Consider the following 72,089-nt stretch of genomic DNA (forward strand, 5'->3'; position numbering starts at 1 on the left):
TGAAATGGGTATTTGATGATGTTACTCATTAGACTTGACGATGGTATAAGTATGTTCATGTATGTTTGCATTCATTCATATTCATTGATGATGATGTATCCATGATGATGTGATGGATCAGTGAAGGGCATGATTCCCATTGTGTGGAATTTGTGCTGGCAGGGCCGTATCTTGATGATGTTGGATCGGTCATGGGTTATTCCCATTTGATGAGGTTGGTACCACATGCATATTGTCAGTTAATTCATATGCATACTTTTATAACATGATTGGAATTATTCCAGTGTTATAAATATTGATGATGTGTTGGTTGCGTGTTTTGTTGAATTAATGTTAAGTATGATTGTCTGTTTGAAAGATGTGTTATGTTGACGTTTGTGTAAATGATGGATGTTCCTGATAATCTGAATATGATGAAATTGGGTGAATAATATAACTATGATGTGTTGTTATTTAAGATGCAATAACATTTGTTAACTGTGATGAGACTCACCCTTACTGTTGATATTTTTATATTGAGGAAGCTGCTTTCGACTTGGTGAGGATTAGCTCATAAGTCAGTATATTAGTGTAGCGTCGGGTGTCATGCTCGGATATTGTAACACTGGGGGGACGCTAGCTTAGAGTTTATGAGGATACTCTATCGTGTTGTCATTGTATTAATTATGTGGGATATTGCATAGATGATGTTATTCTTATCCGTATGAAGAATTTTTCGTTGTGTTAACATGAGATGTTTATGTATTATGATGAATTGTCCCTTAGTGAAAGCATGACAATGAATTTATGATAAATTTGTTTTAATTGGAATTGTGGCACCCTTGTTTTCATGTTTTACTCTGAATTATTTTATTAATTTCCGCGGGGTTTAGAATGGTGTTACAACACATGCCTGCGATACACCCTCAATCTCAACCACAAGATCAAAAGCAAGTCAGATCTAATGCACCAGGATTGAAGGAGCACCATGGACGATCATAAATCAACCATACCAGATCCAGAGCTAAGTTTTTTTATTATTTTTATTTTATTTTGTGTTGATTTTTTACATATTTTCTTTAGTTCTTTTTTTGTTTTGTTTTAAAATTCAAACCTTTTTTTAATTCTTTTCTTTTCAACTTAACCCTTTTTTATATATATAAATAAATTTAGATTAATGTTTTTTTAATTAATTAATTTTAATATTTGATTTTAGTAAATACTTAATTTAGTTTTAATTAATTTAAAATTAGTTTAATTAATTAGGATTAATTAATTTAAAATCAATTTATGGTTCACAAAAATATTTTAATCAGGATTAGCCAATTTTAAAATTTATAAGGTTGAAAACCAATAATTAATTTTTAGGTTTGTTAACCTCGATTCATTTATGAGCCTTGAAATCCTCAGATAGGTGTTATCCATTAACGCATTTTTAAGCCTTATAAACCTTTTGGGTCACAATGAGTCTTCTTAAATTCAGGGTTAGGGTTTGTAAACTTTGTAGGGTTCCTAATCAATTAGGGTTTAGATCAGTTAATGCACTAGCATTTTTCTTCTTAATGCCTAACTTTCAGGGTTGATCAAAATCCTTCGACTACGCGCCATGCCAATCAAAAAGCTAAGTTCTAACCCTTTTCTTATTTAAATGTTATTTTATCTTTTAATTTTTGCCTTATAAGTTAGATTAGGGTTTATTTTCAATGCCAAGGAATTCCCCCTACACTCACCCTTATTTATCTTCCTTTTAATATTCAGAGTGAAAATCGAGGGTTCGAGGAAGATCAAGGCGTTCAAAGATGTTTAAAACTAATTATTGGTCCCTCTTATTTTTCCACCTTTTAATTTCCGCATTCCCCTACAGGTTTTATTGTAATTCCCCTTCCCCGCAGGTGTTTATTGTAATAGCGTAGGAATTTATTTTCTGCCTTTAATTTCCGTAATATTAATTGCTATGGTTAGTAATCTTAGGGAGTGCAAGCCTTGAATTAACATAGCTCACTAATTACAAGATAAATAATTGAACTGAACTCACGTGATTGTTGCACCCACACACCTTTAGGGTAATCCCTTGTTGCCTTATTGTCGTTGCCTTGTTGCCTTATTATTTATGCCTTAAAATAGTCAAGTCCCTCGATTCCGAGGATACCAAAAGCAAAGGTCGCCTTAATCATTGAAATCATCAATTTTGTCCCTCGAAGTTGCCTCGGTAAAACATGATGATTGTCCCAATTGCTAAGGTATCCTCGCATGATGCCCAAAAATATTAATGACTATTATCCAATTGAAAGACTTCCTGCCCTCTCCTGGTATGGATAGATCCTTTCACCCTGAAAAGCTAAAAGAACAAATTTCAAAACATAGGGTAGGTAACTTTTAATTTCTTGCTCAATTCAAATTCAAAACTCTTTCCACTTTTCTTCAAAATCAAATTCAAAAAGACTACATTTATTTACAAGCTAAATTTCTTCTTCAAAGGTTTTTTTATTCATACCCTACTTTTCAAACAATTCAAACATTTTGAAAACAAAGTGGGCTAAGCAATTAAGAGCCCATGGAAAACCATGGATGCAAAGGGTGCCTTACACCTTCCCTTTGTATAACCTATCCCGCGAACTCTAAATCTTTCAAAGGTCTTTCCTGTTCTTTTAGCCTTTCCAATTGGATAAAATAAAAGTCGGTGGCAACTCTTGCTTACCGCGATATTTCTTTAAAGTCAGTTCACTATATTACAATTAGTATGGGATGTAATAAATGAAATTGTTTTAAGAAGAGATATTTCATTGCGACATGCATATTTGAGAAAACATGAAGTTTAATGTGTTATAAATATGACCAAGTGTATGTTTATGTATGTATGTTTAATGTGTTATAAACATGAAGTTTTATTGGTTCTTATTATTATGGAAACGACATGTGGCACCCTTTTTTGTATGCATGCTATTTTACTCTATTATTATATTGAATTTATTTGGGATTAGAAAAGGGGTGTTACAATAGGCGCCATGGCCCAGAGTTGTTCACCAGACAATTTCCCCAAATGACTCTTCACTGCTTTCACAGTCGAATAACATTTGGAAATATTTTTCCGACCCCTAGACTAATCGCTACCAGGATAGGGCCCAAAGAAGGAATGAAGATTCTTTGCTACCAACCTAACTTGGCGGCAAGACAGTTTGGTTTGTGTCAACCATTACCTCATAGCTTCTACAAACCTAAAGATACCATGATCTTGTGGTTTTCAAATCTTAGTGAGGAAGAATGCGTCGAACACTTGGCGTATTTTGCTGTTGACGTGCCTATCATGAATCTCTTGGGTTTTGACCCTTGTTCTACACTACCAAGAAGTTCTATGACTGGTGGACCATTCTCTTCCCCAAGAAGTATGGCACCATCAAAGTGTTTAAAGCTCGACTAAAAGATGCCTTTGCTGCCATGCGCTAGTAATTCAAGCAAGGTACAACTTTAACCATGTGTACAAAAAACACTCTCTCCTATACTCTTTCCTTTTGCTACTTGTCACCTAATTTTGCGGTTCCTGTCATTTTCATTTCAGCAGTAGAGCATAGGAAGCGCTCTAGGGAGGCTCTTAGTGGTGCCATCACTTCCACTCTAACTCTTGAGGTCATTGTCATAACTCTTTACTATCTTTGTTCAACGCCGGACCTTTCCTTCTCCGGCTGTTTTAAATAAGACAAAGAAGGCCAAATCGACTGCTAAGGATGCTTTTTTGACTCTTTCCTCCAAGCATGTTGCACCATAACCAATGGCTAAAAGGAGTCTCTTGAGTCTTAAACTCAAGCCACTTCTGCACCTGTTGCCTCTTATGGGCCAGAGAGTACCAGTTCCAGTCCTGAGGGAGGTCAACATGTATTTTTCTTCCCATAACCTCTTTTTCCTAAGTTATTTGTCTTATACTTACTGCTCTTCCAAATGTCAGGTCCCACCTCTTTCTTTTTAAGCTCCCCAACCACCTCCTGCCAAGGCATCTGTCATTATCATCTCAGAGATCTAGTCTTCTAAACATTCCACTTATACCATAAGTGACTGTAAGTCTCCAACTAGTGGCCCTTCTACTATAAGTTCAGGCTTTACCAAGGAAGAGCCTAACTATATTCCTTCCAATTTCAAGACAAACGAATTTTTGGAAGAAGGTGTCACGCTAGACAATGAGGTCGACTCTCAAGTTCATCAAAACCCAACTTCTGCTGATGGACTTGGTGCTGATGGATCTGATGGCCCTGAGCATGTCAACTCAAGAAATAAAATTCCTGGTGAACAACCAACTACCTTTTAGCTTGTAAATAATATTTTGATAGGCTCTGTTAATGTTGTTGTGTTGACACCCCCTCAAGAAGATGCTATCAGCATCCGTGTTGCCAATGTCGCCATTCCAACACCAACCATTGTTCCTCCGCCACACCAAACTGCATTTGGAATCATCATAACTCCCTCTACTACTGCCCCACTTGTTGGTACCATGTCCCCTCAGAAACTCACGAACTAAAGAAAAATAAGCCTCTTAAGTATCTAAGGATGATTATGAGTTCTAGGAGTCATTCGAATAGAGGAGGCTCTAGCTCTTCTACTACATCTGAGAGTGTTTCCAGTCTTGAAACTAAAGAGGAAATCCTCCGTCGACTCAAAACTGTGCTCTTTGGTGCTAACATTTGGAAATCTATCCTGAAGAGGGTTCCAACATTAGGAGTTTGCTGAAAAGGGTTGATGTTCGATTCGCTTCTCCTTTTGTGGTTTCCTTTGTGGTGAAGGCTTCTACCTTCTTGGAGTAGCTCTTGGAAATTCTTAAGCTAACGAAAGATCTTCATACCCAACTTGCTCCTAAGGAGAAGTCTCAAACGGAGGAGTTGGTCCTGTTGAATGCTTCTTTGGCCAATGTAGAACAGCTGCAGAAATCTCTTGATGAGAAGAAGTCAGAGTTTCGTACAATGGTTACCAACATCATCCAATGGAAGCAACATGTCGAATTGTTGAAGATGCAGATTGAGAACCTAGAGACTAGGATTGATGAGGTTGAAGCTCTGCATGCTATTGGGTTTGGTGATACTGAGGAAGTATTCAATGTTAAGGCCTTGGTTGGGTTGTCCACTTTGATCGTGTTAGTGCTATGGACACTGAGTGTGCTGAACTTGATTCTTCCATATCATTGGATGATGCACCTTTGAAAGCTGTCGTGGACAAATATGCTCGCCTCAAGAATTCAGTACCCTTTTAGTGCTTAGGTTTTTACTTCTTTTAATTTTTTGTAATACGTTTGAAATTTCCTTTGTAACTGTTGACAATCAGGCCTTTGATGGCCTTTTCTTTATGCACTTTGTCCTTCATTTTCTATCGATTACTATCTCTTGCAACATAGGCTTATTCTTTCTTTAAATACTTGTTATTTATTGGCAACGTAGACTCAGGTGTGAGCTCTTTAATGTCATAGGCATTATTTGAAAATGCCTGAATCACTCAAAATGGTCCTTCCTAGTTTGGAGACCATTTCCCAAGGACCCTATCTTCTCTATCCATTGGGAGAATCACCTTCCACACCAAATCACCAATAACAAACGCCTTCATATTTTCTTTTTATTATAAGCTTTTGCCACTTGCTCTTTTTGCCTAAGTATTGCATCTAGAGCTGCCAGCTTTTTTTCCGACATCTATTAGCGCGTCATGCATCATACCCCAGTAATACTCAATAGGAATTTTTTCTTGCCTTTGAATCCTTAAAAACTCTAATTGCACCTCCAAAGGCAACACTACATCATGTCCATGGACTAATTTAAAGGGTGTTTTGTTTGTTGATTCTTTTGGCAAATTTCTACATGCCCACAACGCTTGGCCTAAAGACATATGCCAAGTCCTGGGCTTTTAGCTCATATTTCTTTTCACTAAACTTATAATAACCTTGTTCGCTGCTTCAACTTACCCATTTTCCTGAGTGTAATATGGCGTCGACGTTGCCTATTTGAACCCTATTTTTGCCGCAAACTCAGTGACCTTTTGTCCTGTAAATACAGTCCCTTGATTAATTGTAATGTTCTCAGGTGTTCCAAACCTATGTATAGTTTGATTTTGGATAAAGATTATCACTTCCTCTTGATCATCCTTGGTTAATGCGACTACCTCCACCCATTTTGTAAAAGAATTTATGCCCACTAATATATTCACATGTCTCTTCGACGATGTAGGCTTAATTTCTCCTTTGATGTTCAAAGCCCATCCTCTTAAAGGCTATGGTTTAAGTATATAATGTAATTCACTAGCTGGTACATGTTGGATCCCAGAATGCTTTTGGCACTCCTGACAACTCTTGGCGAACTCAATAAATTTTTTTAACATTGTTGACCAATATACTCATATTCAACACAACAACCATTTCATCTTCTGTCCCACTTGATGGGCTCCACAAGATCTAGTGTGGAATTCAGATGTTGCCACATATGCTTCATTTTCACATAGGCATTTTAGCAACACCCCATTAGGTGTTTTCTTAAATTATTCGCTTCCCATTATTTTGTAACTTAAAGCCCTATATTTGACTTTACGTTCGGTAGCCCCAACTGGATTCCTTAGGTAGTCGACTATGGATTTTCTCCAATCATTATTCGTAAAAGTGTCAATGGAAAAAATTGATAACACTTCAAAATTTCCTAAGTATTTGTAATTTAACAAATCAAGGGTTTCTATTGGGTCTGCCCCCCCCCCCTAAGTTTTTGTTGTGACACTTCTTCAGATATCATCTTTACTTTGACATCTAAGAATTCCTCCAACTGATCTTTTGATATCTTACATCCTGATGCCAATTAAGCTAAGTTATTAGCCTCTTAGTTGTCAACTCGTTTGATGTAACACCCCTTTTCTAACCCCAAATATATAAATATATATATCATCTTACAGGGTAATCATGCATAAGTAAAAGGGCGTCACATGTTATTTTCAACACAATGAAAACCTAAAACAAACATTCATACAACTTCCTTAATATGCAAAGATCATATTGTAACACAAATGTAAATCTCATGCTTTCATACATTATGCATAAACGGTTGCGGAAAACAATTGAATTTCTATTAAAAGTTTCAATGAATATATCCTATACTATAGTCATCTTCCAAATTCAAATTAACATTTAAATCCACATACTAATTTGAAATCCACAATCTTGGCTACATAGTCTTAAACAACATATCCAAGATCTCAAACAAATATATTCGAATATCTAACAAAACATAGGAAATAGAAATATCCAAACATAAGCATAAATCTTAAGAAAATCCCCCCAAGTATTACATGATCAGAGCATATGACTCGCTACCTCATCCAATAACAAACTCAGGAGCTCATCGGCTAATTTCTCGGACAAGCTACTACTCGTCGGAGCCTGCACGTTATCAATGAAGGATAACATTCAAACAAAAGGGTGAGAATTCAACTTCTTATAGAAAACATAATAATGGGAAATGTAACACAAACAAGCTTACATTTCATAATTCATCACTCTTCATAAAAACATGCTTTTATAGCCAGACATCAAAGTTAACATGTTTCATCATTAAATCACCAAGTTCCATCATTAAAGTAATTATATCTAATTACTAATTCAACAATTATATTCCACTAAGGAAATGCCATCAAGTATACAACTATCACATAACATCCACATTATGCATCACTCATCACAGAATCAATCTAAGTCAATCATATTGCAAAATCACACAAAACATAATTCACACCGACACGGGCGACTCAAGTGTGACTTTATGCAATATGCATGTGGATCCCTCCGTTATCATTTCTGGTCATGTCGATTGTCATTCTCTCTAGACTAGATAACCCCCTCAAAGCCCCATACTCGTTAAGCTTTCAAACCCCATACTCATTAGGTTTAGGACAAGTAAATAACCTTCGCGAGATTACCCAAAATTTCCACTTTCAAAGACTCGTGCTTGTGTGCATGTGCAACAAAACAAGACTCATGCATTTTAGACGATCTCTCTATCTCTTAAACTACACAATCACATCTTTACAACTTTGAACAACATTACACAACATGACATTCAATCCAATCTTAAACATCAATTAGCATTTAGCAATCAATCACACAATTCATGACATTAACATCTCATAAGGCATCCATGAACATTGTTCATACAAGTTTCATCCATAAAATACACACATAAATACATGTTATTCTCAATTAACATCATAATTGCATTTAAAAAAATCCAATCAACCCTACTTTATCATATAGAAAATCTCATTAGCTTCTCAGTGCTTCGAACGGCGCATAAAACGGAGTTACGGATCAAAAGTTATGGTCTTTACAAAATCTGCTCAAAATTGAACCCCTAGGTCGACGCAAACATCTCTCAGGTCGACGGAAACTTCTATTAGGGTTCATACATTTTCATGGGATTTCAAAGATTGAAGAGAATCACACAACCACATACATTACCTAATCATATAAACTATAAGAACTAGGATTCAAACCCTTACCTCTAACTCTTAATCCACCCTATTCAAGAATCTACAAATCCCTTCTCCTTCTCTTCTATGTTCCTCTTCTCTTCTTTCTATCTTTTTCCTCTTTTCTTTCTAATTTGGTTATGACACAAAAATCTCTCCTAATTCTCATTATTTCATTGGGATTAACCCACCCAATAATCTTTCTCACTCAACTAAGCCCAATAGCTAATTCAAATATAATTCAACCATTTATTATTTAGCTAAATAACATATTACCACACAATCAAATAATTATCTCTCAAACAATAATTAAATAAACACACAAACAATACCCATTATCAAATAATCATAATTAATTAAATATAATAAAAATAGGGTGTTACATTTGACATGGTTAATTGACACATTATCAAACTTTTTGACTAAAGATAATGTGATGGTGACATTGCTTACTATGTTTTCTTTCACACATTTGTATTCTTTTGTCAATTGTTTTACCACTAACTCTGAATCTCCTTTAATTGACACATCCCTGGTTCCTACATCTAACATAATTTGAAGTCCAGAGATCAAGGCTTTATATTCAGCCTCATTATTGGAGCATTCACCCTTAATTTTTTTAATCTAAACCTAGTTAGGGTTCCATCTGGTGACACAATAAAGATACCTACACTAGTTCCTGGTTTATGTTTAGATCTGTTAAAGAACAATTACCAGAATTTAGTGTCTACGTAGGCCTCAGTAATGTTAGCCACTAAATCAGCAACGATTTTCCCTTTGACTGCTTTTAAAGGGACATTAGTGAGTGAATATTCAGTTAATGCTAAAGCCCATTTACCAATTCTATTATGTAAGATAGGCTTAGACAACATATTTTTAATAACATCAAAGTGAGAATAAACAGAAACTTCAATTGGTTTTATATACTACTTGAGTTTATTACAAGAAAAGTACAAACATAATCATAACTTCTCTATAGCATTATACCTAGTTTCAGTATCATTTAATACTCGACTAAGATAGTAAACGGCTCTTTAGACGCCATTCTCATCATTCTAAGCTAACATACTACCTAGTGTTGACTTTGATGCTGAAATATACAATTTCATGCCTTTATTTCTTCTAGGTGGCGCTAATATTGGAGGCTTTACGAAGTAATCCTTTAGAAAGTCAAATGCCTCCTGATGTATCTTTCTCCAACCTAAATTTTGTTTCCATTCCCAATCGCAGCAAAGGAGAAAACACAAAAGTATTTCCGCTCATGTTCGACACAAATCATCTTAGGAAATTTATTTTCCCCAGCAAAGACTGAAGCTCTATCTTTGGTTGGTGCTTTGGTATTCAATATCTCCTTGGTCTTGTCCTAGTTTATTTCAATTCCTTTTTGTGCATTATGAAACCTAGGAAGTCGCCTGCACGAACACAAAAAGCACATTCTGAGGATGGTCTAAATGACCAAATTCTTAGGATGACCAAATTCTGAGGAAGTCGCCTGCCTTTTTCAATCCATATTTCCTTATTCTAACCAAAGACTATGAAGGTGGTCTAAATGGCCAAATTCTGAGGATGATTTAATTACAACGTCATCAATGTACACATGCATTAATGTGTCTATGAAATCATGGAACATTGAATTCATTACTCTTTAATACGTCGCTCTAGCATTCTTCAACCCAAAAGGCATTACGACCCATTTATAAGTTCCTAATGCCCAAGGACATATGAATGCCTATTTAGGAGTATCTTCTTTAGCAATAAAAATTTGATTGTAACTAGAATATCCATCTAAAATACTTAAATACTCATGACCTACGGCTCGATCGTCCAATATTTCTGCCACAGGAATTGGGTATTCTTCCTTTGGAGTCGCTTTGTTTAGATCCCTAAAGTCTATACAAACACAAAGTGCTCCATTCTTTTTAATCACATGGAATATATTAGCTAATCATTTGACATACCTGGCCATTCTGATGAATTTTCTCCTCATAAAGCGTTTAATTTCAGTCTTTATTTTTTATAGAACCCCTGGGGAGAACCTCCTTGGCATCTGCTTGACTGGTCATGTGCCCACATTGATAGGTAGTCTCATCTCAACCATGTCATAAATAACCCTGATATTTCATTGTAGTCCCATGCAAGATAATCATTGAACTCCTTCAACAAGTGGATAATTTTCCTTTTCATCCCACAGTTGACTTTGGTGCTAATGTATGTAATTCGCTTAGTCACTATATCACCTAAGTCGACTTCCTACAAAGGATCTTGCCCTTGCATATTTTGCATACCATCTTTTGGGTCTTTTTCAAACCCCAAAGGCTCATCATCATAAATGCAGTCGAGTCTTCGGCTTTCGGAAGCTGTTGGTTGGCTTGGTTGGCCTAATTCTTACACCATTATGGCTCCGAGTGCCATGTTCTTCATGTCATTGACCTCTAAGGCCATATTTAATCTATTTTTGACTAGATAAGCCAAAATCCTTGCCAAAGCGTCTGACTTAGGCATCATTATCAATGTTTTCATCGCCCTACCCAGTGGGTTCAACCTCGCTTTTAGTAGCAGGACAAGTATCCAACTTTTCCTGGTCCCAAATAAAACCATGTGTGGGGGGTGTAAGGTTAAAGTGTGGTGAAATCAGGATGTGGTTGAAATTTAGCATCCTCTAGGTAACATGGAGGCATTGTAGCCAGTTCTTTGTCGAAATTCCTCCTATTGACCACATTCACGTCAACAGTAAAATAGCCATGGTCAATTTCTACGTTCTCTACAATTCCATCATCACCAATTAAATTAAGTTTTTATAAAAACATTTTTCAAAAATACACAGCAGAACCTGGTTCGTCCCTACGTGGGAACCGGTTTCTGGCTGCTTCCCAAAACTTGCTTCTGATTTTTACTATGGGGAGCCGGGTTGTCCCTATCTGGGAACCGGTTCCCAGCAACCCAGAATTCTCACGCCTCTGTTTTTATAAGGGGAAACCGGTTCGTCCCACATGGGAACCGGTTCCTACGTACCTGCATAGCCAATTTCACCATTTTGGCAGCAAAATACTCTGTCCCATTTCCCCAATTCATGTACATACGAACATAACACACAAACATCATCGATTTACACACCATAACACATTTCAAACAAGTTTTGAACATATATTAATAGCATATATCATGGGTATTATCAAAATCATGCTAAATTACACGGGTTCATCAAAACCTAACAAAAGTTCCCAAACCCGACACGTACGATTGAACTAAACGAAAAATCCTAATAAATCCTACTACCTACAATCACATAAGGTTTACTAACCCGAAGAATCCCCCCTTACCTCAGAGTCGAATCTTCGAAGGTCTTCTTCTCCTTTGGCTCTTCTCTCTTTCACGTACTCTTCAGTTCTCAGACTTCTATCCCTTTTGCCTCTAACCTTCTCTTTTCCCAATTTCCTTTATTTTCATCATTTCACTATTTTATAAAAATAGCATAATTAGTTAGTAAGGCCTCTCCATTGGCACCTCCCTTTTTACTAACAACGTCATGGACCAATAACAATAAATCCCGTAATTCTTCCAAAAATCCAATTTTAATTACTGAATAATTAAATAATTTCCGAATAATTAGTTTAACTTGATTAAATTAATTCATGAAATTACGGGGTGTTACAACTCTCCCCCACTAAAAGAGTTTTCGTCCTCGAAAACATACTCTAAGTGAAAAGTTCCGGATAAGAGTCCTTCATCTGACTCTCCCGTTCCCCGTTAACACCTTCTTAGTCGAGTCTCAAAATCCATCTGACATATATGACATAAGCATGTCTCATGCACTCAATCTCGGCTCCTACGTCGCATTTGACCATCCCAAGGTATACCACTCGCTCTATCTCCAAAGGTTAATGACAATGAAACGTCGAGATGCGACCCATACAATACGCTCAGTAACTGAATAATACAATTTACATAATCCATGATATGATCACAATTGATCAGCACTGCATTAATGGATTCCATCTATCCACGTACCAACCTTAGACACACTTTTCCATCTGAGCGATAAAGTAATATTTACACTTACTCAAAACAATTCCTGAGTTACTACATCCATTAAAACATTCCCACCATCGGAACGAGTACACACAAGCATTTATAATTACATAGCTCATCAGCCTCAATATACCATTGCTTACAAAATAGCTCAATTGAGTCCCACTCTCCACTAAGAATCAAATCAACTTTGTCCTTCGTAGAGTATAATCCCTCATTACATTTAGAAATCTATATAACACCTTACAACATCACAAGATTATTATAGAATCATGTAGTATCAACTCTTCGTCTTTACTTCTCCGAATACATACTCGTTAACTACGTACAACCATAACAACATATTCATCGTCTCGGCAATTATTCAAAAGGGTCCTAATCCTTTGGCACGACATCCTTACGTCCACGAGATTCTAAACCCAACATATAGATCAACACATATTCTCATATTAATTCCTCACTGCTCACGAGTAGCACTCATAACACCACTCTACATCATACTTTCGTTGTGCGACTACGATCCCCCGTCTTAAGCCACCGTTTAATACTTTGCACTCTTTCATATTCACTTCTTCATAAGCTCCCACAATATGGTGAATGGTTATTCTCACAGCTTAGCATTCATCACATCTTATACCATTAAGGTAACAAACATTCTCATACCATCTATATGATTCCGTCTACTATCAACAAGAGATTAAGGGTGATCAAGTCCTCAATTTGTCAATAGATAGCCGACAACCATATTTAAGCATAAACTGTCGTTACTACATAATAGTGTCCTTTCTGAGTTTGTACTCAACTCATTAACATTATCATAGTCTAATAATTCTCTACGGTGTCCTTCTTCTAGAATATTCTTTCTCAACTCGGTAACATGCGGAACACAAACGCGACTTCTAAACCTCATTACACCATCCTCGTCGATTCTGAATTCACCATCTTTACCTTGGTAATTTAAAGTTGACTTATCGATCAACTCAACATCAGCTTTCTGACTTTCTCTAATCTCGTCAAGAATACCATTAGTCAGTTTTCAGCATACCCTATCCAACATTATTAGGAGCACCTTCACATACCCAACTTAATTCTCTGAATTGTTCAATTAAATCCAACTCTTTCACCATCAGCATCGACATTTTTAGAGGTTCCCTATTCAGTGCATTGGCACAACATTTTCCTCACCAAGATGATAATCCAAAAACTCTAACCATTTCTATTGCTTCACATTAAGCCCTTGCTGATCAAAGGGGTACTCTAGACTCTTATGATCACTAAACACTTCGAATCTCGAACCATACAAATAATGTCGCCACAAACAAAACCACAGTCGTCAACTCTAAGTCATGGGTCGGATAATTCCCTTCGTGCTCCTTGAGTTGTCTCGACGCATAAGCTACTACTTACTGATTTAACAACAATACACCACCCAAACCCATCAGTGACGCATCACAATATACTACAAACAGTTTCAAGTCTTTTTCACCTTCTCTACTAATTCACTCATCACTCAAATCCATCGGTACTTAAATCATCTTTATCAACTTATTCATCCACGTCACATTCTATTCAACCTCGTTTCAAACAATCGCGGTAGTAAGCATTCCTATTTCAACACTGGTTCATGCTTCTTTAACCGACATCATAATATCTCCTCATAGGACCACTCTATGGTATTTATAACTCTTCCATAAGGTAGAACATAATCTCTTCTCTTCGTGGGTTCAAACAAGACATTAATCCGACACTCAGAGCTCAAGACATGAATTTTCTAATTGTTATCCAAAAATGCAACACCGACGCCATGCTGCAACACTCTATACGATATCTCCAGAACTCCTCAATTGGCACACTTAATTCCTAAAATTTCTTCTCAACAAGCCTTCTCATTATTCTTTCAATCCGTTCAACTCTGACGCTGAAGTCTCGTGCGGTACCAACGAACAAGTCTAGTTCTAAGGACAAGTGTAACCGTAACTTCACCTCTTTCTAACATCATCCTGACACAATTAAATATGTTACAGCTGCTGCAACCATTTTTATAACAAAGCTCATCTCGTTATCTTTCCGACGCTTCAAACGGAACTCAAATCGGATGTCCAGAATTCCAGTTATGAATTTTCGAAGTTTCATAACGATTCAGCAATTTTCCTGCGTTTTGCTTACGGAAATTCTGCTCCAAAACTCATCCTCTTCAAATCAATCTCATTATTAACATCCCCTTATCACATCTCTTAGCTTCAAAACTTCTTATAACTTAAACAACACATTTCATCGCTGAAGTTCGATTTCTGCAACATCATGAAACCCAATTCATGTACGCCATCATCAACCTTCTTATCCTTGAGATCATACTCGTCTCTTTGCATTACTCTCACTTCGAAACGTTCTCAAAAACACCGATAACCTCTACTATCATCTCAATTACTTACTAGTAATCCTACGACAAGGTCTACGACAATACTTCCTTTAATCACTGCTTCAACAGCGACCTTTCACATAGAGCTACTCACACAACAACATCACAGTCCATCAGTAGCACTTGAAGCATCACAACTTCGAAATTCCATTTCTCAGAAATAACCATCATCTACTCCGAGACACTCCAACTGAAATAACAACCACAGTCTTCAGCCCATGTCACATTCACTTCAGAAAACAATAACTCCACACTCTTGTCCTGCTGCCCTACGCATCACTCTAACATCTTGCATCTGAGACATATCCGAGAAGCATGACATCTCCCCCACTAGTTTCAATCCCGCTTCTGCAGGCAAACAGTTAGAACACACTGAGTACCGACAGTGTTTCACACACATGTCGCATACCGAAAGGAAAAATTAACAACAAGACTCTGGCCACAACGACCGACTATGCTCTGATACCACTATTGTAACACCCTTCTAAACCCCCGCGGAAAATATAATAAAATTCAGAGTAAACATGAAATACAAGGGTATCACAATTACTTTAATATAAAATATCATAGTCAATTGTCATGCCACACAGGGAACCATTTAACATAAAACGCGATTCATGTTCAACACAGCGGATTATAATTCATGACATTGCATATTCATCATCTATGTAAGTCACTGTAATACAATTATAAAACAACAAAACCAACAAAGTAATTCGTCTCTAAACTAGCATTCCCCAATGTTACAATCAGAGCATGACTCGACACGAACTACGGACTAGCCTACGAGCTATCCTCACCCATTCAAGATGCCGCTACTCCTTAATCTGAAATCATCAAAGTAAGGGTGAGTTTCATTCGAATTAATAAACATTATGCAGTCTGTCGCTACCGCGAAAATTAACAGAGTCGCCACTAACATATTTATCCTGAAAAGGAAGGGAATGCCAGCAAACCACAAAACAAAACAACGGTCTCACGACCAGAGAAAAAAGGGTAAGGGAGTCGGTTACGCGAGGGGAAGGTACTAGCACCCCTCGCGCCCATCGTACTCGATGGTATTCACGCCTGTGTCTAAAACTATGGGTGTGTAAGCAAACTACGCTAATCTGGACTAAAATGAATGCAGAATGTAGGGAAAAGAAAGGATTATGCTCGCACGGGCCCTACCCCGCTGCCTACGTATCTGTTTTGCAGAATCAGAGCTACCGTAGCTCGGCTAACTAGTTTCTATTTGTTTTGTGTTTTTTAGGTGAACGAGTTACATTCACACTCCGCTGCTCGGCCTTTGGAGACTTATGCTGGGAATGGAGCGGAAATAACAAGCTCTTAAGAAAAGAAAATCAAAGAGTGTGGTTTGTGTTTTAAAGAATGCATGAGGAAGACCTAAGCTAAGGGGGAAAGCTTTCTACCTAATGTTATCATACAAAGGGTACAAGTCTAAGCTAAACTAAACAACCTACGGGGGAAAAAGGAAAGCACACAAATAGCACACAAACGAGCATCCGCTCGTAAAGCAAACAAAACCAACGGCACTGGCCGAGTGGTAGAAAAGCAGTCCCGCCATAGCCAAGGGGAGCAGCTCAACCCAAGTCAACCAAGCATTAGACCTCGCGAAAATGATCGGACCATAGACAAGAGGGCGGACCCCTCTCAGCAACCAAGCCGTCACGGATCGTAAAGGAAAACGGTGCGTGCGTACACCGAGCATCAACGTCGAGCGACGCGAGCTATAGGAAAGGTGGGGGTCCGACTGCATGAACCCTTTTCCTGACATACTCGATAACAAGATCTTGTGCAGGTTCAGAAGCGAGTGACGCGTAGCGTGCGCTTACTGAACAGACTCGATGAAACTAGGCGGGGGTTGATTGCTAACCCTTTCCGCATGCCTTCCATGAGGACTTAACGGAGTGCCATATAGGACTTATTACACCGTGACTCCCTGCCGCAAAGCACAAATGTAAACACACTAACAAAAACAGAGCCTCTTTCGAGGGCTTGGCCATATGCATGTCTAGGTCCTACTTCTCATGTTACAGGATGATGCGGAAAAGCGATAAAGTGCAAGAGAAATAAAATGAAACGGGAGACAATACTGAACGGATAGCAAATCCGCAATGAGCTAGCAAGCGTAAGCAGAACTAAGAAACTTCACGTAATCTAACATCCAGCAAAAGCCAGGAGTCCAGCATAAGCGTCAAAGCGATGCGGTGTGAAAATAAATCACAACCGCTATGTGATGCGTATCAAAAACAACCACACAAGCAACCTGCAAGAGAAACACAAGCCAGACGATACAGGAATATACATCTCAATGAATGAGAGATCAGGTGAATCGCATCGGGCATAAGTTCGTGTCCCACAAATAAAGTGGAACACGATGCAAATCAATCGCACCGGAAGCGAATTTGTGTCCCACAAATAAAGTGGAACACTGAGCAAGTCGAATCGCAATCAAAGGCTCTCTCGAAGTACCTCGCACATCTCAACACCCAAATCAGTAATAACAAGGAGGCATGCACCCGCCATAGAAAATAATAGAAATTAAATTCTAAGTAAATTCTAAAATAAAATCTAACAAGATTAAATTGTTTTTTATGACATTTTTTATCTAAAAGAAAATAGAGCAAAACTATGTAACAAAAGCATTTAAAATCTAACAAAGAAGATATTACATGTTTTTGGTATTATCTTTTTTATCAATGCGAAAAATCTAATCAAACATAATATTTTTTTATAGCATTTTATCAAAGAATTAAAACTAAACAATATAACAAAACATTTAAATTCTAACAAGCAAAAGATATTAACGTGTTTTTATTATTTTTATCGTGCAAAAGTCTAGCAAAATTAATTGATTTCATGCTAATAAAAAAGTTAAACTAATGAAAAAAAAAGTTAAACTAAAGTTAAAGATAAAAAAATTAATTTATTAACGTGTTTTTATTATTTTTTATTAGAAGTTAAACTAATAAAAAAATCTAATACAAACAAACATATGCACAGGGGGGTTTGAAGTTGAAAATAGGGTGCAGCCAACAGTTGGGCGCGTGGCTGAGGAATTGAGCCCAAACAGAGTTTTTTTGTTATAGTTTTCTGGCACAAAAATGATGGCAGTGGGCTTAGGAGAGGTGTGAATCGCATGAATGTGCTAGGCCCTAGGAGTTTGATCCATCATCAAATATTATACAGATTATTAACGTTTGATTATCAGATTTCCACACACATTAATCCTAATTAATAACAGTAAACAAGATTTAAGTCAAAATGAAAATTAAAAGGGGATTAGGGTTACATGTATGAAGCATCAGATTATCTCCTTCCTCTCTTCAGGTTAAAGCACATGACGGTGCCGTAAATCTCACCTTCTCCGGCGAGCACTTTGAACGCCGCCGTGAATCGACACCATCTCCTCTCTCAATCTCGTCTTCCTCTCTCTCGACATCATCTTTCACAAGGCAACGACGGCGGCACTCTCCTTCTCTGATTCAATCTCTCATTCGGTTATCCCTCAATTTCCGATCTCGTCTCTGCTCGATTGCTTCTCTTTGAATCGTGAAGCTAATGGTTCAAGGAAAATGCGTGCGCTGCGGTTGTCGAAGTTCTTGTTGATGAAGAGGTTATTCAGAACATGATGAAGATTATTGAGATACGATGCTTGATGGTGATTGATGGAAACGTTGCGGAATCATCAGAGAAGGTTTTGGATTGCGGTTCAGAATCGTGTTCACTGCAGGAGGAACAAAACTATTTGTTGAAATCGAATCGGCGACGCGGCGATATTGATGATGATGGATTCAGCGGTGAATGATATTGAAGGTATGAGGTTCTTCTGTGTGAATTCCTCAATCTGTTTTTTTGATTTTTCGGCTTTCGTATACAAATCGAAGAATGGAAAGAGATCACGATTCTCAGAGTCTGATTATTCTGGTTTTTTCAGATTGAAGATTGGTCAAAGATTATCGTGAATGTTGAAGGTTGGAGAGGTTTTTTCTGAGTTTTCTGCATTCTGTTGAAGGAAGAGTTGGCGATTATTAAGAGATTACAGAGTTTTCTTGAAGATGATTGATGAAGATGAGCGAAGGTTCTGATGATTATCAGTGGATTGAAGGTTTTCTGATGAAGTTTTTCTTAAGATTCATGAATTGTGGAAGATGATGAAGGTTGAATTGAAGCGTTGAAAAAGATGATTCAGAGAGAGTGAGGTAAAAGTTTGTTACGTTTCTTGCTCAGAGCGAGAGAAAGATTTGAAGATTGGGCGAGAAAGTTTGTTACGATTCAGTTTTCCCATTCTTTTTCTATTACGTTTTTCTCCCCACCCCATTTTCTGTTATGTTTCTTCTTTGTGAATTCAATCTTCCCTCCCCCTCAATTCTCTGCTGATTTTCCCTTATATGCATCTGATAAGAGTTTTGCGTCGGTTCGGTTTATTTGCAGGCTGGTTAGTTTCTTTAATGAACCGAATTGATGCGGTTTTTTGTTGGTTTATGCAGGTTGCCGTGTTGAGTTTAGATACAGGGCGGTTCGTGGGGCTTTATTCACAGTGCAACACAATTTTATTGACTTTGGCTGCAAGTTGATTTCATTTGTGTACAGGATCGGCTTATCTATGGTGCAGCACGGTTCAACTCATACCAACTTGTTCTTGTGGAGCTTTTTCTCTTTTGCAGCAAATGTTGTATTGTTTTTGTTGTATTTTTTGTAATGGGCTTTTTGTAATGGACCTTTGAATGGTAAATCTTTTATAATGAACTTTGAACTTTTGGTTTGTAATAAAATTTGAATTAGTTATTGACTTGATAATAGCTTTGTATACCAAATAATACCAATCCAAATAATAATTTCCCTCCATTATGTTTCAATTTAGATTCAAGTCTCTCCTTGCAATATTAAGTGAATTCTCTGAGTCGAATCCCTTAACAACAAATAAGCGCCTCAAGAACTTTGAATTTTGATTTGCAAATTGTGATTGAAACATTGAAATTTCGGTCCTTGTTGATTAAGCAAAAATCCAATTCTAATGAACAAACTCGCATTACCTTGTACTTCCACCTTTACTCGCACTTCCAATGAGTCTCTAACCCTATCTCTCACAATCCAAGCCGAAATTGACTCCCCTTGAGAAATCCTTGATAATGAGGAATTTGAAACATAAGAATGTCACTTTAACTGGATGATCTTCAGAGGAAAACTTTATTATTTTTCTACGATTTTCACATGACGAAATAAACGTCATTCATAAATTATAGCATTGAGAAAGAGGGCAAATTTTGGGGTGCAACACAGTCATAAGCAGTAAAATGTCATAGCAATTATCATCCACCCAACCATACATATAATCGGAATTATTACAACAAGCAAGCATCAATTCAACAATATTTGGCCATCGGCCCACAACTCCTCATTCCATAAAATAATCAAGTTATATTAACAACAACTCCTTAATACATCAATCATGTAAACACACCAAGGCATAACACTGGATTTTATCCAATCATGTTATAACCAATGCATATGATTCAATTGACTCTATGCATGTGGTACCAACATTCGTGAATCACATGCATAATGTTTTTATAGCCATGTGCAGTGGCCGACTTTATTTTTTAAAAACTCGATTTAATTGGTGATGAATTGAAACATGGTATATGTATATGTGCTTATCTATATGACTATTGATGAATGTATTTATGTTGGTGATGGGATTATGATATCCAATGAGTGATGTTGGTATATACCATGTGGTAAATGATACTTGCTTTGTGATTTTACTATTGAGTTGTTTTGGAAATTTATTACATTGTGTGCAATGATGATAGATGTAACGATGTATGATTGTGGTGATGATTGATGATTGATGATTGTGAATATTAATATGCTGTTAATATTAATATGTTGGTTGTGGTGAACGTATGTGAATGATTGAATGATGCTTGGACATGTACATACTTGTTGTGATGATATTTGGTAAGATGAAATGAGACGATGTTAAGCATCGGATCGGTGATGATATAAGTATGTGATATATGTGCATTCATTCATAATTCATATGCATTGGATCCCGTTGATGAGTGGATCGTTGGTGGCTAATTCCCATTGTGTGGAGATTAGAAAGCAGTCATCATGTGCCCATGTGGGGTGTGAGCGATGAGGTTAGTCGTGTGCCCATGTGGGGTGTGAGCGACTTGAAGGGCAGTATCGTAGAGAGAAGTCATGTGAATGTGATTCACGAATTTTGGTACCACATGCATAGTGTCAGTTGAATCATATGCTTTGGTTATAACATGATTGGATGAAATCCAATGTTATGCCTTGGTGTGTTTACATGATTGATGTATTAAGGAGTTGTTGTTAATATAACTTGATTATTTGATGGAATGAGGAGTTGTGGGCCGATGGCCAAATATTGTTGAATTGATTGTTGCTTGTTGTAATAATTCCGATTATATGTATGGTTGCGTGGATGATAATTGCTATGACATTTTACTGCTTATGACTGTATAATGTTTATTAATTCGAATGAAACTCACCCTTACTTTGATGATTTCAGATTAAGGAGTAGCGGCATCTTGAATGGGTGAGGATAGCTCATAGGCTAGTCCGTAGTTCGTGTCGAGTCATGCTCTGATTGTAATATTGGGGAATGCTAGTTTAGAGACGAATTACTTTGTTGGTTTTGTTGTTTTATAATTGTATTGCAGTGACTTGCATAGATGATGAATATGCAATGTCATGAATTATAATCCGTTGTGTTGAACATGAATCGCGTTTTATGTTAAAAGGTTCCCCGTGTGGCATGACAATTGGCTATGATATTTTATATTAAAGTAATTGTAATACCCTTGTATTTCATGTTTACTCTGAATTTTATTATATTTTCCGCGGGGGTTTAGAAGGGTGTTACACTTATAGTCGAGCCAACTGAAAGACTTACTTGAAACAAACCCAAAATGTGGGTTGTCTTTCTCTCATAGTTTGACAATACCATGTTGTATGGTCACAAGTCTATGTCGAACTTAGCAATCTTCTTCAGTAAAGACTGTGGCATCAGGTTTAGTGCAGTTTTACCATCAACAAAAACTTTATTCATTGGAAATCAATCCACATTTGCCCTTATAAAAAAAGGTTTAAAATGATACATCATGCTTGTGGTTGGTTTCTTAAACAAAGCATATTGTTCTTCTATCACACCATTACTCATAATATAATGAGCATGAACCTTTTTCTACTATTTTCAAATGTTGTGCTTCCCCACTGTGTATACAGGACGAACCCATCTGTCACGAGGCACATTAGATGGTGCCACAAAAGTTCTCCGATATGGGGATTTGGCCTTGCCTTGTGGCATCTTAACTTTGAAAGACGCCCTTTGTAATATCCCAATTTTATTAGATATTTATTAAATTAGAATTATTTAGTGTTTTGATAATGAATTGTTTTATTTAATTATTTTTTGGGGTGATAACTTATTAATTATGTGCTATTATGTTAATTTAGTTATTTGAGGAATTGGTGAAATAATAGTGAATTAGCTAAATGGGCCTAATTAAGTTAGAAAGAATAGTTGGGTAGGTTAAGCCCAATATAAATTAAAGTTAGTAGAGAGTTTGTGAGGTAATAACCTAATTAGAAGAAAAGAGAGAAAGATAGAAAGAGGAAAAAAAGGCTAAGAGAAGAACCAAGAGGAGAGGATTCTTGATTTCATATAAAGGGTGGATTGAATCAAGAGGTAAGGGTTATAATCCAACTTATTATAGATTATATAATTGGGTAATGTTGTGTGTAGGATATGTTACGTGTATAACCTCTTATTCTCTTAATTTCATAGATTTGGAAAATATTAGGGTTTATGTTGAATTCATAGGATTTGTGCTATTAATCATGTTTGATGACGTTTGTATATGAACCCATGATTAAAAACCTGAATAGGAACCCATAACATGTGATAAAATAAAGTTTGAAATGAGTTTGGTTGGTTAAAATCGAATTGGAGTTGGTATGAGAGGTGCTAAAAACGCACAGAATTTTCTAATTCTGGTGTGGAGTGTTGGGCGAGTATTTTGGAGCGCCGATGGAACGTGCGCTTACACACCTCTGTCAGGCGAGTCAAGAGGGCGAGGAGATGTCACTCTACTGACTTGGAGCGTCGGGCGACCCAATCCTTCTACTAGTCTCTTTTTAAAGGTTACTTTGCGAGATCAATAAGGGAATCTTAAATATTTCCCCTCAGATTGCAAAGCCAAAGGATTTAATCAAGGTGGATTTTGTTTGCTTGTAATCAGATTGAAACAAGTTGGGAGCTCAATACATTGACTTTGTGTGTAAAGCTTACTTTTCAAGAATGAAAGTCTTAGGTTTTGTACACAAATGGAATGAAACTTGGAAAATACAAAAAACACTTGGATTATAGCATAAAATCAAGTGTAATCTTCTAAATTTAGCGTTTGTAACAAGTTACATGGGCTACACGAAAGGAATCTTTTCATTTGAAAAGGTTTTGGTTCATAACTTCTTCATGTTCATGGCTTGAATTCAAGTGATATGGTGTCTTCATTGCAAAATCATATCTCATGGCTCAAGTAATGAAATTCCATGCTAATGGTCTCTTTGGAATTCTCTTGCTACATACTTCAATCCACTTGTTAAATTTTTTCTCAAACTCCTTTTGAATCATGGTGAAAAATGGTCAATCATTTTGCGAGGTCGGGTTGGTGGAGGATTTTCTTTTGCGGGTGATTCGATCTAACTATTATGGTGTGAGTTAGGAAGTAATGTCATAGTTTTATTTATGCAATTATGAGTGCCAAAGTATTCATATATATATATATATATATATATATATATATATATATATATATATATATATATATATATATATATATATATATATATATATATATATATATATATATATATATTTATAGGGATCAAATTACACCCTTAAGTTACACTAATTGTTTCACTCATTTATGACCTTTGATTTTATTTTAATCTAACGGTTATTAAATGATTGTTGGACTCACATGATTATTACTAAAAATAGATTCCTCCAATTTTAGTAATAAATAAAAACATGATTGTTTTTAAATATTTCTTTAAAAAAAATTAGAATTCTCAAATATTTTTCATGATTCTTAATAAAATAATAGTTTCCTATTATTTTCAAAATAATATATTAAAATTTTGATTTTAATTTAAAACTAATTTTCATAAAAGGATCACTTTATGCATATATTTTTGGATTTACAACATAATTATTATGTACACATTACTCGTTAATTTTTTTTTCTTTAATATTTTTAATACAATTTTCTTAAATGTTAAAAAGAATTACCTTTTTATTTATTACGAGATAAATTTAATTATCTCTCACTTTTGATAAATTTGGTTTATTATTTTCATTAAATTAATATAATGTATATACTTTAAAGAAAATTTAAAAAAATTAAATTTATGTAAAAAATAGGAAGATTTTTTTCTTTCAATTATATTACATGAATTTTAATAAAATTTTCACTTTATAAAATAATTTGAAGTGATCATTTTATAAAAATTCATTTTATAATTTTTATCTATTTTATTTAAAACTTAATTATTATATACTGGTTACTTGTTATTTAATTTTTACACATAATATGAGTATTATTTTGTACAATATTGTTTTGTACAAAATGATGAAACTAGTACTTATTTATTAATAATAATTTTTATTTTTAATAAAAAGTTTCTTTCCTCTCAATTTTAGTCAAATTTTTTGATTTTTTTTTACTTTAATAAAGTAATATTTTATTCAATTAAACTACACTATAAATATAAGTTTTTAAATATATTAGAAAATTGTATTAAAAATATTAAAGAAAAAGTAAAAATAATGAGTAATGTGCACATAATAACTATGTGGTAAATCCAAAAATATATACGCAAACTGATCATTTTATGAAAATTCATTTGATATTAGAATCATATTTTTTATATATTATTTTGAAAAAAATAAAAAACTAATTTTTTATTAAGATTTGTGAAAAATATTTTAGAATTCTGATTTTTTTCAAGAAATATTAAAAAGAATCATGTGTTTATTTATTACCAAAAGTGGAGGAATTTATTTTTTGTAATAATCATGTGAGTCCAAAAAAATATTTTATTAACTATTAGATTAAAATAAAATCAAAAGTCATAAAGGAGTGAAACTTAAGGGTGTAACCGTCTTATAGGGTGTAACCGTCTGATTTTTAGTTAGTTGATCTTATAGGTTTTATTACTTGTGTTAGAATAAACATACACTTTAATGTATATTATATCATATTTTAAAAATATATATTTTTTCCCATTACAAAAATATTCCCATTTTATCACTCTAATTGTTTTTGTTTACAGTTTCACATTTGACTGATTGTGTTGAAATAATATAAAAATATTGCATTTATATTCATTACTAATATTATAAATCATGTTTCATAATATTTTATAAAATACAATTATTTGTGATGTCTATATAATAACAACATTTGCTAGTCATTCATCATGCAATACAAAATGGCATTTTATATCTAGCAATCTTATATTTTGGGAATTTTATGCATTTCTCTGATCATGGTGTCAGGTAAGAGTAATGTTAGTTTTATCTTTTGAGTTTCATTTTTTTGTTAAAACTTTGTACTTGAATATAAATTTTAACGTTGAATTGGTTTAGGATTCAATACTAATTTGGAGAATCCAACGGGAGAGCTTTTTATAAAAGACTGCTTAATTGGTTCAGCAGGACCTCCACAAGTTTGTTGCGTATCATATTGTCCTACAAAAAGCTGCCCCTCGGATTGCAAAGCCAAAGGATTTAATCAAGGTGGATTTTGTATGCCTATAAAGGAAGCGAGAATGTGTTGTTGTCCAGTGTATTAAAGCTACTGTGTAATTGAAACAATTAAAAATAATAATAAAAGTTGTACTTGAAATCAGTGTTCAGTTGTCAATATATAAAACTAGTAGAAGACCTGTGCGTCCGCACGGGTCATTCAAATCTTAAAATGAATAATGTATTAAAAATACATAAAAAAATTAAAAACTCGAATAAGAAATGTTAAATTAAGATTCATAAAGCATAATATAATGTAATGAAACTATGTATAGTAGCTATTTAAAAAAATGGAAATGCAATAGGCAAAAGGGTATTACGGTGATAGCGACCCATGAGAGTAGTGAGTTTCAGTGATAAAATTCACATAAGAAAGGTATTAAGGTGATAGTTGTTAGAACAAGATTTGTTCTGATCAATATTCTTAGTTTTGATGATAACAAGCATATGAATTTTGTATGAGATAATGTGGTACTCTAATACTATGCAATTTCCATTTCAGGAATTATATATAAAGAGTATGCACAAAATCAGCACAAGAAACACTGACTCAGAAGGTTCAGCATGCAACATCAGAACATGGTCTGGCAAGACATCAGAATATGGTCAAGCAGAATCAGAACATGGATCTATGGAAGCATCAGAAGAACTTGAGTCAGAAGCAGAAGCACTGAAGTTCTCATGGTATCACGCTTAGAAGCACTTCAATGTTAGAAGATAAGAAGATGCTCTGCACCACGCTGTTTGACTCTGATGATATTCAAACGTTGTTTACACAAACATCAGATCAGAAGCAAGTACAAGATGGCAGGCTACGCTGACTGACAAAAGGAACGTTAGAAGCTATTAAAGGCAACGTCAGTAGACACAGCGAAAGCAAGGCTCGAGGTAGTTGACAAAAGAGTGAAACATTAAATGCAATGCTGTACGGATTACGCAAAGCATTAAATGCTCCCAACGGTTATCTTCTCAAGCGCCTATAAATATGAAGTTTTCATGAGAAGCTATGTGACGATCTTTGAACCAACTTGCACATACGCTGTCAAATTCAAAAGCTCTTAAACTTCATCATTAAACTCACTACATTGTTGTTGTAATATATTTGTGAGATTAAGCTTAAACTTAAGAGAAAATCACAGTTGTGATAATAGCTTTATAAGAAGCATTGTAACTCTTAAAAGAATTTGTTTACATTAAGTTGTAAGGACCAGAGTGATCAGGTTGTTAATCAGTAAACTCTAGAAAGTCTTAGAGGGTATCTAAGCAGATTGTTCCTAGAGTGATCAGGTTGTGATCAGTATACTCTAGAGGACTTAGCAGTTGTCTAAGTGGAAAACCATTGTAATCTCGTGTGATTAGTGGATTAAATCCTCAAGTGAGGTAAATCACTCCAAGGGGGTGGACTGGAGTATTTTCGTTAACAACGGACCAGGATAAAAATCTCTGTGCAAATAGTTTTTATCTTACAAGTTTTTAAAGCTACACTTATTCAAACCCCCCCCCCCTTTCTAAGTGTTTTTCTATCCTTCAATAGTGACCCGTAAAAATAGTGAGTTTCAATGATAAAATTCACATAAGAAAAGTATTATGGTGATAGTGACCCGTAAAAATAGTGAATTTAAATAATAAAATTCAGTATCTTAGATCAACTTGATTGTTTTTGATATATAATTATTATTATTATTATAAAATCACAAATAACTGCAAATATTTAAAAGTAATATGTATGGAAGCGTAAAATAATGCTATGATTTTTGGCATAGATTGTTCATGTAATAGTATAAAAATTACAACAATAATCCAATGTGATTGACATGTAAAATAAATTGCTGTTAAAGTGAAATGAAACACTAACGTGACAGGAAATTTACTATTTAAGGAGCATTAAACACAATGAAATAAATCTTTAATCCATCATGCAACATTCTACACTTGATGTCACAATGATAAATAATGTTATGCTATGTAACATTGAAGAATTTATGACAAGTAGGAATACTTCACATTGTTGCCTTAAAAGATATTGTAATCCATTTGTAAAATTTAAGAAAAAAAATCATGTATGGGAGATATAAAAATCACATGAGATCAGGTAAAGAGAAATTATAAATGTAATCAATAATTTATGGCAATGGCTAGACGAGAGTGAATATAAGACAAAGAGGAAAGGATTTACCTCTCTGAAACTATCAAATCCACCTTTTGAATATTAAAAATACAAAGATGAGGATACTAAGAATACATATGAACATAATACTATACTCCTCCAAGACTACAAGCAGACAAATGATTGAGATATTTAAGCCAATTATATCATTCAGATAAAACCACAATTCCTCCAAGACTATATTCCTCCAAGACTACAAGCAGAAATGAATGGATTACTTTTTTTATCCTTAAATAAGAATATTCCCAGGTTTTTTTCCAGTTGATTTCAATTTAGAGAATATGCAAAAGGGTGTCACTGACTTATGTTTGAAACGAAACCACACAATTGAAGGCCGTCCATTTTTGAATCCTGACAAACCTGGAGGACCCAATTTGCATAACTCATGAACCTTGCAACTCCAAGAGCAAAAACAAAGTGTGTTGTGAATGATTCAACAATCTGAAAGTTGAACTTCCAAATTAGCTACACACAACTCAAATGATTAAAACATGGTAAAGTAAAAGTAACAGACTAAAATATTTTTTTAAGAAACCTTGGTGTTCTGCATGACTCGCAATTGAGGTAGAACTGACACAACTTCAACACAAACTCAAAACACTCTGAAAATCATGTTAACAATATAATGTTGGGTTGTTGGATGAATGAGCACAATACAACACAAGGTATCACCTGTATTTTTGTCATAGAAAATTAACACACTCCATAAAATCAAACCCTTCAGAAATGTAGAAGAAGACAAAGGATCTGTAAAACCACAGAGATTCAAAGAGTACGAAAAAATAAAAATTAGAAAGATATCGCCTATTCCAAACATCAAAGCTCTTATAACTTCAGCTTCATCAAATCAACAAAGTTTCCTCGCAAACGCATCAAACCTCCATAAACTGAACCCCCGATTTTGTACAGACGCACAGATTAACATCATAGCATCAGTTTCCTTCACAAAACATACACAACAACTTTCAACGGTTCATCAAAACTGAAACACAAAAGTCATGAAGAACCGAAACACAAAAGTCATGAAAACATGAAGAAGAAGAAGAAGAAGAAGAGAAGGGAAATGGGCTTGTATTACCTGTGGAATGCAAGGGAGATCTGACTATCCAAATCGCCGAATGGAAATGAGAGAGAAGTTATGATGCAGAATGAATTTAAAAGAGAGAAAGAGAGAAATATTGAAATTTTGTGAACGTTTTGTCTACTGTGTAAAAGGAATTTCAGTATTATACAGTGAATAAATTGTTGTTAGGAAAAAAGCAAAAGCAGAATTGAGAATGTGGTGCCACTTGGATTAATGGTTACATATGATTGGTCCAATTGAAGTTTGATTTAGCAAATTACCAAAAAGGACATATTTTAGTGCAAATTTAAAATAGAAAAAGGGCAATTAAAGGTGTTAATTGGCATATTATAATCTTAGTTAGATAGTTGATATCAAATGAGAAAGATAAAGGTACTTTTTTTATTACAGTCAATATCATTTATTACTAACTGGATGAAAAAATTACTTTAGCATGGAACTCTGTGATGGAATTATATTTCATCCTTAACTAATTATATTAAGATGAAAATTGTGAAGATTTTTCTTCACGATTAGTTCGATTAAAATATATAATTTTGTTTGAAAATAAATTAACATTTTATTTTGAATTTAAGATTTCAATTAAACACTTTTTTCTCATATAAAACAATTAAGATTCTGTTTTATTTTAACTTCATTATATGTATTAAATTAAAAGTGTGTTGTTTTTAATTAATCTTGTTTTTATACTCGGTATGTATTAAGTTTTTACTCTGGGTGTGCAAAAAAACCAATACCCATAAACTAATTTACTATCCAAATAAAACCAAAATTTAAAACCCAACCCAATACTATATTTTAAAATTGGTGTCTCTTAACTAAACTTAAAAAAATCTGATACCCGTATTTTGAACTATACCAGTTTATGGGTACCACATTTTATTTCAAATTCTACTCTTTCTCCCAGCCGCACCATATGACTTCTTCCGCTCCATCAACTTCAAAATCCTAATCCCAAAAGCAACAAAATTTCTCTTCAAATTTAACAAAATCGTCCAAATCACAATTATTAGTTTCTAAAATAGAGATAGAATCGACGAAATCCTTCTACAAATCTAAGGAAATCGTCCTTCGACAACCACTCCCAAAACCCAATTTCCAGAAATTCATGTTATTGTAATCGGTTACCGTAACCGATTACACACAACCTGTAGCAGAAAATCAACATCTGACAGTATCTTCTCATCTCTAACTCAATCCAAATCGCACCAACATGATTATAACACCAAAACATGACCAATTCACACCATTAAACACATTTCAAACTCACTTAGGGGTTCTTTAACATCAAACATGTTCCACAGTCATCCCAATTTATCCATTTTCATCCAATCATCACTATTTACCCCAAAACTTAACATATATTCAATTGATACAAACAACATATAAATTCAATCCTATCATCATTAAACTGATAATATAGGCTAAATATTTCTTGAATGCCCTTCTCCTCTTCCTCAAGATCCTTACTTAATATTTCCCAAATCCAAATCGAACCCCTTACCTTAGCCAAAGATTTCTTGAATTCTCATCTCCTCTTCCACTTGCTCTTTCATGTTTTTCTCTCCTTCTCCTCCTTTTGATTTCTATTTCTCTTCTCTCCAATTTAGTTGCTTTATAAAAATAATAATTCTACTTTAGTAAAAGGCTTAGTGTTTATCTCCTCCCTTTTTACTAATTGTCACGACGGCCCAATTACCATATTTTCATAATTTCTAAAATAATTCACTAAAATGAAAATCGATCCAAATAATTAATTTAAATTCCAATTGAAATAAATAATGGAAATTATGGGGTGTTACAACTAGTGATTAAAGGAATGAATTTAGAAGGGTGTAGTGGTGAAATTTGTGAGACTAAAGCCATTGAATAGACTTATCTCATGTTTAAACAGAGTCGCCACCGCGCTTTATTGTTTCCAAAAGAAATTGAAAAATAATGACGAAAACCCAAAGAAGTTTTTTTTAAAAAGTAATAAAAAGACAGAGATTTAGGTACGAGTGGTTTGTTATACAAGGGTGGGTTTAAGCACCCCTCAGATCTATGGGTTTAAGTACAAAATACAAAGATGATAACTAAGAAGTGTACGTACATAAACAAAAGACAGTGATCAAAGCAACAAGTAGCATTTAACATGGATAAGCAATGATCAAAGATTTCCAAATTAGGGTTTTGAATTTAGGGTTTTAGAATTACCTAAACCTAATTGATGTTTATTTATTAAAATACCAAACCCTAAAAGAGAGTTGGTCTAGGGGTACATGATATTATCAAAGGGACATTGGCCTAACCCTAGAAATATTCACACAAAATTATTAACAATTTGTTTGGAGAAAATATTGAAAGAAAAATGATTTTTTTTTGTATTTTAAAACACATAAACGGACTTGTTTTGATTAATTTTTAAATGGTAAAATAAATAATATTTTTGTATTTTTTAATCATCATATTAAAATAGACAATATAAATAAAAAACACAAAAAAAAAGTAAAAAAGAATTATTTTGCTATTTGTAATAATTTTTCAAAGTTTAAGTAAAAGTGGAATAAATGAGTGACAAAAAAGAAGTATTTATGGTCAATCGGGGTTTGAACCCACGCTACTGAGGTCACGGGCTCAAAACATTACCAACCAATCAACGCACTCTAAGTGATAATCAACTGCGTGCGTAAATATATATTTTAAATCAAGTTCCAAAACTAGTTTGAACTTCATTTTCAACCTTGAACCCGCCATGGATTTAAATTCAAACTTTCTCAAATATTGATCATTTTTGACAAAACAAAAGTGAAAAATGCTCAGCATATCATCATGAATCTAACCATATAAATATCATTCATTTATTTAAACTGAAACTCATGAATTTCTAGAAAATGCCCGAGAACCCTAATTTTTCAATTTAAAATTAGATGATGGATATGAGCGATTAATCCCTAAAACCTTAAGGAATTGACTCCCTAGATTTTTCTGAGTATAATGGTATCAAATTTCATGCAAAGGTATTCTTAAATGAATGAGCTCGTGTTCAAGAACATACCTATGAAAATGGAGATCAAACTCTTGCTTGGAGGTGTTACAAAACTGTTGCAATGATATGGATAGTTTCTATGAACTCCAAGGATGCTATCTGGGTGCTTAGTTGATGTTGAAACTCCTTGAGACTTGCTACTCGAGTCCACCTACAAATGGAAGAACAAAAAGTGGAACTTGAGTTTCCAGATGTTACAGTTTCAAATCAATGGTTCAGACAATGTCCATATGATATATAGATGGTATCCAAAGTGATAGTTTGGTCAATGTATGTACGGAATGATAATTAGAAGGTTAAGGCTTCAAAAGGTTCTTTAATGGAGGTTTAAAGGTGATTTTTGGTTAGACGGGATTTTGAGGGTGGTGGAGATGATGTACAGCTTCTAAATGATGAATAGAAGTTGTTTGGATGGTTGTTTGACACCCAAAACTTATGGAACTCAAAATTACTCAAGAAATGCAAAGAAGGTAAAATTAGAATCTCAAGTGAGGTAGTGACTTGGAGATTTCTGGTGTGGTATGGACAATTCCCTCTATTTATAGGAATAATTTAGGGTTTGTGGAGCGAAAAAACCGATCAATTGGAGCTCACATGTGTAACTTGTACCATTTTGCTTCTCCATGAAGAAATGTGAATTCCACAGTTCCAATGGAAGGTACAGGAATACTTGGAGTGGTTAGACACTTTAAACATGTTATGTGTGAGCTTTAGGGTTTCTTGTAATCAGATTGTAACAAATTGGGAGCTCAATGCATTGACTTTGTGTGTAAAGCTCAGTTTTCAGGAATGGAAGTCTTAGCTTTTGTACACAAATGGAATGAAACTTGGACAATGCATAAAACACTTGTATTATAGCTAAAAAACAAGTGCAATCTTTTGAATTTAGTGTTTGGAACAAGTTACATGGGCTGCAAGAAATGAATCTTAGCATTTGAATGATTTTGGTTCATAACTTCTTCATGTTCACGACTTGAACTTAAGTGTTATGGTGCCTTCTTGGCAAAATCATATCTCATACTCAAATAATGGAATTCCATGCTAATGATCTATTTGGAAATCCCTTGCTACATACTTCAATCCACTTGTTAAAAGAATTCTCAAACTCCTTTTGGATCATGGAGAAAAATTGCCACAAAGTTGGATGAAATCCATGTTAAAACAGTTGACATTTCTCAGTTTTTTGAACATAAACTTCTTGATCCAATATCTTCCAAAATAATCACTCTTCTAAGAAATGCAATTAGTGAAAAAGATGTTTATTTGATCAAAATCTACAACTTTCATGTTGGGAGATTTTTGAGTTTGTAGGTGAAGTTTAAAGTTCCCAAGATGAGGTCAAAATCACTTAAAACCCTAATTTTGACTTTTGTTGACTCTTTGATTTTTGATTAATTTTCTTGATTTTCCTTGGTAAAATGACTTTAATAATCATATGTTGTCGATTTTTATCTTCAAAAGTCCATAGTTAACCAATTTTCTCCAAAGTCAAAGATTGACCCACATTGTTGACTTTTTCCAAATGTACTGCAATTTTGTGGATTTCAAATGAATCAAACTCTCCTCTTAAAATGAATGATATGAATGTATTATAATGTTTATTTAAAAACCCTTGAATAATAGTTTGAGCCATGGAGCTATGTCTTGATAAAAGTCATCTCTTAAGGTGAATTGGGTCATAATCCTAATTTGGGCACCAATTGAATTTGAAAGTTGTTGATTTTGAATTGAGCCATCCTTAGGCTTTTATTTTTATGGGAAAATCATTTGATAATGTGAGAATGTTTGGACTTCTTTGTGGGCCTCAAAACCCTAATTTGCTCAATCTCCTCATGATCAGTCTTCTATCTTGGGACACAAGCAACAATCAACAACGTTGTTGGTATTTTGGGTTAGCAAACAATGTATGCATGACGATGATGATAATAATATTAATATTTGAAATAGGGTGGGATCTCAGGGGTCAACAATTGGGGTACAACAAAGGGAGTTAGTGAGACAATGTGTGCTTAGTCTTTTGAAGATTAAGTGAAGGGAAAATTAGTCTTTTTTCTTGTGGACCATATAAGTCTAAAAGTCACTCTCTAATTCATTTATCTCCATTTCACTTTTTCTTCTACACGTAGAAGAAAAAATCAGTGATGATCTTTCCAAATGACTATCCATGGTCAATCAAAATATAATATTTGCACACTAAAAAAACTATTAGAGTACAAAATTGTTACATATAAAACATATGCATTGTTATCTACAAAACTAAAGATTAAATGCATAGCCAACTTTTGTTCAACGCCTTCCAAGCTTTATATGTGACAATAAATTCTAACAACTCGACAGAACATTTGGTCAATCATTTCGCGAGGTCGGGTTGGTGAAGGATTTTCATTTGCGGGTGATTTGATCTTACTATTATGGTGTGAGTTAGGAAGTAATGTCATAGTTTTTTTATGCAATTATGAGTGCCAAAGTATCCACATATATATATATATATATATATATATATATATATATATATATATATATATATATATATATATATATATATATATATATATATATATATATATATATATATATATATATATATATATATATATATATATATATATATATATATGTATTTGATAAAATAATAAATTACACAACAAATTTTTAATTTTAAGTATTAACGTTATCATAGTGATTTAAAATCAAAATCTAAAATCATACAATTTTAATATACCTGTTATAAAATAATTAATAAAAATTTAATTTCTAGAGTAAAATATTTATATAATTGTGAAGTTTAATAGATGGTTTGTTTGTTTTAATATACCTGAATTATATTTTTACAGTTAAATATTTGTTAATTTATCTTTTTATATTACAAAACTTTTTCTGATATTACTATGGATTTTTACAAGAAATAAAAATTAAAGATATCTAAATTGAAAATGACACTTTTTTGTCCACTGTATGTTTAAATTTAGAGACAAACAGAGTATTTTTAGTTAGTTGGTCTTATAGGTTTCATTACATGTGTTAGAATAAACATACACTTTAATATATATTATATCGTATTTTAAAAATTTATATTTTTTCCCCATTACAAAAATATTCCAATTTTATCACTCTAATTGTTTTTGTTTACATTTTCACATTTGACTGATTGTGTTGAAATAATATAAAAATATTGCATTTATATTCATTACTAATATTATAAATATGTTTCAAAATATTTTATAAAATACAATTATTTGTGATGTCTATATAATAAGAACATTTGCTATCCATTCATCATGCAATACAAAATGGCATTTTATAGCTATCAATCTTATATTTTGGGAATTTTATGCATTTCTCTGATCATGGTGTCAGGTAAGAGTAATGTTAGTTTTATCTTTTGAGTTTCATTTTTTGTTAAAATTTTGTACATTAATATAAATTTTAACGTTGAATTGGTTTAGGATTCAATACTAATTTGGAGAATCCAACGCGAGAGCTTTTTATAAAAGACTGCTTAATTGGTTCAGCAGGACCTCCACAAGTTTGTTGCGTATCATATTGCCCTACAAAAAGCTGCCCTGCAGATTGCAAAGCCAAAGGATTTAATCAAGGTGGATTCTGTATGCCTATAAAGGAAGCGAGAATGTGTTGTTGTCCAGTGTATTAAAGCTACTGTATAACTGAAACAATTAAAAAATAATAAAAGTTGTACTTAAAATCAGTGTTCAGTTGTGGATATGTAAAATATCAAATGAGAAAGATAAATTACTTTTTTTATTACTGTCAATATCATTTATTACTAACTGGATGAAAAAATTACTTTAGCATGGAACTTTGTGATGGAATTATATTCCATAATTAACTAATTATATTAAGATGAAAATTGTGAAGATTTTTCTTCACAATTAGTTCGATTAAAATATATAATTTTGTTTGAAAATAAATTAACATTTTGTTTTGAATTTAAGATTTCAATTAAGCACTTTTTTGTCATATAAAACTCTTAAGACTTTGTTTTATATTAACTTCATTATATGTATTAAATTAGAAATGTGTTGTTTTTAATTAATCTTGTTTTTATACTCAGTATGTATTAAGTTTTTACTCTGGGTGTGAAAAAAAACCAATACCCATAAACTAATTTACTATCCAAATAAAACCAAAATTTAAAACCCAACCCAATACTATATTTTAAAATTGGTACCACATTTTGAACTAGATAAGTTAAGGGTACCACATTTTATTTCAAATTCAACTCTTTCTCCCAGCCGCACCATACGACTTTTTCCGCTCCATCAACTTCAAAATCCTAATCCCAAAATCAACAAAATTTCTCTTCAAATTTAACAAAATCGTCCAAATCACAATTATTGGTTTCTAAAAGAGAGATAGAATCGACGAAATCCTTCTACAAATCTAATTTTTCGACAACCACTCCCAAAACCCAATTTCCAGAAATTCATGTTACCATAATCGGTTTCTGTAACCGATTACACACAACGTGTAGCAGAAAATCAACATCTGGAACTATCTTCTCATTTCTAACTCAATCCAAATGGCACCAACATGATTATAACACCAAAACTGGACCAATTCACACCATTAAACACATTTCTAACTCACTTAGGGGTTCTTTAACATCAAACATGTTCCACAATCATCCCAATTTATCCATTTTCATCCTATCAACACCATTTACCCCAAAACCTAACATATATAGAATTAATACAAACAACATACAAATTCAATCCTATCATCATTAAATTGATAATATAGGCTAAATATTTCTTGAATGCTCTTCTCCTCTTCCTTAAGATCCTTACTAAATATTTCCCAAATCCAAATCGCACCCCTTACCTTAGCCAAAGATTTCTTGAATTCTCATCTCCTCTTCCTCTTGCTCTTTCATGTTCTTCTCTCCTTCTCCTCCTTTTGCTTTCTATTTCTCTTCTCTCCAATTTCTTTATTTTATGAAGATAATAATTCTACTTTAGTAAAAGGCTTAGTGTTTATCTCCTCCCTTTTTACTAATTGTCACACCGGCCCAATTACCATATTTTCATAATTTCTCAAATAATTCACTAAAATGAAAATCGATCCAAATAATTAATTTAAATTCCATTTGAATTAAATAATGGAAATTATGGGGTGTTACAACTAGTTATTAAATGAATGAATTTAGAAGGATGTAGCAGTGAAGTTTGTGAGACTAAAGCCATTGAATAGACTTATCTCATGTTTTAAACAGAGTCGCCACCGCGCTTTATTGTTTCCAAAAGAAATGAAAAAATAATGACGAAAACCCAAAGAAGTTTTAAAAAAAAACTAATAAAAAGACAGAGATTTAGGTACGAGTGGTTTGTTATACAAGGGTGGGTTTAAGCACCCCTCAGATCTATGGGTTTAAGTACAAAATACAAAGATGATAACTAAGAAGTGTATGTACATAAACAAAAGACAGTGATCAAAGCAACAAGTAGCATTTAACATGGATAAGCAATGATCAAAGATTTCCAAATTAGGGTTTTGAATTTAGGGTTTTAGAATTACCTAAACCTAATTGATGTTTATTTATTAAAATACCAAACCCTAAAAGAGAGTTGGTCTAGGGGTACATGATATTATCAAAGGGACATTGGCCTAACCCTAGAAATATTCACACAAAATTATTAACAATTTGTTTGGAGAAAATATTGAAAGAAAAATGATTTTTTTTTTGTATTTTAAAACACATAAACGGACTTGTTTTGATTAATTTTTAAATGGTAAAATAAATAATATTTTTGTATTTTTTAATCACCATATTAAAATAGACAATATAAATAAAAAACACAAAAAAAAAGTAAAAAAGAATTATTTTGCTATTTGTAATAATTTTTCAAAGTTTAAGTAAAAGTGGAATAAATGAGTGACAAAAAAGAAGTATTTATGGTCAATCGGGGTTTGAACCCACGCTACTGAGGTCACGGGCTCAAAACATTACCAACCAATCAACGCACTCTAAGTGATAATCAACTGCGTGCATAAATATATATTTTAAATCAAGAAAACTAGTTTGAACTTCATTTTCAACCTTGAACCCGCCATGGATTTAAATTCAAACTTTCTCAAATATTGATCATTTTTGACAAAACAAAAGTGAAAAATGCCCAGCATATCATCATGAATCTAACCATATAAATATCATTCATTTATTTAAACTGAAACTCATGAATTTCTAGAAAATGCCCGAGAACCCTAATTTTTCAATTTAAAATTAGATGATGGATATGAGCGATTAATCCCTAAAACCTTAAGGAATTTACTCCCTAGATTTTTCTGAGTATAATGGTATCAAATTTCATGCAAAGGTATTCTTAAATGAATGAGCTCGTGTTCAAGAACATACCTATGAAAATGGAGATCAAACTCTTGCTTGGAGGTGTTACAAAACTATTGCAATGATCAGGATAGTTTCTATGAACTCCAAGGATGCTATCTGGGTGCTTAGTTGATGTTGAAACTCCTTGAGACTTGCTACTCGAGTCCACCTACAAATGGAAGAACAAAAAGTGGAACTTGAGGTTCCAGATGTTACAGTTTCAAATCAATGGTTCAGACAATGTCCATATGATATATAGATGGTATCCAAAGTGATAGTTTGGTCAATGTATGTACGGAATGATAATTAGAAGGTTAAGGCTTCAAAAGGTTCTTTAATGGAGGTTTAAAGGTGATTTTTGGTTAGACGGGATTTTGAGGGTGGTGGAGATGATGTACAACTTCTAAATGATGATTAGAAGTTGTTTGGATGGTTGTTTGACACCCAAAACTTATGGAACTCAAAATCACTCAAGAAATGGAAAGAAGGTAAAATTAGAATCTCAAGTGAGGTAGTGACTTGGAGATTTCTGGTGTGGTATGGAAAATTCCCTCTATTTATAGGAATAATTTAGGGTTTGTGGAGGGAAAAAACTGTTCAATTGGAGCTCACATGTGTAACTTGTACCATTTTGCTTCTCCATGAAGAAATGTCAATTCCATAGTTCCAATGGAAGGTACAAGAATACTTGGAGTGGTTAGACACCTTAAACATGTTATGTGTGAGCTTTAGGGTTGCTTGTAATCATATTGTAACAAGTTGGGAGCTCAATGCATTGACTTTGTGTGTAAAGCTCTGTTTTCAGGAATGGAAGTCTTAGCTTTTGTACACAAATGGAATGAAACTTGGACAATGCATAAAACACTTGTATTATAGCTAAAAAACAAGTGCAATCTTTTGAATTTAGTGTTTGGAACAAGTTACATGGGCTGCAAGAAATGAATCTTAGCATTTGAATGATTTTGGTTCATAACTTCTTCATGTTCACGACTTGAACTTAAGTGTTATGGTGCCTTCTTGGCAAAATCATATCTCATACTCAAATAATGGAATTCCATGCTAATGATCTATTTGGAAATCCCTTGCTACATACTTCAATCCACTTGTTAAAAGAATTCTCAAACTCCTTTTGGATCATGGAGAAAAATTGCCACAAAGTTGGATGAAATCCATGTTAAAACAGTTGACATTTCTCAGTTTTTTGAACATAAACTTCTTGATCCAATATCTTCCAAAATAATCACTCTTCTAAGAAATGCAATTAGTGACAAAGATGTTTATTTGATCAAAATCTACAACATTCATGTTGGGAGATTTTTGAGTTTGTAGGTGAAGTTTAAAGTTCCCAAAATGAGGTCAAAATCACTTAAAACCCTAATTTTGACTTTTGTTGACTCTTTGATTTTTGATTAATTTTCTTGATTTTCCTTGGTAAAATGACTTTAATAATCATATGTTGTCGATTTTTATCTTCAAAAGTCCATAGTTAACCAAATTTCTCAAAAGTCAAAGGTTGACCCACATTGTTGACTTTTTCCAAATGTACTGCAATTTTGTGGATTTCAATTGAATCAAACTCTCCTTTTCAAATGAATGATATGAATGTATTATAATGTTTATTTGGAGACCCTTGAATCATAGTTTGAGCCATGGAGCTATGTCTTGATAAAAGTCATCTCTTCAGGTGAATTGGGTCATAATCCTAATTTGGGCACCAATTGAATTTGAAAGTTGTTGATTTTGAATTGAGCCATCCTTAGGATTTTATTTTTATGGGAAAATCATTTGATAATTTGAGAACGTATGGACTTCTTTGTGGTCCTCAAAACCCTAATTTGCTCAATCTCCTCATGATCAGTCTTCTGTCTTGGGACACAAGCAACAATCAACAATTTTTTTTGGTATTTTGGGTTAGCAAATGATGTATGCATGACGATGATGATAATGATCATAATATTTGAAATAGGGTGGGCTCTCAGGGGTCAACAATTGGGGTACAACAAAGGGAGTTAGTGAGACAATGTGTGCTTAGTCTTTTGAAGATTAAGTGAAGGGAAAATTAGTCTTTTTTCTTGTGGACCATATAAGTCTAAGAGTCACTCTCTAATTCATTTATCTCCATTTCACTTTTTCTCCTACACTTAAAAGAAAAAAATCAGTGATGATCTTTCCAAATGACTATCCATAGTCAATCAAAATATAATATTTGCACAATAAAAAAACTATTAAAGTACAAAATTTTAAATATAAAACATATGCATTGTTATCTACAAAACTAAGATTAAATGCATAGCCAAATTTTTTTCTAAGCCTTCCAAGCTTTATATGTAACAATAAATTCTAACAACTCGACAGACCATTTGGTCAATCATTTCGCGAGGTCGGATTGGTGGAGGACTTTCATTTGCGGGTGATTTGATCTTACTATTATGGTGTGATTTAGGAAGTAATATCATAGTTTTATTTATGCAATTATGAGTGCCAAAGTATCCATATATATATATATATATATATATATATATATATATATATATATATATATATATATATATATATATATATATATATATATATATATATATATATATATATATATATATATATATATATATATATATACACAGTGGCGGTTCTATGGCCCAGCCAGCCCGGGCATGCGCCCGAGCTCAACCCCTATATTCTTTGTACTCTTTCCAATTTAATGATCAATTTTTAGGTAAAATCAGGGAAAAAATTAATAAAAATAGAGTATAAAAATTAAAACAACTGAATAACCAATGGTCCAGACCCAACCCAATTAATTATTTATGAATCAAAACAGAATTTTAAAAAAAAAACTCCCTTAAAACTAAACAATGATTACAAAAGAGGTTCTTGCTAACGAGTGTCCCCAGGGCACTCATTAAGATACTCAATAAAGTTTTTTTTTTTATATAAAAGTCAATATCTTAATTTCTAATACATTTTTAATGAATTAAATACACATATTTAAAAAAAAAAAAATTACCATTTTAATTACTTAAAGAGTGCTCTTAGAATACTGGTTAACATTTTCTTAATATATAACACATGTCTTATATATTCCTTATATATTCCTACGTCAGTATTATTTTTTACTATTAGTCATGACTATCATAAAAATAAACAGATATGATAATTCTATAACATGAATGTTTTGCTTCGTTAAAACATATATAAAAAAAGCCAAAAAAATATTTAATGCATATACTTAAATCAAAATAAATAAAAGCAAAAACAAGTCTCTTTTAGTTTATTAGAATTAATTTATTTAGTCTTTTGTGTAATTTACTTAATTTATTCTAGTGTTAAAAAATATTTTAAAAAACACAAAAAATGTTTTCTTTTATTATTATTAGATTATTTATTTTATTAAAAAAATAGAAAACATGTAATTTTATTTGATTAGGTTTTATTATTCAATAAATTTTTTATTTAATTTTGTTTTGCTACTGTTTGTTTTTTTTTTAATTACTTAATTTATAATAGTTTTATATCCCCTATATAAATTAATTGATAGAACGGTCTATTAAGGATATGAGGTTTGTAAGCTCCTCCTAAGTTAAACAGTCTATTAAGATAAGGTTTGTAAGCTCTCCTCAAGTTTTTTCTTAGTTAAGTTTATTATTAAATTTAAGACAATTAAATTCATTCATAAATTAAATAACTCAGAATCTTCTGAGAGTTCAGGTTCACATGCATTCCAACTGCATCAGTCTCTCCTTAAGTAATCTATTAGTCTATACATTTATTGAGTTGACTTTGATATTACCGGTGTCGACAACATCCATTGAAAGAGTTTTTTCAGCAATGAGGATTATCAAGTCTAATTTGCTCAATAAGATCAACAATTTGTGGTTCAATGACTTGATGATATGTTACACCGAGCGAAAGATATTCAAGTCAATTAAAGATGTTGATATTATTCGAACATTCACCGCAAAGAGGTCTTAGAGAGGGCACTTACTTCCTAATTTTATTTAGGACAATATTCGCATGTTAGGTTTCATCTCTCTTATGTAGCACATTTTATGACTATTTATATATTATGTCACATGTAATTTATAGTTAAATTTTTTGCCCAGGCTATCTAAAATTTCTGGCTCCGCCACTGTATATATATAATCATTAATTTTATTTGATAAGATAATAAATTACACACGAATTTTTAATTTTAAGTATTAACGTTATGATAGTGATTTAAAATCAAAATCTAAAATCATACAATTTTAATATACCTGTTATATAATAATTAATAAAAATTTAATTTCTGGAGTAAAATATTTATATAATTGTGAAGTTTAATTGGTGGTTTGTTTGTTTTAATATACCTGAATTATATTTTTACAGTTAAATATTTGTAAATTTATCTTTTTATATTACAAAACTTTTTATGATATTACTATGGATTTTTACAAGAAACAAAAATTAAAGATATCTAAATTGAAAATGACACTTTTTTGTCCACTGTATGTTTAAATTTAGAGACAAACAGAGTATTTTTAGTTAGTTGGTCTTATAGGTTTCATTACATGTGTTAGAATAAACATACACTTTAATATATATTATATCGTATTTTAAAAATTTATATTTTTTCCCCATTACAAAAATATTCCAATTTTATCACTCTAATTGTTTTTGTTTACATTTTCACATTTGACTGATTGTGTTGAAATAATATAAAAATATTGCATTTATATTCATTACTAATATTATAAATATGTTTCAAAATATTTTATAAAATACAATTATTTGTGATGTCTATATAATAAGAACATTTGCTATCCATTCATCATGCAATACAAAATGGCATTTTATAGCTATCAATCTTATATTTTGGGAATTTTATGCATTTCTCTGATCATGGTGTCAGGTAAGAGTAATGTTAGTTTTATCTTTTGAGTTTCATTTTTTGTTAAAATTTTGTACATGGATATAAATTTTAACGTTGAATTGGTTTAGGATTCAATACTAAGGTGGATTCTGTATGCCTATAAAGGAAGCGAGAGTGTGTTGTTGTCCAGTGTATTAAAGCTACTGTATAATTGAAACAATTAAAAATAATAAAAGCTGTACTTGAAATCAGTGTTCAGTTGTCGATATATAAAATATTAGGAATATCCTAAAGCCGCACATTGATTGGAGATAGAGCATTGAAAAAATATATATAGAGGGACACTACTCACCTTACCAACCGGTTTTGTAAGGATGAGTTAGGTCAAAACTCTAATATGGTATCAGAGCCTATTGATCGGATCATGGGCTGCCAACCGTTAACATCCACGCACCAAGCCCAAAAAGAGTGTTGGGCGTGAGGGGGTGTATTAGAAAGATCCTAAAGCCGTACATTGATTGAAGATAGAGCATTGAAAGAATATATTTAGAGGGACACTACTCACCTTACAAACCGGTTTTATAAGGATGAGTTAGGTCAAAACTCTAATATAAAATATGAAATGAGAAAGATAAAGGTACTTTTTTTTATTGTTGTCAATATCATACTAACTGGATGAAAAAATTACTTTAGCATGGAACTTTGTGATGGAATTATATTTCATCCTTAACTAATTATATTAAGATGAAAATTGTTAAGATTTTTTTTCACAAATAGTTCGTTTAAAATATATAATTTTGTTTGAAAATAAATTAACATTTTGTTTTGAATTTAAGATTTCAATTAAACACTTTTTTGTCATATAAAACTCTTAATACTCTGTTTTATTTTAACTTCATTATATGTATTAAATTAGAAATGTGTTGTTTTTAACTAATATTGTTTTTATACTCAGTATGTATTAAGTTTTCACTCTGGGTATGCAAAAAAACCAATACCCATAAAACAATTTACTATCCAAATAAAACCAAATTAAAAAACTCAACCCAATATTATATTTTAAAATTTGTGTCCCATTAAATAAATTTTTAAAAATCCGTTACCCGTATTTTGAATTAGATCAGTTTATGGGTACCACATTTTATTTCAAATTCAACTCTTTCTCCCAGGCGCACCATACGACTTCTTCCGTTCCATCAACTTCAAAATCCGAATCCCAAAATCGACAAAATTTCTCTTCAAATTTAACAAAATCCTCCAAATCACAATTTTTGGTTTCTAAAATAGAGATATAATCGACGAAATCTTTCTACAAATCTAATTTTTCGACAACCACTCCCAAAACCCAATTTCCAGAAATTCATGTTACCATAATCGGTTTCTGTAACCGATTACACACAACCTGTAGCAGAAAATCAACATCTGAACCTATCTTCTCATTTCTAACTCAATCCAAATCGCACCAACATGATTATAACACCAAAACTGGACCAATTCACACTATTAAACACATTTCTAACTCACTTAGGGGTTCTTTAACATCAAACATGTTCCACAATCATCCTAATTTATCTATTTTCATCCAATCAACACCATTTACCCCAAAACCCCAAAACCTAACATATATTGAATTAATACAAACAACATACAAATTCAATCCTATCATCATTAAATTGATAATATAGGCTAAATATTTCTTGAATGCTCTTCTCCTCTTCCTCAAGATCCTTACTAAATATTTCCCAAATCCAAATCGCACCCCTTACCTTAGCCAAAGATTTCTTGAATTCTCATCTCCTCTTCCTCTTGCTTTTTCATGTTCTTCACTCCTTCTCCTCTTTTTGCTTTCTATTTCTCTTCTCTATAATTTCCTTGTTTTATGAAAATAATAATTCTACTTTAGTAAAAGGCTTCGTGTTTATCATCTCACTTTTTACTAATTGTCACACCGGCCCAATTACCATATCTTCATAATTTCTCAAATAATTCACTAAAATGCCAATTGGTCCAAATAATTAATTTAAATTTCAATTAAATTAAATAATGGAAATTATGGGGTGTTACAACTAGTTATTAAAGGAATTGATTTAGAAGGGTGTAGTAGGGAAATTTATGAGACTAAAGCCATTGAATAGACTTAGCTCATGTTTTTAAACTGAGTAGCCACCACACTTTATTGTTTCCAAAACAAATGGAAAAAGAACGACGAAAACCCAAAGAAGTTTTTAAAACAAAACTAATAAAAATATAGAGATTTAGGTACGAGGGGTTTGTTATGCAAGGGGTTGGTTTTAAGCACCCCTCACATCTATGGTACTCCCTAGGAACCTCTTTGAAAATATTTTTATTATTGCTACTGTTATTTTGAAAATGTGTTTTGTGTTCTTATTTAAATAGAGTGTGGGGATGAGAAAGGAAGGTTTTAAAAATGAGCTCGATAAGATAGCGCGTCTTAGGCCTACATATCCCTTAAGTGCAATTGGAAAGTAAAAGCTTTTGTAGTTCCTTATAAAAGGGAAAATAAAAGGGCCAAAGTGGCTAAAATCTTTTTGGGTGTTGAGCTTTAACGATACTCAATGAGTTTTTAAAATGTTAAGCTTTAACAATACTTAACAAGTTTTAATAGAAAGGTACCAAGCTTTAACAATACAAGGTCAATGGACTAAGAGTAGTTTCACTGAGAACAATTCTCCTCTTAGTACCAAGGTTTTAAAAGAGAGGGTTGGTTGAGATTTAACAAAATAGATGCACCAAAGGTTGACAATCTTTCCAGGACGAAATAGATGCACCAAAGGTTGATTTAAAAAGGTTGACAATCTTTCCAGGACGAAATAGATGCACCAACTTTCCTTTCGTGCACAGAGTTGACAATCTCTAATGCTTGGAACTGAGCCTCGATTTCTTTGATGATTGGAATATAGGTTATTTGACTGACAAACCTGGTTTGTTCTCCATAAACAGTTATTGGTTTGTCCTTCACAGGTGATTTAATCATTTGGTAAAGAATGGAAGTGACAGCTCCAGCACTATGGATCCAAGGCCTTCCCAATTAACAACTATAAGCGAGATAAATATCCATTATCTGAAAAGTGATTTCAAAGTCATGAGGTTTGATGCGGATGGGTAGATCAATCTTAACAATCACAGTGCATAGATATCCGCCATAGATTATCACATCAACCCCATTTGGCCTTATAGATCCCCTTCATATCACAAACTTTCTAAGGTGCTCCATGGCATAACGTTCAGGGACGAGCCTGTATCAACTAGCACATATGTTAATATATCATCTTCATATTTGGATGATATGTAGAGATCACGATTGTGTTTCGAGTTCCTTCGTGGGATCTCTCGCACCATACTATGAAGTGGATTGAAGGTTATTTCCTCTTCAATATAAGTGTGTCCACTTCTTCCTTCAATTTCTTTCTCCAACAATCCTAAGCCCATCAGAGGTTGAATGTCTTCTTGCACATTAGCACAAACTCGTGTGCTTTTCTAGCATGTAGGGCAATCAAGATGACTAAAATCAATCAACCCTATATTGACGAAATTTTTGTGTATCCTTGGCAAGGATCCGTGCACAGTGGGAATATCAGCTACATATTTGGTCTTGGAGAATTCTCCAATCATATTAAGAGCATTTTCATTCTTGCCTCCGAGGATTTGAATGAGTCCTCGATCCATAAGGATTTAAATTCATTCTTTCACAAGTGCACATGTAACACCCCGATTTACCCCACATAATATTAATAGAAATCAGAGTATAAAATTTTCATTTAAAACAATTATTTGAATCCAGGATGTCACATTTTCTTCATAATACAAAAACAATTGGTCTTAATCAAAATAGATACATAACACTTACAAACTGATGAACTTTTCAAATAATATTATCTCCAAAATGAAACAACTTTAAATTACATAACAGAATTCCACATATTCAATCTTAGGAACGTCATGGCATTTTAATCCAACAAATTCATCTTCAAGTTGTAGACATACTTCAATAAGCACTTAAATCAACAAGAAACAAATAACAAATAATAATGTTCATCCCCCTGAGTGTTACATATCAAAGCGATAATCCTGACTCGATCTACTTGAAGGTAACTAGCCTTCGCTCCTGATTACCTGCACGTTACCGACATAGGGGTAACATTCAAACAGAAGGGGTCATATATCATACAATATAAAGGTATGCATGATAAATAATATATGAGATATAAATCATACATAATTTTACCGCTTCATACAACATTAGCATCATTCATCATTCAACAACATGTCTTTAATCATCAATAATAAATAATTCGTTAATCATATCATAACCGTAATAATGGAATGCAAGCTACTCCCTATTATGCATGTGGTACCATCAGGGAATAAGCCCTCTCCAAAATGCCAAATAATGGGCAATAACAAGGCGTAATCCTTCAACAACAGGGCACAAGCCCTCAACATTTTTCCAATCTAGGACAACAACAAGGCATAAGCCTTCAACAATTATGCCATTCCAGGCCATCATCATCAGTATGAAATAACAAGGCATAAGCCTTCAACAATTACCAATCAAGGCCAGCAATAACATCATTATGAAACATCAAAGCATAAGCCTTCACCAATTTGCAGATCAAGGCGAACAACAATTATCATCATCACACAACAATATCATAATACCACAACATTCATTCAATATGAAAAATAAGGCATAAGCCTACACAATAATCCTGTCATTTCAGGTCAACAATAACAACCACATCATAGTAACATATTCTACAAATTATGAAATTATCATTCCAATAACCTTCTCATAAATTATCACCAAAATCATCGTATTATACGCAATACTTCGTCTACTACTTCCACAAATATAACGATAACACCAAAACAACCCACTTGAATGCACATGCTAATCATTCAATATCTTCGCGGCATAACACTTTAAATGACATACCGACCACTTAACATTTCAATGTAAAATCATTTCAAGTAGCAGCAACAACAACACACATAGATTCATCCTCGGCTAATCAGATGTGTACTTTACCACTTGATAATCATCAACATAGCACATTTATATTTGGATATATAGCATCATAGTAAATCATCACATTACCATTACAACAATACCACTCACAATGTCACGTCATCCTCATAGTAACATCCACATAACTAGACTTTGTCATATTATATATAGTATCACTCATTGTTCCCAATAATCAGCTGATAGAACGTCACAACAGCTGCAACAAAGTCAATATAATATCACAAAAATTTACAACGAACACCTTTAAGTTAGTCATCACACCACGCATTAGTTGTGCCACTTTAATCATCTATCTCGAAATCAATTTCCTCATTTGATTTTCATCAACTACCAAATCTGCAAGTTTCACATCAAGCTCCTAAATCTCTTTGCTATCTGCCAGAAATTAGAGTTCACATTTAATATTCCCAATTTTCCAATATGCGGCGTTAACTCGCATACAACTCAAACCTCCAAACTATTCAATAAGACCCATTTCCTTCCTAGCCACTTCTCTATTAGGTTCACACGAATTGGTAAACGACCTCCTCGTGATAGAACTTCATTCACCTTACACCTTGTCAAGCTAGCAAGACCAACCTATCCCATCCAATATGATTTCGTCTACTATTGAGAAGAGATTAAGGGGGATCAGTTCCTCAATTTTGTAATTAGATACCCGACAATCATAAAAGAGTATTAACCATCGTTACCAAACTATAATAGATTTCCTTTAGAACTTGTAATCAAGTCACCTAAAGCACCATAATCTAACAATCTCTTTTGAGATTTACTATTCCTTCTACAATTTCTTTCTCATTCGATCTTGTCAAATAGACACCATCGTCCAACACATTGCACGCTCTACACCATACTCACTTAGCATTATACAAATGTTAAGTTAATTCTAACTCAAGAAATAATAATATACCCAACAAATTACAGTTTATTATGCTCCAATTGAAGTCTGCATCCATGTAGATAACCTCAACAACGTTCATAAATCCTTGGTTTCCTCCTAAACCTCACAATATCGAGGATCCATACATTTTCACATCCATATCTCATCTCAATCATAATCTCAATAATACCATTAGCTCTCCTTTATACAATCTATTCATTTACAAACCTATTAGAATGGGCTCGTCCGAACCAAATTGCAACAATAATTAATGAAGCTTAAAATCTTCTCGTCTCCTCAATCCATACTCTAAGTCTCTCGGCAATCACCACCACGTACAATTGGAGGAGTTGCTATAGAAGGAATTCATTCGTCCTAGTGTTTCGCCGTGGGGTGCGCCGGTGTTGCTGGTAAAGAAGAAGGAGGGTTATATGAGGTTGTGTGTGGATTATAGACAACTGAATAAAGTTACTATCAAGAATCAGTATCCGTTATCGAGGATTGGTGATTTGATGGATCAGCTGGTTGGCGCATGTGTGTTCAATAAAATTGATTTGAGGTCAGGATATCATCAGATTCGTGTGAAGACGGACGATATTCAGAAGATTGCTTCCAGGCCGAGGTATGGTCATTATGAGTATACAGTGATGCCATTTGGAGTTACTAATGCACCTGGTGTTTTATGGAATACATGAATAGGATTTTTCATTGTTATCTTGATAAGTTTGTAGTAGTATTCATAGATGATATTCAGATATATTCCAAGAATGAAGAAGAGCATGCGGAACACCTGAGGGTTGTGTTTGAACTGTTGAAAGAGAAGAAGCTCTATGCTAAACTATCAAAGTGCGAGTTATGGTTAAGTGAAGTAAGCTTTTTGGGACATATAATTTCTAAGGATGGTATTGTCGTAGATCCTGTGAAATTAGAAGCGGTATCTCAGTGGGAAGCACCGAAATCTGTTTCAGAGCTTCATAGTTTTTTGGGTCTTGGATGTTTCATAAAGACCTTCAATTAAAAAGTGCAAAATCGCTTAAACTTGAAATAAAAGCACTTAAACTATGCCTTTTGACGCAGAGAAAGAAAACTGAAACTGCTCATTAAACTAGTTGAATGAAAGATCAAGTGACTTTGGACGTCACCATACTTATTAAATCTTATGATATATGTATTAAGGAGGTTGAAACTTGAAGGAAGATGATTGTCAAAATTCTAAAAAAAGGAATTAAAGGTCTTTCTTTGAGATACGGTGTTTTTTTGTGGAAATTAGGGGGAATAAGAAAAAAAATTTAATTTATAGGGTTAAATACGTTTTTAGTCCCTATAAATATGTGACCCTGCAATTTTGCTCCTTCTAAAATGTTTCATCGAATAATGGTCCTTACAAACTTTTCCATCCATATTTTGATCCCTGCCGTCAAGTTTCCATTGACAGAAGCTGATGTGGCACAAATTGCAGGGGTTTTAAACCTCCTCTAAACTAACCCATAAAAAAACCAAAAAAATTGGTCTGCACCTCCAGTTCTGTTCTAAAAACAGTATCTTTCCTCAATTAAATTCACATGGATGTATGGGAATAAACAATTCATGGCTATGGAAACTTTTCATTTCTAATTTAGTTTATGTAGTTCATTATTATTATATATAATGATGCTGCTATGTTGTAAAATTTGAATGTTTCTGTGAGTAATTAAATGCATAGTTCACTGCTTGCTGCTCTTCTTCTTCATCTTCTCCATGAGTTTCCTCAATTACATCTTCATCTTTGTCCGTGACGGTGTCGTGCATGTGAAAACCATGTGAGATGTTTTGTTTTGTTGTTGGCGTGGCCATGGATATGTGGGAGTTAGTTGAGACGGAGGGATTTTTGTTTCTCGTGTGAATAAGAAGTGAACAAGTGAACTACTCGCTATGTACTAGTATACAACTTAATGGGTTTTCCAATTATTACACAATTAGCTTCACATAGATTCTCACATTTCCAACATTTTTTAATAACATATATAATATATAGAAAGAATTTATCCCACCATGCATGTGTTTACTGTGTTCTACTCGCTAGGTAATAGTTTTTAGGCTAAATTACAGATTTAGTCCCTCTGTTTTGGTATTTTCACGATTTTGGTCCCCCTATTTTCTTTTTAAACAGTTTTAGTCCCCATCCCAATTTTGTTCATAAACAGTACATGATCGGTACATGAACAGTACATGACCGTACATGAACAGTACATGACCGTACATGAACAGTACATGACCAGTTGGTTCAAAATTGGGATGGGGACCAAAACTGTTTAAAAAGAAAATAGGGGGACCAAAATCGTGAAAATGTCAAAACAGGGGGACCAAAACTGTAATTTAGCCTAATTTTTTTGAAACAATTTATTTGATTAATAGTAGCAGTGTTTTTTAAAATGATCCCACCATCCATATACTTATTGTGTTGTTAGTTTTTGAGTTATACACATTTCCCCATTTCATTGTGAACTGTATCCATGTAACTCTTTCTCAAGATATGTGAATTTAATTGAGGAAAAATATCTTTTTCTGGAACAGAATTGGAGGTGCAGACAAATATTTTTGTTGTTTTCTGGGTTAGTTTATAAGAGGTTTAAAATCCCCGCAATTTGTGCCATGTCAGCTTCTGTCAATAAAACTTGACGGCCGGGACCAAAATTATGGATGGAAAAGTTTGCGGGGACCATTATTCGAAGAAAAATTTTAGAGGGACCAAAATTGCAGGGTCGCATATTTATAGGGACCCCAGACATATTTAACCCAAATTTATAATGTCAATGACTGTTTAGGAACTATAAATAAAAGGCGACGTAGCAAACTTGTATCCTGTTGCGGTTAATTTGTACTTTTAATACGATAGAGGTGGGTTTAATCTACAAGATTAACACTCTAATACCGAGGTTAATGAGATAAATCATAAGTAATGTGTAACTGATAATGAATATGAATATAAAAAATAGCGCATTTTACTCTTATATATCAAAGGGTTTGAAACTACTTGCATATAATACACCATGTTGTGGGGAAAACTAAGAGATTGATGTATTGGAGGAAGAATTGCCTACTTCGAGATAGAAAAAAGGCCAACCTTAAAAAAAATGGTAATTCACTCTTTGTCGTTTCTTTATGGGCCTTCAGAAGAACCTATAACATTATTTGTTTTATTTTTTATTGTTATTTTTGTAATTTAACATATGTTTTAAGATAATAAAAGATTATTAAAATTTGATTTTTATAATTTTAAAAATTAAATTTGACACTGTATAACATAAACATACATTATTGAAGATCTAAACATAGTCAAAATTGAAATTTTCTTAAAAAGTTTTATTTTAAGAATTATTTTTATGAAAAGCTAATTGAAATTACTTCAAATTTAAGTGTTTTTTAAATTTTAATATCCAAAATGAAATTATAATAACATGATGAAATAAATAATATTTAAAGAAGGTTTTTTTCTTTACCCACCTCCCTATGGGTCACCCCAGCGAAAATCCCACTTTACCCCGCATCGGAAATGCATTTTCGAAATATTTTTTTTTTCAAAATTTTTCCAGACTTCGGAAATGGATTTTCGAAAAAATCCCAAAAATTAGGATTTTGATTAATTCGGAGATACATCTCCGAAAAAACAAAAAAAAAATTAAAAATTCCAAAAATTAATTTTAGGATATTAATTAATTCACATATCATAAATTTGATATAATTTATGAGTAATGAATAATAATAATTATATATTTTGATATAATTTATGATTATGAATAATAATTATTATATATTTATATTCTGATTCATATTTTAAAATTTAAAATAATTTTAATTAAAAAAATTAAAATAATTTCACTTACAAAATGAGTTATAATGTTTTATTTATATATTTATAATAATTATTATATATTTACAAAAAAAATTAAAAAAATGACTGTTTTAATTTATATATTTATATAAAAATTATTTATATATTTATATAATAATTATTATATATTAATTATAAGTATATTTATATATTTATATAATAATTATAAAAATTAAAAAAATGAGTATTTTAATTTATAATAATTATTATATATTTATATATTTCACTTACAAACTTATTAATTATTATTATATATTTATACATTTCTATTCTGATTCATAATTAAAAATGAGTTATCATTTTTTATTTAGTTTAAAAAAATTAAAAAAAGATTTTGTCTTAATTTTATTTGATGAATAAATTTTATATTTAACTCTATATAATTCAAAATTTACTTATGAAATTATAATGTTTTTGATTTATATAAGTTAGTAAATTAATTTTTAACTTTAAAATTGTTTAGGAAATTTTGATTCACCTTCATTTTATTCGTTAAACAAAAAATTTGAAACCACTGGGCCCATATAATAATACTAATTTTTTAGTTTTTATATTTTACTTTTTTTTACGGGATATATTGTTAATTATTAAATAGTAAACTTTAGTAATATTTTACAAAATGCAATTGTTTGTGATATTTATATAATATAAACATGTTGTTAGCCTTTCATCATTCAATAATAATGGCATTTCTTATCTATTAGTCTTATGTTTTGGAAATTTTATGCATTTCTTTGATCTTCGTTTCCGTTAAGAGGAATGTCAATTTTATCTTTTGAATTTCATTTTTCATAACCAATTTTATACATGAATATAAATTTTAACATTGAATTGTTCCAGAATTCAATACTAGTTTTGAGAGTCAAACATGAGTTCTTTTTATAAAACACTGCTTAATTGGTGAACCAGAACCTTCACAAATTTGTTCTGTATCACAATGGCCTATCTACTATCTACTATCTACTATCTACCCAATATTATCAAATTGAGCATACTACCCAAATTACCCTTCTTGCAAAAAAACATTACCCTGGCTAAAGGTTGTAAACGTAATTAACAAATTCAATTTTAAGGATTCGCCATGTGTGTTTCTCTGATTCGTCCATTCACATAAAATTGTACTTTCCCTCCAACCCTACTTTACCGAGTCTGCAGCTTCTCACTCTTTCCCTTTCTTTCTCAGTATTCAATTTTGTTTCCTCTCAGAACTCCTCCTTTCTAATCCGTTTTCACTCATAACTCCTCCCTCTCTAACGGCGCCGGTGAAGGTATGCGTTTCTTTCGTTTTTTGGTTTCAAACCATGAGTTGTTAGTTGTTTATCTGCCGCTTCATGCCCTTTTATGCTTCATTACCGTCGACACTGAGCAAAATGTTTCATTGAAAATGTTTCGTGCCCTTTTATCCTTCATTACCGTCGACACTGACCCGTTTCATGCCCGTTCCTGTTCAGTTTCATTCAAAATGTTTTTTCTTTGGACTGACAAGTTAGCTTGCATTCTTCTACAGGAACAATGTCAAGGGCTCCCATACTCATAAACGATCTGGTCAAGGGGAACCAAGTCTGGAAAATGCTGATTAGGGTTGTTGATCTTTGGGTTGTTAATGAGAAAAATGGCAATCAACACCTTGAGATGGTCATTCAAGATGTAAAGGTATCATTTTTCCTAGGATTCAGAAGTTTTTTTTTGTGCTTTTATAGTTTTCCACAGTTTTCTTTCTGTCATAAGATATAATCTTTATGTTATTCTCTGTATCTGGCAAATGACCATTATTAAACGATGCTCTTCGCAGGATGATAAGATTCATGTGACAAGTTGGAACCGAGATTTCAAAGATTGGTTTGAACAAGTGAAGGAGCATGAGACTTATATTATGTATAACGGAGAGCCCGTGGACAACGAAGGTCCTTTAAAAGTCTGTTCTCATCCACTCAAGCTCGTCCTGAACGGAGGGACTACGATGATGAAGGCGGCGTTGCCCGACATACCAACCCACAAGTTCATTTTTCATCCTATTGATAGCTTTTTGAAAGGGAACTACAAACATGACCTGTTATATGGTGAAATATCACTTTTTAATTTTGTTATCTGCTTTCCTTATTAGCTACATACTTTTGATTCTGTTAGGTCACATGTCCATGAATGAAATTGTTTCTAATGTTGGTTTACTTGCTTCATACTTTTTAGATGTGATAGGGGTGTTGCAAGATGTTGTTAAGACTCAAATGGGCGGTGGTAATAGGAAATCTTGTGTCAATATTACCTTGCGTGATGTCGAAGGGAATGTTATCGAGGTGGCATTATGGGAAGCTTACGGCAAGCAATTCATGAACTACACTACCCCGAACAACACTTCTGGACCTACAGTTATCGTTTTGACCCATGCCTGGTGCAAGCCAAATTCTGGTATCAATGAAATAGCACTGATTCTTATTTGAATTTCAGATTTATCTACTATCATGTTTACATCACTATTCCATGTTTCCTATTAGACTCTCTTCCTTACAAATCTTTGTCTTGCATTATAGTTTCCGGTCTTCCGTCTCTTTCGAATGCATGGAATGGATCTAGACTTCTCATTAACTTCGACCATCCACAAGTGGCAGATTTCAAAGCTAGGTAATGTATCCGCTTGTCGTCAAAAATCCTTCAATTAATGTGTTTCAATTTGATAACAAAATTTATGAAAGTCATGTTGTTTTTTCTCATGTGTTTCAGTTTTGGAACTACTGATTTAACTGGTATACCTGACCTTTCCCAATCATTAACCTGCGATTCTTCCATTCAATCTGCAAACAAGTTCTGGACTAACTTGAGTGAGGTCAGGAGTATCCATGCAATCGCTGCGCCAGGAAAGGTTTCACTGAATGTCTTTACTTTCTGTTCTGAAAATATTCTTATTTTTTGAATGCCATGTGTGTTTTAATTCTGTTTTCCATTATCTTCAATGCAAAAGGATTCTTACGCAACGACTATTGGCACTACCGTCGGTTTCAAAGCTTCCAAGAATGGATGGTATTTTGAGTCTTGTGCTGGGTCATCTGGAAATACAGATGCTGAACCTGTCATAAAGTGAGCACTTATTCCTGCCCTTCTACCCAATTTCATATCTTACTAAAATATCTATCAATGACCTTAAACCCACCTATTCATGGTAGGTTCAAAGTTGAGGTTGAAGTTGTCTATGGTGACCACAATGGAACATTTGTTTTTTGGGATAAGGATTGTATTCCTTATACAAAAATGACTGCTAGGGAATTGAGAGAGGTTATGAAAGAGGTGAGATTTGTCATTAACATTTCGCTTTTATTGCATTATGTCGGTTAGCTTCTTATTAATCCTAAGGTAATTTTGTTTTTTTCCTAGGCAGGAGAAGACAATCCTAAAATTTGGCCTGCTCATCTAGATGCTTTGTTGAATAAAGAATTTGTGTTCCGTGTCAAGTATCAACAACAATACCGACAATTTTCTATCGTTAAAATACTTAACGAGGAGGGCCTTTACGCCAAATTTGACAAATACCTCACTCCAGATGAGGTGATTCATATGTTTCATGATTCTTTTTGAACTTCCATATTAATTTATACTACTCCAACTTTTGATTTACATTAATATCAAATTGTTGTTTTCTTTTACAGACCATGCCACAACAGAACACTCTTGAAACATCCACCACTGCTCCTATACTTATTCCTAACCAAGTTAGTTCATGGATCTTTACTTTTATCTATTGTAAAAAGCAGTTTAATGTTAACTCCATCAAATGATTAACTGATTTCTATGTCTCATTTGTAGCTCACACAGACTTCAGAGCAATCAATCTGTGTTGAGCCTTACTCGGCTGCTAACCCGAATTCGAGCCCAGAGGCAAGCTCCAACAGTACTCCAGCCAAGAGGGGATCAGAGTCAACCTCGGTTAATGATACGATCCAGGCTGAAGAGATCACTCCCAAACAATCCGCCACTAAGGCCAAGACTGGAAGGAAGCTTAAGCATTTGAAGAAAGAGTAATTTGGTGGGTTTATTTCAAAATCTAATCTCTTTTTTGTTGCTGAATCTGGCATTTTGGAAGTGTAACAGTATATTCGACTAACTGACATAACTTCTGATCTACTCTCATTAGTAGTTATCTCTGCCATGACTATGTAGTATTATAACTCCTTAATGGGATATTCACCATGTTTTGTAATCATTCAGTTTTTATAACTATCTAATTTGTGATCAATTTGTGTTATGAGCTTATGAATGCAATCTTATATAACATTCAAAAGGCTGACTTGCAAATGAGGCAAACATCCTGCAACAATAACAAATATGTTAAATGATCCCCATTCACATTTCCCTAATTGCCTACACTATTATACATGGTCACTACTAGGATTTGTTCCCTAATTAGCCTGGCTGCTCATCCTTTGTGGATTAACCCTTTGAACACCCTTTTCATTGTTATAAGGGTTAGTGAATCAAGGATGCAGTTTGTCCAATAAAACATGCCCTGCCATTACTAATCTGCACTTCTGTAATTCAGAGGGTTAAATTGCTGTTGTACTTTTCAAAGGGCAGAACTACACACTATTTTAAAATATTTCATATAAACTGTCTTATTCATACTCTTTGCAACCAATGCAATTTGATATTCATGTTTCCATGACATAACTTAGGTGCGGTCTGACTAATAATAGATGAAACATTCATTCACTCGATGTTAACACCATGGGAAGCTTTCACAATTTATAGAAAACAACACTCATTCAAATGCTCAAAATTCTTTGTTATGCAACACCTTGAATTGTGAATGTGTTGATTAGTATTAGAGGTTTATTTGTAATAAAGTGGGCAGGGTAAATTTTTATTCGGTTTTTTGCTCATCTTCTGTTGAAGTTATGTCTGAATTTGTTTTAGCATTTAATCTTACTAATGAGTTGTTGTTCAGAAATTGAGAATTCTATTATGTTTTGCTAATTTGTTTTAGCCAACACCTTGATTTAAATCTCACATCATATGTGAAGGTCATAGAAATGGTTGTAAATTTGTTGACTTTGTTGAGGTACCTAATTAACTAATTATTTGTATTCTAATATTCTTTCTATTCTACCTGTAATTGAAAATATTTTAATAACCAAGAATGTTGTTTGCAAAATTTCATGTGCATATTTACAAAGATGTTAAATAAAGCATATTATTTCAATCAAATAATATGTATGTCCTAACATTCCAGATAGGTTGTGAGATACACTGTTGAATGTCTAAACTAATTATCAACAATAAGCATTTGTGTTAGTAGACATCACACAACTCTTTAAATTTGAAAAATGCAGGTCTGGTATATGAGTGAAAAGGTAACAGCAGTGGGCACCATATTGTAAACACTTTGAATTTTAGTCACAATACATGTTCTTATGATGATGCATGGTATACTTAATGATGGCCAATTGGATGCAAGTCTTATATATATATTGGAAACGTTTCATGACTGTGTGCTTCAAATATATGGATCTGCTAAAGACCTTTGACCTGTTGTAGACATAATTTCTGCCTTTTTTCAAAATAGACCTTTAACTTTTGCAGTTATCCATTGTACAATGCACAACTCCTTTTTTCAGCATTGCACACTGGGCCACGCTAATTACTCACTAAATCTGTCCTTGTCTGCGCAGGTACAGCAGGTGGATTGGTACACAGTCCTGCATTTTGGGAATTACTAGACAAAAGAGTCACTTCTACCTTAAATGCTTTGTACTTCTTTACAAGGTAAGTCAAACATCTTGCATAGGTTCTGTTTTTTTTTATGACAACCCTTGCATAAAAATGATAATTTCTGATGTGCCCCTTCAAAAGTAATTTAGGTAGTAGTTGTATTTGTTTTGAAACTTTAAACTCCTTGCCAAGCAATGCTGCACACTTGCAGCATGTGATGATTTCCTATATCTAGCTAGGGCTGCATATATTAGGCTTTGGTAACCGAGTAGTTTTCCCATAAGGGTTGTTTTGTTCAATTTTCATATTAGTTATCCTAACTACATTTTAGACTTCCCAATTTTTTAACTATGTCCTTATGAGGTAGAAATTTACCACCACTTTTTCACTGCAACCCAAGATAAGGTGAAAGTTATCTTTGGTATTTTGGAAGGATTGTCACAAATTGTTTTACAATTGGACATCTATTTTTCCTCTTAATAAATTAAGTTTAATAGAATCTAATATTATATTCATTGGACAAACAATTCTTCTGACCTTGACAAACATTTTGGAACTTAGGCCTTTCGTGTGAGTTTTCCTTGGCACAACAGTCTTGCAACCTCATTGTTCCTGTTAAACAAGGTCAATACATGTGATTGGAATAACTTCATCAGGTGCAAATCTAAGCCTGATTAACCTATTAATGTATGTATGCTTCCGTAATAATGTGCCATGAATTTTCATGAAATCTACTAAAATTACCTGTGTCTGTCATCTTTTTGCCTTCCTGCGTATTTTGGTTTGCCAGCCAATGCCTGAATACAGTCAACATATCTTTTTAGGGATGAAACTAAATATAATGGTGTTATATCAACTATACTACCATGACAGAATATGGCTTAATCATATATATCAATGCTAAAAATGGACTAGATGGGTTAACAATTTCAAGTTAGGCATGTATAGATATTCAGAATATTGCTTCACTCAACAGTGAATGCCATCTACTAGAAAAAACCTCATTGCTACTGTGTTAAATATACAGCAAGAATAAATAAGTGAGACATCTAACATTTGTTGAATTCAATGAAGTTTATGCAGTACTTCTACAATTTAGGTACTGCTCATCATATTTGTAGAACAGCTTCTCTTATTTATCACTATGATGTTCATACAAGAACAAACATGTATGCAAAAGTATTAGAAAAGATATGTTGCTACCTTCCATTGATTATCACAGTGCTTCCCTTATTTATCATGTGATGCAGCATTAGGCTCAAATTGATCAGTGATCACTTATTTATTCTGATTGTAAGGAGCCAAATTTTGTTGAGGATGGCTCTCCTAGGCTTCTCTCTGTATAATGTGTGACATCGTTTAATTCTTTTACATAGCTAACATTGATTTCTCTTTATACAAATTGATGTTTGTTGACGCATTTAATATATGGCACATCTACCTCATTAAGAGCATTAACTCATATGAAAACAGTTTTAAAATTTTTCAAACTCATATAGATGTTTCGTTTTTTCTCTACCTTTTGGTATTTAATGCCAACTGTTATTTACTTTGACTGAGGACCAGTTAATATTTTGTTCAACCAAGGATACAACAATATTAATGGTTCTGACTTTAGTATAATATAGAATGTTGGTATTTAAGTGTATTTGAGAATCCTTTGCTTTAGGACTGTCATCATTATACGATTACCAATTGTAACGTGATTGCCACTTTTGTAGATATTTCTCTGTAAACACTTATGGAGCATAATCACGATGCTAAGGGAAAAATGGCTAGAGCTAGAAGAATGTTGATTTTGAAAGAATATCGGTGTAAACGTCAAAAATTAAGTCCTCAACTTAATGATGACAGGCAGACTATGAATGATACTCCTACCTTCCATACTCCGAGACAACCTTTGTCCGACCTTACTCATGCATTCCAAAATATTGTTACAAGAACACCAGTTGATCAACATTCTATTAGTCCAAATATAAGCGACGCAGGGACAGAACCTAGCCTATCAATACACGGTTTTAAAAATCTGAGAAGCTCCCACATTGGCTCATTAGGAACAAATCTTTACTCAAAGTTTGCGTCAAGTTCTACACTTAAGGAAAATGATACTTTTGGTGTTCCAATCATAACTAATCAGCACCCCCTTCCGCTTCATGGAAAAAACTTCGTTCGGGCTGGGATTTCTTCTAATAGAGCCACGTTATTGTAATTCTTTTTCTTTCATACATATTGTTTCAACCATTGTTTATATCTAATAAGTAAAATTGCTATAGGTAAAAAAGAATAATGTATTCCCTGTTTATTTTGTCAACAGGTCCCCACCGGATTCTAAGACAGCTCGGGGACGGCCTAAAAATCAATATGGAGTTCCAAATATGGCGCTTAACTTGTGCAGCAAGTTTCCTATACCAACGATCACGCAAGAAACTGCCATGCAAACACAGACCTCAAGCGCAAACACACAACCTGGGTAGATTATTTGATCAGATCATTAAATTACCCTTCAAAATACCTATATATTTCTAAGTTTCATCTTACTAATCTTTGAAAACTGAATAGGTGTTCAACATTACATAAACCTGGCAGGGGGAGGCCTAGGAAAAAATCCACTGCTCCTATCCTCCCTATGAATCAGAATACAGACATCTCCAACCAAACAATTAACTTCCAACAGTCTATTCCAACTGAAGTATGCAGATCAAGGTACCAAACATGAAATTGTAACCATTTCTTTGTCATTTTATTTAAATGCAACTATCTAATATGCTAATTGGCAAATAGGGGCAGTCTTGGTGCTGACGAGTATACGCCGGTATCAACACCCACACATGCTCCCAAAAATCGAATGACGCCAACTGAAGATAGGATATCAAGGTAACAAACATGACATTGTAACCATTCCCCTGACTGTTTTTTCCACTGCAACTGTCTAACATGCAAAGTGAAATACAGGGCCAGTCTACGTGCTCAACAGTTTACGCCGGACTCAGCACCGACACATGCTCCCAATAATCTGGTGATGCCGACTGAAGTATGCAGAACAAGGTACCAAACATTACATTGAATCCATTCACTTGACTACTTATTTCAATACAACTATCTTATATGCGACTTGGAAATTAGGGGCAGTATTGGTGCTGACAAGTATACGCCGGTCTCAACACCGAGACATGCTCCCAAAAATCGAGACCCGCCATCATGTCCAGTTTTTACACCTACAGCCAATTTGGATTTTAATAGCGACTCCGACAATGACTCCGACTATGACCCTTTTGCAAGTAAGTTTAATAAATCGATATCGTACACCGGATGTGTGGTTGAAGCCCATAACTATCTCAAAAATCCCTATTGGAAGTACACGATATTATTGGTTGAAGTTCATAACTCTCTCTACAAACCATTTTTTCACATTGTGTTTCACCTGTACCAAGACATGTGATTTTTTTCTTTATCATTAAATTACAGCATATCTATCCGATGATGAGTTATTCTCGGAAGACGACAATTATGATGCACCTTTCACAATTCATGATAGTGCTGCCGGCCACTCTGAAGGTATAACTTCTTAAACACATCCAGCTTACAATACTTCAGTTGTGTTTAAATATTCCATTTATTCTATAATATTGAGATATTCCATGCTTTTGTAGAATATTACGATATCGGATCCCCTCTTATTGAATGTCGATATTGTAAAGCTATGATGTGGTATCAAGAGAGAATGCATAAAAGTTCTCATTCCGCCAACCCGAAGTTTATGATGTGCTGTGGGAACGGGAAAGTTGAACTCCCACTTCTTAAAGAGCCTCCTGAAACCCTTGCAAAACTTTTGTTTGATCACGATAGTTTGGTTAGCCGCAAGTTCCAACAACAGATCCGAGTTTACAACATGATGTTTGCATTCACATCACCTGGGGCAAAGGTTGACAATCGATTTAACAATGGACGTGGGCCTCCAATACTAAGGATACAAGGTCAAACGTGTCACCGAATAGGAAGTTTGTTGCCTCCGCAAGGTCAAAAACCTAAGTTTGCTCAGTTATATATTTATGACACCGAAAACGAAGTTGAAAATCGAATGCATGGACTAAGGTTATTTCTTGAAACCCGTATATCTACCTCCTTTGTATGCATTGCTACTGTTTTAATATACTCCTCCTGTGAATGTGACATATATATATATATCATAGTGCTGATTTATCCATGTTTTCATAGTGCATTATGCACGTGCTCTCTATTGGGATTTTCAATTAATGAGTTGTATGGATGGCTATCTTTTCATCTGTATCTATGTTTTGCTAAGCGACATGATAAAAACAGTCTTAAACTGTAAAATCTGAAGTACTGCATTATGTTCTTATGGATAAATCATGGATATATATATATATATATATATATATATATATATATATATTTTTTTTGTTGTCCACTGTAAATATTGTCGCTGTCTTAATATCTTTTGAATTAATATTCATTTTTTCTCCATATCAAGGAACAAGGAAGATTTTGATCCGGAAGTTGTTAGTCGATTGGCAAGCATGTTGTATGAATTCAATCCTCATGCTAAAGGTTTTCAAATGGCAAAACAATGGTTAAATAATGGGGAAGCTCCAAATCTAAAGTTGCGGCTCATTTCAAACCGATCCACCGATGGCAGGGTCTATAATCAACCAACTGTGTCTGAAGTGGCTGCTTTGGTTGTTGGTGATATTGACACGGCGGAAATGAGGGATATCATAATGCATACAAAGGGAGGAAGACTTCAAAGAATCAACGAGCTGCATGCCGCTTACATGGCTTACCAGTATCCTTTGATATTTCCTTATGGTGAGGACGGTTATAGACCTGATGTTGCACATAGAGACTTGCCCGGCAACGAAAACAACATAAGAAATAGGCTCACAATACGCGAATGGCTTGCTTTCCGCATTCAGACAAGGTCTTCTGAAGCTAAGACTCTGTTATCTTCTAGAAGGTTGTTCCAACAATTCCTGGTCGATGGTTACACAATGTTAGAATCAGAAAAACTAGAGTGGCTACGTAAAAATCAACCAAAGCTTCGAGTGTCCAAGTACAACTCTTTAGAGAAAGAGGGCGATCAAAGTCAAGCTCCAGGAATAAGCATAGGTAAACGAGTTGTTTTGCCTTCTTCCTTTGTTGGCGGCCGTAGGTTTATGGATCAATTGTACTATGATGGGATGGCTATATGCAGTAAAGTTGGATTTCCCGATTTGTTTATTACTTTTACATGTAACCCAAATTGGCCGGAGATTCAAAGAGTTCTCGGACCTCTACATTTGAAGCCCCAAGATCGCCCGGATGTCGTTTCAAGAGTTTTCAAAATCAAATTCGATCAACTCCTTTCAGATTTAACCAAAAAAGGCGTTCTTGGAAAAGTGCTTGCTTGTGAGTTACCTCTTCGCATTTACTTAAACGTTTCAGTACCATTGCTTTCATGATTTATAATTTTGTTTTATTGTTCCCATGCTAGATATGTACACCATTGAGTTCCAAAAGAGAGGGTTACCTCATGCCCATATATTGCTGTTTTTGCATCCTTCAAACAAATATCCAACGCCCGATGACATTGACAAGATCATTAGTGCGGAAGTCCCCGATCCCAGAAGACACCCTCGGTTATACAATTTGGTAAAATCTCACATGGTCCATGGTCCTTGTGGTTTGGCAAATCTCAACTCACCTTGCATGAAGGATAACAAGTGCACAAAGTTTTATCCTAAGAAATGGCAGCCTACGACCGTGGTGGATCACGAGGGCTATCCGGTTTATAGGAGAAGAAACAACGGACACACAATTGAAAAGAACGGCATCATCTTTCATAGTGGTCATGTTGTGCCTCACAATCCAAGTTTGCTATTGAAATACGAAGCCCACATCAACATGGAATGGTGCAACCAAAGTACTTCCATCAAATACCTTTTCAAATACATTAACAAAGGATCGGATCGTATTTCTGCAATCATACAAGGTCAGGACAAAAACAACGTTGACGAGATCAAGCAATATTTGGATTGTCGATACATCTCCCCAAGTGAAGCATGTTGGAGGATCTTTTCTTATTCCATACATGGAAGGAAGCCGGCTGTAGAGAGACTGTTTTTTCATATGGAAGGTGAAAACTCCGTGTACTACAAAGACTACGAGCAAGTTGGTGATGTTTTACTCAAACCAAGTGTAACCGAGTCAATGTTTACTTCTTGGTTTGAGGCAAACAAAACTTACGAGGAAGCAAGATTGCTAACTTATGGTGACTTTGTTTCAAAATTTGTTTATCATAAAAGAAGTCGGACTTGGAAGCCAAGGAAAAGAGGATATACCATTGGTCGACTAATTTGGGTTCCTCAAAGCACTGGTGAATTGTTTTATTTAAGAATGATGCTCACTGTCACAAAGGGTCCTTTATGCTATAAAGACATTAAGAAAGTTGATGGAAAACAACTTAAAACTTTTAGGGACGCATGCTTTGCGATGGGATTTCTACAAGATGATCGAGAATTTGTCGAGGCGATCAAAGAGGCACATCTTTGGGGTTCCGGTCCTTTTTTACGCAAGTTATTTGTAACAATGTTGTTATCTTCTTCCATGAACAGACCGGAACATGTGTGGAGAAAGACTTGGATGTATTTATCAGATGGCATTCTTTATGAGCAACGCTTATTCGCAAGAGATCAAGGTATTTTCTTTTTACTCTAACTGTCGTATTTGGTTAGAAATATTGCCCCCTTCATGCATTTAAATGTCTTGCTGCATAATACTGTTTTAGTTTTACATATAACATGCTTGCATATAAAATATTTGAACCAGGAGAACCAAGTTATTGCATTAACATAGAGTAAACCGTGGGGATAAACCATCATATAATAGTTAAAATACGTTGCAAAGCATGATTTATAAATGTCATAATAGTTTTAGTATTTACATCCTATAATCTACATGCTGGGAACTCACAGTCCTTTTAAATTACAATGTGACAATTTTATTCATTTTTGTATGAGAAGCTTCCTAAGTATAAAGAGAACAATGAGTGGTATGCAAAATGGAGTATATAATATACAATAAATGGCGCCAGCTTACATGTGCAGTATATTTTCACGTTAGAAATGGTAATGGTAATTATATGGTCACGTTAGAAATTAAAACACTCCCAGCTTACATGTGCAGTATAAGAAACATAGAATGCTGCTGTTTGAAACTATGCCTCATTAAGTTTTTTTAGATCTTCATTTCCAAAACTGATAACCTGCCTCTCATCCATACGTAACCATCATTATTATAAATGTCTAACTAACATTTAGTTGTTATTTCTATCATGCATCACATTATATTTAATATTGTCAATTATGTCGTAGGTCTTACAATGAGCGATGCCGAGCTAAAAGAAAGGACACTTATGGCCATTGAAACACTTTTACAAAATAATAATCGAACTCTGAAAGACTTCAAGACAATGCCATATCCAAAAGATTTTGTGGTCTCCTTTACTGGAAATAGGCTACTTTATGATGAACTTCAATATGAGGTTGTTGCTCAAAAACAAATTTTTGATACTTTGTATGCTTCTCTTACAGGTAAGTATACTCTATTGAATAAACATATGAAAGTACACCCATTCTTATTTTTATTAACACACTTTTTTGAATTAACTATTATAAATAGATGAGCAACGAAGCATTTTTGAGGAAATCATGGATGCTGTAGAAAAACAACAAGGTGGGGTGTTTTTTTTATATGGCTATGGTGGGACTGGTAAGACCTTTATGTGGAACACTTTATCAGCAGCACTTAGGTCCAAAAAGAAAATTGTCTTGCCGGTTGCTTCAAGTGGAATTGCAAGTTTGTTGTTACCAGGAGGAAGAACAGCTCATTCTAGATTTAAGATTCCCGTTCCTACTTTAGAAACTTCTATTTGCAACATTGAAAAAAAAGATGATATTGCTGAGCTTCTTAAGTTTACGGATTTAATCATCTGGGATGAGGCTCCTATGGCTAACAAGTTTTGCTTCGAATCTTTGGACAAATCCTTAAAAGATATCATGAGTGGCCCCACACATGCATCTAAAAAAATATTTGGAGGAAAGGTTGTTGTTTTTGGTGGTGACTTCAGACAGATTCTCCCTGTTATACCAAGAGGTACTAGATCTGATATTATCCATGCAACAATTAATGCTTCTTATATTTGGGATCATTGTAAAGTATTGAGACTTACAAAAAACATGAGATTGCAAAGTGGTCCACCTACTGCTACAGCTGATGAGATTAGGAGCTTTTCTGAGTGGATTTTAAATATTGGAGATGGGACCATGTGTGAACCTAATGATGGTTATGCTGATATCTGTATTCCAGATGAGTTCATAATTTCAAACTTTGCAGATCCTATTCAGGCCATTGTTGAAGATACCTACCCTGATCTCATTCATAATTATCTTGATTCCAATTATCTTCAAAGTCGTGCGATTTTAGCTTCAACAATCGAAGTAGTTGATGATATCAACCAATATATCACTAACCTTCTTCCAGGTATTCATATGCCACTTAGTTCATTTCCAAATTGTTAGTCATAAATATCTTTGGTTCTATGATATAACCTGTTTTCTATTAAAATTATTAACCAATTCTTGGTTTTTCATGATGTAGGAGAAGAGAGAGAATACTTTAGTAGTGATTCCATTGATAGATCAGATGTAACTAACTTTGATGCATATGAGCATGTGACCCCCGAGTTTTTGAATGCACTTAAAACCTCGGGATTGCCTAACCATTCAATCAAGTTGAAAGTCGGGGCCACTATTATGTTAATGCGCAACCTAGATCAGTCAGAGGGCTTGTGCAACGGCACACGACTAACTGTAACTAGGCTTGCTGCCCATGTCATTGAAGCCAAGATCATTTCTGGAAAAAATATTGGTAACATCTTTTATATTCCAAGAATGTCTTTATCCCCCTCACAGTCTCCATGGCCATTTAAATTGGTGAGGCGCCAATTTCCAATTATTGTTTCCTTTGCCATGACTATTAACAAGTCACAGGGCCAGTCACTTGACAATGTGGGATTGTATTTGCCAAAGGAAGTTTTTAGTCATGGGCAACTCTATGTCGCTATCTCAAGGGTCAAATCCAAAAAGGGTTTGAGGATTCTTATTCATGACAAAGAGAAACAACCTATGCTCTCTACCACCAATGTTGTTTTCAAGGAAGTCTTTCATAACATTTAAAAGGTTCGAGGTTACATATTATTTAGTACCAAACATGTATCGAGGCTATTTACCACTTTGAATAGTTATTCATTTGCAAAAAAACTGAAATTGTGTTTTTTTCATATCTTTCAGGTTATATTCATCACTTCATTTTGGAATGTCATGTTGCAGCTCCACTTCTTTTTTACAAGCTTTTGTAACACATTTTGTATTTCTCTGCTTATTCATAGAAGCATATTGTTTGGTCAGTATTAGGCTTATAACATTTGGAATTTTACTAGAGCCAACAATATTCATATGGAGGATAATACTTCTTCATTTTCATGACATTAACAAGACTATCAATATATTTTTTTGGCAGATTATATCTTTTCGTTATAGTCATATTCCATTTGTAAATTTATCCGAAACAACACAACATCACTACAAAATAACCCGTGCGGCAGCACGGGTCTGTTACTAGTTATAGTATAAAAGTAAAAAGATACAACATAGGGGAGGACTATACCTGGTCTAAAAAGAAAATTGAAATAATAAAAAAAAAAAAAAGGGAAAATAAATATAACAATATTTATATAAAAATTTTAAAAATTAAAAAAATTACATAAGCTTACTATCATTTGATCAGGTGTTATGTTACCGAAACCAATTGGAAACATTATATTTTTGTGCCTAAATTATCATTTTCTAAAAAAAATATTTGTTTCTTATTAGTATGAATCATATATCCTTATTTAATATTATATTTGTGCGACTATTTGATACTGTAATCTATACTCGTACTTATGCATAATAGATACTAATGCAACAACATTTAGTTTGAACGTATTTAAATATTTTAAAAAGCTTATTTTCTATGACGTAAAAATTTCTAATTGATATAACTTCTTTATTAATTTTATTGAGATCCTATAAAATATAGAGTTTTTGTGTTGTTTCCTTTAGCTTTAAAATATCTATGTGTTTTCAAAAATGGTTTTTATAAAAACATTTTTGAAAATATTAACAGATTATTCAAATTTGTTTTTTAGAAATCAAAAAATCAGATTTGATATTCTATGACATAATCATACATTATTGAAGATCAAAATATAGCCAAAATCGAAATTTTCCCAAAAAGTTGTATTTAAAAATTATTTTTATAAAAAGATAAGTAAAATTGCTTCAACTTTAAGTGTTTCTTTTTATGTTTTGGGAATTTTATTCATTTCTTTGGTCTTGGTTTCCGGTAAGAGGAATGTCAAATTTATCTTTTGAGTTTCATTTTCCATAAACAATTTTGTACATGAAAATAAATTTTAACAATGATTTATTCTAAAATTCAATACTAGTTTTGAGAGTCAAACATGAGATCTTTATATGAAACACTGCTTAATTGATGAACCAGGACCTCCACAAATTTGCTGCATATCACAATTCCCTGCAGACTACACCTCAAATTGCAAGGCCAAAGGATTTACTAAAAGGTGGGTCATGTTCATATATGCAAGGATAAGAACGGTATTGCTGTATAACGTAATAAAGCTAGTGTATCATTGAAATTGTTAAAAAATAAGGAAAGATGTAAAAGATGTCTAATTGTTACATAGTTGTGGTTGAATGAAAACATATCAAATAAGAAATATAAAGTTGTTTTTTATATCGTTGAAGATTGGTATCCAATCGTAACACTAATTCATTTGAAGTTTAATCGCACCATCTACTTGTAGCATTACAAGAAAAATACCAAGTAATATAGAACTTTGTAACGCAAACATATTTCATCCCAAAATATTTTATATTGGGACAAAATTTTGCTTATTTTTTTTCATAAACATTTTGATAAAAAAATCTAAGAAAATTGAAAGTTCTCATTAAACTAGTTGAATGAAAGATCAAGTGACTTTCGATGCACCATGCTTATTGAATCTTATAATATATGTATTAGGGGAGGAGGTTGAAACTTCAAAGAAGATGATCGCCAAAATTTTAAGAAAAGGAGATCAGGATCTTTGTTTGAGATACAATGTTTTTTTGTGGAAATTAGGGGGAATAAGAAAACATTTTTAGTTTAAAATGTCAATGTCTATTTAGGAACTATAAATGAAACGTGGGGTAGCAAACTTGTGTCTATTGCGGTTAACGTGTACTTTTAATACGATAGAGGGGGATTTAATCTACAATATTAGCACTCTAATACCGAGGTTAATGAGATAAATCATAAGTAATGTGTAAGTGATAATGCATATGATTACAAAAAATGGTGCATTTTATTCTTATATATATCAAAGGGGTTTGAAACTGCTTGCATATGATGCGTCATATTGTGGGGAAAGGTAAGAGAGTGGAAGAGACGTTGATTGATGTACTGGAGGAGGAATTACCTACTTCGTGATAGGAAGAAGGCCAACCTTCTTTAAATTCCTTTCAATTCGAAATTCAATCGTTGATTTAAAAAATCGTAATTCACTCTTTGTCCTTCCTCTATAGGCCTTAAGAAGAACCTATAACATTAGGTTTTTTCTTTACCCACCTCCCTATGGGAGTCACCCCCAGCGAAAACCCCACTTTACCCCTGCTTCGGAAGTTATAGGTCATAAAAACTTGGAGAAAATTCTAAGTGTAAAAACCTAGTTTTCTTTAAACTTTGGGCCTGTTTTTCACAATTTTCCCAAGAGATTTTGAAGAAACTCCAAACTAATGAATTGAATTACATGTTAAGGGCTTTCCAAATTTTTCTCAACCTTCTCCAAATTCATTTTGAGCTAAGAGTTATGCTTGTTCAAAGTTGGTCTCATGAAGAGAAATTATAGGTCATGTACAATTTGGAACTTTGAAAATTTGTGCAAATACCTCTACCAATTGATGCTACACGACCTCTAACACATAAGGAAAGATGCCATGCATTCATTTTCATCATTGCATAAGGATTGAAGAATATTCCCAAAAACAAAGGCATGTGATTATGTAATGATTACATTTGAGAATTTATGGCAAATGGATGAATCACCAACGGAATCTTCTCACCAACCAATTGGAACACTCCTATGCATCAGAAATGTTCCCCAAGATCCGATAGGATCAATGGTTAGGGATCTTACTCGGTTTGGCCATCATTGCATTTTGGAGATTCTCTGAATTTCTTCATGACCAAGAAACCAAAACTCCCTCAGTAAGCAAGCTCACTCTTCCAATTTGTATTGAGCTCTTTGCCTATAAATACAAGTTCATTCCTCGGTATTAGACACACCAAATCAACTCTAATTCTTGCTTTCTCCTTCTCTCCCTCATGCTTATGGTTTTCAAGAGTTCTTTGGCAAGAAGAATCAAATTCTTCAAACCAGAGCTATTCTCTTGAAAGTAAGCCTTCTAACATCTCAAGGAGGTTCATTAGAAGTGATCCAAGCACCTGTATAACACCCTTCTAAACCTCGCATAAATTAATTACATAAATCATAGTAACATGCACAAGAGTGTCACAATTCATAAATAAAATAAACAACATCGGTCATATGTCATGCATTCACTAAGAAACATTTCATTATAACTCATAATTCATAATATATCATGTTGACACAGCGGAATAACATCATCAAATTACATCACATCATCGATGTATTAATCCTCAAATAAATTAAACAAAAATGAATTATTATCATAAACTCAAAAAAAACGTTTCCCCAGTGCTACACCTATCAGAGCATGACCCGACGCTAAACAACATATCGACTCATGAGCTAATCCTCACCGAGTCGGAGCCGCTATCCTCAATCTGAAAAATATAGTGTAAGGGTGAGTCTCATTCGCAATTAACAAATATTATTGCATTATAAATAACAGTACATCAATAGTTATATTATTCACCCAACTCATCTATATCCAGATTATCCATCACCACACAAAACACATAACACCAAACCATAACAAGGAAATATATTCAGTCATGTTATCAAATTCATGCATATGAATGCAACTGACTCTATGCATGTGGTACCAAACATCACCAGTGGAAATCATCCACCGAACGATCTATCATCATCCAGATACGGCCCTGTCAGCATAAATTCCACACAATGGGAATTCTGCCCTTCACTGAATTCTCTCATCATCTAGGATTCAGCCATCATCAATGTTTATGAATGCATGCAAATATATATATATATATATAT

The 72,089-nt window shown here is 33.4% G+C and overlaps 2 protein-coding genes across 2 annotated transcripts; both read left to right on the forward strand.

Annotated features, from left to right (window-relative positions):
* Window positions 1-54,541: 54,541 nt before the first annotated feature.
* Window positions 54,542-57,040, forward strand: LOC131659441 (uncharacterized). The gene is made up of 10 exons (XM_058928631.1): window positions 54,542-54,682; window positions 54,822-55,027; window positions 55,134-55,435; window positions 55,522-55,648; window positions 55,748-55,886; window positions 55,986-56,101; window positions 56,188-56,308; window positions 56,396-56,566; window positions 56,668-56,730; window positions 56,825-57,040. The coding sequence occupies exons 1-10, from the start codon at window positions 54,542-54,544 to the stop codon at window positions 57,038-57,040; spliced, it is 1,602 nt and encodes a 533-aa protein (XP_058784614.1).
* A 6,695-nt stretch (window positions 57,041-63,735) lies between these two features.
* On the forward strand, window positions 63,736-67,959 carry LOC131659442 (uncharacterized). The gene is made up of 7 exons (XM_058928632.1): window positions 63,736-64,132; window positions 64,218-64,411; window positions 64,469-64,715; window positions 64,785-65,420; window positions 66,097-66,315; window positions 66,404-67,264; window positions 67,382-67,959. Exons 1-7 carry the CDS (start codon window positions 63,736-63,738, stop codon window positions 67,957-67,959), a joined length of 3,132 nt encoding a protein of 1,043 aa, XP_058784615.1.
* Window positions 67,960-72,089: the final 4,130 nt, after the last annotated feature.

Source organism: Vicia villosa, linkage group LG3 (assembly GCF_029867415.1).
Source record: "Vicia villosa cultivar HV-30 ecotype Madison, WI linkage group LG3, Vvil1.0, whole genome shotgun sequence".
Classification (NCBI taxonomy): Eukaryota; Viridiplantae; Streptophyta; class Magnoliopsida; order Fabales; family Fabaceae; genus Vicia; species Vicia villosa.

What these genes read in the sequence shown, in the direction of transcription:
- LOC131659442 (XM_058928632.1), top strand. Translation starts at nt 63,736, where the DNA reads ATGTTAGAATCAGAAAAACTAGAGTGGCTACGTAAAAATCAACCAAAG. An exon ending in TCTTGGAAAAGTGCTTGCTT is followed by an intron (nt 64,133 to 64,217) that starts GTGAGTTACCTC and finishes TTCCCATGCTAG; the next exon opens with ATATGTACACCATTGAGTTC. An exon ending in TTTGTATGCTTCTCTTACAG is followed by an intron (nt 66,316 to 66,403) that starts GTAAGTATACTC and finishes TATTATAAATAG; the next exon opens with ATGAGCAACGAAGCATTTTT.
- LOC131659441 (XM_058928631.1), top strand. Translation starts at nt 54,542, where the DNA reads ATGTCAAGGGCTCCCATACTCATAAACGATCTGGTCAAGGGGAACCAA. An exon ending in TGAGAGAGGTTATGAAAGAG is followed by an intron (nt 56,309 to 56,395) that starts GTGAGATTTGTC and finishes TTTTTTTCCTAG; the next exon opens with GCAGGAGAAGACAATCCTAA. An exon ending in AATACCTCACTCCAGATGAG is followed by an intron (nt 56,567 to 56,667) that starts GTGATTCATATG and finishes TTTCTTTTACAG; the next exon opens with ACCATGCCACAACAGAACAC.